This window comes from Lampetra planeri, unplaced genomic scaffold, assembly GCF_965212315.1.
Source record: "Lampetra planeri unplaced genomic scaffold, kcLamPlan1.2.h2 scaffold_183, whole genome shotgun sequence".
In the NCBI taxonomy this organism is placed as follows: domain Eukaryota; kingdom Metazoa; phylum Chordata; class Hyperoartia; order Petromyzontiformes; family Petromyzontidae; genus Lampetra; species Lampetra planeri.
The window spans coordinates 1-72089 of record NW_027614573.1 but is presented as its reverse complement, the minus strand read 5'-3'; the positions used below and the strand labels follow the sequence as shown (position 1 = coordinate 72089).

The 72089-nt window shown below is 48.9% G+C and overlaps 3 long non-coding RNA genes across 4 annotated transcripts in view; all 3 read right to left on the bottom strand.

Moving 5' to 3' along the window:
- LOC144739994 (uncharacterized) overlaps positions 1 to 940 on the bottom strand; it is a 12896-nt gene extending 11956 nt beyond the window's left edge. The window contains exon 1 of the long non-coding RNA XR_013589548.1: positions 837 to 940. This is a non-coding gene — a long non-coding RNA (uncharacterized LOC144739994). The remainder of the gene's footprint in view (positions 1 to 836) is intronic.
- A 45987-nt stretch (positions 941 to 46927) lies between these two features.
- Positions 46928 to 47900, bottom strand: LOC144739995 (uncharacterized). Its single transcript, XR_013589549.1, has 2 exons — positions 47868 to 47900; positions 46928 to 47688 (listed from the first exon to the last, which is right to left on the bottom strand). It is a non-coding gene; the product is annotated as an uncharacterized LOC144739995 (long non-coding RNA).
- Positions 47901 to 54985: 7085 nt separating this feature from the next.
- Positions 54986 to 72061, bottom strand: LOC144739993 (uncharacterized). 2 transcript variants are annotated; one of them, XR_013589547.1, is made up of 5 exons: positions 71702 to 72061; positions 67847 to 67966; positions 64954 to 65175; positions 59898 to 60017; positions 54986 to 56368 (listed from the first exon to the last, which is right to left on the bottom strand). It is a non-coding gene; the product is annotated as an uncharacterized LOC144739993 (long non-coding RNA). The 2 variants fall into 2 exon arrangements; XR_013589546.1 differs by lacking the exon at positions 54986 to 56368 and having other exon boundaries at positions 59355 to 60017; positions 71702 to 72059.
- Positions 72062 to 72089: the final 28 nt, after the last annotated feature.

The window sequence follows — 72089 nt, the reverse complement described above, 5'->3', positions numbered from 1 at the left end:
CACCCACCGACTCACCCACCGACTCACCCACCGACTCACCCACCGACTCACCCACCGACTCACCCACCGACTCACCCACCGACTCACCCACCGACTCACCCACCGACTCACCCACCGACTCACCCACCGACTCACCCACCGACTCACCCACCGACTCACCCACCGACTCACCCACCGACTCACCCACCGACTCACCCACCGACTCACCCACCGACTCACCCACCGACTCACCCACCGACTCACCCACCGACTCACCCACCGACTCACCCACCGACTCACCCACCGACTCACCCACCGACTCACCCACCGACTCACCCACCGACTCACCCACCGACTCACCCACCGACTCACCCACCGACTCACCCACCGACTCACCCACCGACTCACCCACCGACTCACCCACCGACTCACCCACCGACTCACCCACCGACTCACCCACCGACTCACCCACCGACTCACCCACCGACTCACCCACCGACTCACCCACCGACTCACCCACCGACTCACCCACCGACTCACCCACCGACTCACCCACCGAACTCACCCACCGAACTCACCCACCGACTCACCCACCGACTCACCCACCGACTCACCCACCGACTCACCCACCGACTCACCCACCGACTCACCCACCGACTCACCCACCGACTCACCCACCGACTCACCCACCGACTCACCCACCGACTCACCCACCGACTCACCCACCGACTCACCCACCGACTAACCCAACCGACTCACCAACCGACTCACCCACCGACTCACCCACCGACTCACCCACCGACTCACCCACCGACTCACCTACACACCCACTCAGTTAATCACTGTGTAGTCCTCACCTCTTCCAGTATTGTGAGATATTCTTCCTCCCAGCGGTATCTTCACGACAACGCCCTGGGGGGTGGGCAAGCCTCTCAACGAGTCGGGCGAGTGGGGCAACAGCCTGGTCAAGTTGGGTTCATAGCGCAGTGCGGCACACGCATACACACAAGCAGACCACACACATATGAACACAATAACAACAGTTAGAGCCACTCACGCGATAGGGATGGACCGCATGGTCCACTCCAGCTCGATGTACGGCTTGCCCGGATATAATGTTAACTACCTCGTCTGGTATACAGGATGTTGTCGGTTAGATCCCAACCCTGACACCTGTATATTTGGAGTTTGCATGTTCTCTCCGTGGTCAAGTGGATTTTTATTCTGGTCCTCTGGATTTTCCCTACACATTTAGAAACAGGCGTTTAGAGTAGTTGGCTACTATAAATTTCCACATAAGGAACGTTGTTGACCTATCATTTGTGGCCAGGTCACTTCTAAAAAAAGAGTTATGTTACTCAGTAAGATGGTTGAGACACAGGTGATGAGCCTGTGTGTAAGGGGTTGAGTGAGTGAGCGGTTTAATTCATGATTGAGTGACTGATTGGTTTAGTGAGTGGCTGGGTGAGTGAGTGAGTGAATGGTTGAGTGAGTGGCTGAATGAGTGGTTGATGGAGCGATTGGTTCATTGAGAGAGCGGGTGGTTGAGTGAGCGAGTGAGTGGTTCAGTGAGTGAGTGGTTGAGTGAATTAGTGAGTGGTTGAATGAGTATTTGAATGAGTGAGTGTTTGAACCAATGAGTGAGTGGTTGAGCGCATGAGTGTGTGGTTGAGTGGTTGAGTTAATGACTGAGTGAGTGATTGATTGAGTGGTTGAGTAAGTGGATGGTTGAGTGAATGGTTGAGTGAGTGGTTGAGTGAGTAGTTGAGTGAGTGGTTTAAGTTAGTGGATGAGTGAGTGAGTGGTTGTATGAGTGGCTGAGTGAGTGAGTGAGCGAGTGGATGAGTGAGTGAGTGGCTGGCGCGCACCTTGCCTGCGTTGTCCAGAGTGTCCCGCTGGTGCCGCCCCACTGTGTTGCTGCACTCCGCCAGGGTGAGAGCGGCGGTGCCGCGCCCGCAGCTGCTCCAGCGACTACGCCATCTTGCCCAGTCCCTCCTGGCGAGCACGCAGCATGCCCCGGAGCTCCCATCGTTGAGTGAGTGTGACTGATTGAGTGAATGGTTGAGTGGTTGAGTAAGTGATTAAGTGAGTGAGTGGTTGAGTGAGTAAGTAGCTTCGTGAGTAAGTAGCTTCGTGAGTGCGCGGCTGAGTGGTTGAGTGTGTGGCTGAGTGAGTGGCTAAATGAGTGAGTGGCTGAGTGAAAGGGTGAGTGGCTGAGTGAAGGAGTGAGCGGCTGAGTGAGTGAGAAAGTAATTGATTGAGTGGTTGAGTAAGTCATTAAGTGAGTGAGTGGTTGCTCTAGTGAGTGGTTAAGTGAATGGTTAAGTGAGTGGTTAAGTGAGTGGTTAAGTGAGTCCCCAAGCCGAGAGGATTCTGGTGAGTCGTTGAGTGAGTGGTTTGGTGAGGGGTTGAGTGAAAGGTTGAGTGAGGGGTTGAGTGAGTGAGTGAGTGGTAGAGTGAGCAAGCGAGTGGTTGAGTGAGTGAATGGTTGAGTGAGCGAGCGGTTGAATGAGCGAGTGGTTTAGAGAGCGAGTGGTTGAGTGACTGAGTGAGTGAGTGGCTGAGTGAGTGGCTGAGTGAGTGAATGGTTGAGTAAGTGAGAGCATGATGGTTGAGTGATTGAGTGGGTGGTTGAATGATTGGTTGAGTGGTTGAGTTAATTATTGATTGAGTGAGTAGTTGAGTGAGTGAATATCTGAGTGAGTGAGCGGCTGAGTAGTTGAGTGAGTCATTGAATGAGTGTGTGGCTGAGTGAGTTTGTGGCTAAGTGAGTGAATGGCTGAATGAATCACAGCTATGATAAAAATGGACATCAGCATATAAGTGGTCTTGTATTCACTCAGTAAATGAAGTTTAATATAAAATTGTACACTCACAGGATCGAGATAAAGATGACATTGCACATCGGAGTAAACTGAGTTGCGGCTATGATGAAATTTAGCATTAGCATAACAATGATTTATTAGCATATAAAATGACTTTTTGCAGAGCGATTTAATACAAAGGTCTGATAGACTACATTAATTTATTTTTTTATAAAAAGTACATACAAACCAGGCATCAATACCGTTGCTTTGTATGATCTGTGAAACGCTTGCTGCTGTATCGACTGAGTGGAATCAATACAATTAGTATCGATTCACAATCAACAAAGACCATATATGGGAAAATCTCTGATCGGTGATTTTGATTGCATCGTATTGCAGCGCCCCTTTGATGATGTTATAAAGCACTTGCCCCAACAGTCTGTTAAAGGCTACACGTGGATCTTTGTGTGCGAGTAGCTCACACATCCTTGAGAGATCTGAACACTGTCTGATCATCAGCAAGCTCCTCCGGCAGGCGAGGCTGCGTTGGCGGTTGTCTGTGCATTACGAGGTGTTAACTATCCCACGCAGAGAAGTCTGTTTACAGGACATAAGAGGTTCTTCACGTACCGTGCCCCGTGTCACCTGAATGTTAAATGGGGCTCCGGCAATTCAGTGTCCACCGCCGAATCATCTTTCACCATCACCACGCGTCCATTAAGGCCAATGTGACGAGGCCATAGATAGACAACGCGTTATAACGGGGGGGGGGGGAGCAAGAAAAACGTCGTACTACGTGACATCACAACACCCTGCACACAGCCATAGTGGCTGATTAGGGTGCGCATCATTTACGAATATGTGGTTTAAGTGGTTGAGAGTAGATTTTGGTGTAAATTGATCACGATGCTTTGCGTAGCCTGCATTTAAAATTTCATGCGTAGGTGCGTGAGCAGATATGAGTGGGTGAGTGCATGAGTAAGCCGGTAATTGAGTATGTGGGTGGATGGAGGGAGCTGGGCGGGCACGGCATGGGCTGGAGTGGAGGTGGACTGATGCGGTACGGGAGGATGTGGAGCTGAGTGGGCTTTGCCGACGACTGGTACCAGTGGTGTCGAGATCGGCCTCTGCGGGGAGGCTCGTGAAGGATGCTTCTACTTGGCAGTTGGCGACAGTCGCCCTCCAACAACAACGGAGGAGTGACACTCACAACAACGAGCGGAACACCGGATGATAAATATGCAGCAATTTGGCACAGTACGGGGTACAGGTGGTGCTGCCAGTCATCTCAGTCAGCCAACCCATGGCACCTGGGTCTGTTCCAGGACCTCCGGTCAACGAGCCTTCGCCACTTCACGGGGCTTCAAAGTGCACCTAGGCCTGGCACAGGCGCTGTGGTGACGTCACTGTCACTTATTGGCGAATGGTGACGGTTGAAAATGCAGCGGTGGTTGTGAGAGATGCCATTTTGGGGGGGGGGGGGGGCGCCAACCCTGACCAGCTGTGAACCACCTCATGTCGCCCGCAGCCACCAGTGGCCACAGGGAGTTCTGGATGGGTGCGAGGGGCTGGTAACCCCCCTCCACCTTCAACTAAATCACCACACATTCACGTGCGAGCCCTTGGGTCTCGCTGATGAGTCTATGGGTCTCTGTGGTGAGTCTATGTTCTCTGTACAAGTCTGAGGGTCTGTGCGTAGTGAGTGTATAGGTCTATGTGTGATGACTCTCTGGGTCTCTATGTGATGGATATCTGTGGTGTACATATCCTGGCACAAGCGCCGTTAGTGGAGAATGCTCCTCCCACTACTCCTGCTTGTTGTTGTGCTCGGGAAGGAGAGATGAAACTAGACTAAAATCTCAACGATTTTCATTTCACCAGGTAAGGTCCACTGAGATAAACATCTCTTTTATTACGCACTTTTATTTAACTCACTCTGTTGTTGTTGTTGTCGTATCCTCAAATCTTGCAACTCAATTTTAACCCACTTCCCAATGTGGTATCGACTGCAAACTTGGTATACTTATGTCATACTGATGACAAAACTACATTCTATTAAAAAAGTAGTTTAAAACATTCATTTTTATGTTATGTTTCGGCTTGGGTCTAATTGTCCACGCTCAACTGACGTTGGCTGTAAATCACCACGGCCCCTTACGTTATGGCAAGCATCGGGGCCACTTCCTGGAGTCGTGGCACATTTCATTTAATTAAAGCGTGTATAAAAAAAAGTACTTTTAAATATTACTTATTCAGAAGCGACTTGCCACCAATAATAGCTCAACGAAGTGGCTCATCATCACGTGTAAATTATAGCAGCCAAATACTTTAAACGAATATTCATATTCTTGGTTCTTTCGGTAAAGTCACGTAAATAGAAATAAAAAATTAGTAATGAAAATGAAATTTTAAGAAAATAGATTTTTTGTTTTCTATTTAGGTGACTTTACCGAAAGATTCTTTGGTTCTTTGCAATCGAAACGTCGCTATTATTTTAATTCATTATTTTATCTTTAGACGTGACTTAACCGAAAGAACCAAAGAATAATTCTTGCAGTCACGAAAGCCCCAAAAATTAAGATTGAACCACTTCTACGGGGAAGTTTTAAGCTTATCTTTTTTCTCTCTCTGGCTATTTGTTCTCTCTGCCTGTGTCCTCTCTTTGGAATTTTCACACTTAAATTCTAACTTAGAAATCTTTGAAATACGTAATCAACCAGGCTATGCGTTAATTGTGTGTTGACCGACTCTCTGTGTTGCATTACATCACATTTCGATATTTTGCGAGGTTATTTAATTTTGGTGCGTCTTTCTCCTAATTTTCAAGCTTGCGTGCCGTGCCACGTCGTCATCTTACTTGCGCAGCAGCAACACGTTGCCGTCCACTCATTGATATGCTAATTTTCTCTGCCCCCTCCCTCTCTCCGTCCCCGCCCCCCCTCCGTATATTTAAGGGACCGTCACAGAAACGACCCCTCTCTCTGTGCCGATATGTGTCCTCTCTCTGTGTGTTGTTGTATCCTAGCCTTCTTCCATCATTGAGATATAATGAATGAAAACACACCAAAAAGCAGCAAACTGCAAAACACCAGGTGTTGTTAAGTAATGAACTGGAGGAGGGCTAGGATGGCAGAATTGCAACCTTGCTTCAAGGAAAGATAAGGCCTGATAAACGGGCACATGTCACCCGTGCAGGCGGCAGAGACAGTGGGAGAGTCAGCCAGACATAGTTAAGGCAAAAAGCCCAACCATCTATGACCTCAGCACATGGGCGAATAATGGGGCAGTGTCAACTCGAAGGCAATGAAAGGAAGCAGAGGCGCCTTTGTCTAAATCACAACCACAGAAAGCCAGGAATCATCACTGATTGTGTGTTTAGGGATTCCGAGCTAATTGGAACACGTGCACACAGGGAGGAGAAATACGCCTTGTTCTCCTGCAGCTGAGGGAGCAAACCCAAAAAGGCCAAGGAATTAAATTATTAAATAAGTGGGTCAGCTCAAGGCTGTGTACACAGGGGGGGGAGCTGATTTAAACAACCCTGCACGTCTGAACGTGAGGGGGCCTTTGACCTGAAATTAAGAATAACACTCCCAGAGCAGAAGGTTGGATGGCCACAGTGAGACGAATAAGAGCGTTGTATATCTCAAGGATGCAGACTCAGCTGAATAACAAGGCTGCGGGGGTCACCAGAAGTTCGCGTTCGCCTAGTTAAGACGAAAAGCTCAATTATTCTGTATTGCTATTAAAGTAACGTTAAAGTCGGAATTTAACAACAGGATAGGCTAAAGTTATTGATATTCACACCCACTCCAATTAAACCAGGCCACAAGTTACGCCTACTGAACCATCACCATCATTAAGTCAATATGAAATGTTATTTCCATCTATACAACTCAACCCGAAGCATATGACAATCAGAACCTTCCTAAGTCAAAATTGAATCGCACCCAGACAGGAGCGAATAGTCGATATAAGGTTGAAGAGGGAAGGAAATTAAGAGCACGGCGAACTGCAAACGTAAGCAAAAAAGCCGGGAACGATACCAACCCAGCGACCCACCAGCCCAACAACAGCGAGTCGGGCTTCGACAGGCCATAAAAGTAGAAATAATAACTCCCGGGGTCAGGGGACATCAGAAGAAGCAGGCAGACAAAAACCAGAACTGACTCCAAGGTTCAACCGCCCTCACCTACAAGGAGTGACGGAAATTAATGAGGCCTTGAGTTAACGGCGTCAGCTGGACAGCAACAACAACGGCGAGCAGAGACAGGGTGAGGCAAAGACTGCGAGGCTATGAAATGCAACTTCATGTCAGTAAAGCCCTGACCAACAAGTTAAGTTAAAGACATCACAATACATAATATCGTACATAACATCAATGTTAACGCTATTCACCGTAAACTATATTCCGCTTATATAACCATGCAGACACCAAGGAATACGAATTCCTAGGATCAAGAAACTTACCCCTTAACCTAAGATATCGGAAATAAATTAATAATAATAAGCCTATGCATGAAAAGACAAAAGTAAAACTTATGAAAAGCCAGGATAACGGGATGAATCACCACCAGGTCGAATATAAAATACATAATAAAAGAGCGATGTTAAACACAGGGTCACAGCGAGACCGAGTGATAGCCATCCGTCGTTTATAAGTGTATTCGTAATTTTTATCTTTAATATTTAGTGGGCTGTACTCTTAATCGCATAAATTCCCAACAGATCCATCAATACGAATTGATTCTTGGCACCTCCTTCCGCCGAGCCACGCTCACGTGGGGAGTGGTGGCCCACCAGATCCTTATCAGGTGATCTGGTCCCCAATTAGTAAACTTGATAAGATAACGATCTTCGGAAAAGGAGCACCGTCGCAGGCCCTTACTCCGAGCCATTCTGTTGTCAGATAACCTGCCGATGTATCTGTTGAGATTGGTGCCTTTAAGAATAATAACTGTTTTTGATTGTGTTTTTCATCACCGTATAATCTTTCAAGTATCTTTCAGTCATAATCGCCGCACGTACTCGCATCCTCTACAGAATATTCAACTGTCCCGTGACCCAAGGTGCTAACAACGTGATAAGGGTTGCATATGATCAATAAGGAGTGCGGTACGGCGTGAACAATATTGAGTAATCATTCATTAACGTTAAGGTTTTTCTTAGCATAGTATTTGCATGTTTTAACGACTCTCTCTCACTAACAACCATCGCGTTATGCGGGATACATGTGCCGTTGTCAAAGTGAAATCAGACAATCATTGATGATACTGTATTGATGCCGTGTTGACGTTCCGGGATTGAGAGTTCGCATACTATATCATAGTTGAGGTTGAATTAGTAATAAATTGATTAATACAGAAGTGGTTGTGTGATTCTTTCCTGAAATCTATGCATAAGATCTGCTTCTGCGTTGAGATCTGAACTTGGTGACCTTAATAAACACACTAATACATACTCAGTAAATGTTAAAGCGATAACGGGGTGAACCGGGGACCTAAAATATAACCACGAATACCCACTCTGGGAATGTTAAAGCGAGAATGAGACGAACCTAGACAACGATGCCGAGTTAATCTAAGTTAATCTTGCATACTTACACCACACCTGCATAACTGCATACGATTAATTGCCTTATTCCGATCGATAACCCACCCTCGTCACCGAGGCGGGGTCTGGTTATCATAACGACTTGCATTATCATAATTACACCCACTCGCATAATTACTACGATTACCTCTCGAATTGGCATAATTAAATGTGCATAATTACATAAATTAACATATTTCCGGATAGTTACACATTTGGCCAAATTTCATTTGATTATTATTATTTTCACTGAATATTCATAACCCACATATACAACATAATAATTTCACCCACGCACGCATACAACATAACAAATATTCATAACCAACATATACAACATAATGGGGGCGTCGCCCGGGATTTCTCGCAGACAGTTTATGCATGAATTCAGGAACGAATCACTGTTGTGTTAATCAAAGTGTTGTGAACTAACGTTGCCTTGTGATTGTAAACGAGGGTATACAAACAAAACGCGCTCTGAAGGGAAATACCAGAGTAGCAGAGTATAACAAAGACAGCTGGGCTGAGATTATTTGCTCGAGCCAAACTGACCACACTCTGTGAGATAATTGTTTTATATGCACTCTGAAAGGAAAGGTCAAAGTAACTCCTGCCACTTGAGATGATAGGATTAAGAATAATTTTTGAATGGGTGACGGGGTACGGGGAACTCGTATTAAAACGTACCGACCAATCTGTTACAAAGCAGTACAGTCAGAGAGACATATGGGAAGGGAGCTGTATCGATAACACGAACACACCTCGGGGGAAACTAATTGACTGGATAAAATGTAACAAAGGCGAACACGATGCAAAAGCTGCAGAGAAGGCAGGACAGGACTCATTCCTCCTCACACAGGCATACAGACAGGGATGGTGGAATAAAGGAAAATTTGGAAAGGAAACGGGAGAGAAATCGTCTCTAATAAACGAGGAAAAATGTCCCCACACCATCGTAAGGGAGGAGAAATCAGGGCTCGCGACACCAGCGAAACTCACAGACGTGGATCCACAGAATAAATATGGAAGTAACATTAAATCACACTCTTGGGTACGTGGACAGAGTCAAGGGACTGATCGGGAAAAAATTATGAATATCGAACAAAAAATCCTTGACAAACAGGAACCCTCACAATTCGAGAGAAGGGATGGAGAGATACATATGCAAACAAAAACATGTGAGATTGACAACTTCACAGATAGAGGGAAGCAAAATGTTAAAGTAAAGTCGACAGGACGTGCTCCACTAAGGGCAGAGGCAAAAACTGAAGGGAAATGGCAACACGAGCGACACGGCATTGGGCGCGCACACAGAAAATGCACACCGATTAATCACGCCCGACACAGAACAGATAAAAGTGACAGATTGCCTGATGATAACTTGTTTGACGATGACGCTGACGGCGATCAACTTTCGGAATACTTATTCAACAGTAAAACCCTTAAATTGATGGACAAGGCTCTAGTCAGAATTCCCGATTTTGACCCCCACAATAAGTCCATGGATATACATACACATATCGCGACAGTGGAAGAGGAGGCAATGATTAGAGGGCTGAGGAGACGGGATGAAAAAGCGAGTTTGTTGAAACGAAGCTTACATAAAGATTCTATTCCATGGGTAAAGTCACTACCACACAAGGTTAGAAATGATTTTAAACAACTGAGCCTGGCAGTGATTCGGAAGTTTGGAGAATATTCGACACTCACTGAGGGGTTTTATGCTGTAAAATCGATGACCCAGGGCATGGACCAAGATCCACGTGACTACCTCGTACAATTTAAAAGAGCGTATTACGCAGGCGATGTGAATCAATACCACCAAGGAGATAAAATGTTCAAAATTATGTTTTTTGAATCCTTGAGCCCAGAGATCACAGAAAGGGTGAGAATGGTTTTGAATCCAGAAACCGCATCCTTACGCCGCATAGAGAGCAAGGCGTACATGGCATGGTTATACAGAGCTAAGAATCATATTTCGGATCCAGAACACAGGGAGAGGGATAAAGAACCCAGCCTCCCAGAGAGGAATAAAATCACCGAGCAGTCCCACAATGCAGGACGGAGCAAACACGCACGCACACATGGCAAAATAACCCAGAGAGAGGTTGGCACGAGAATGAGAGCGGCACAAAGCCGAACATTCAGAGGAATCGCAGGAGGGGGAGGTTCAGAACAGAACCATACCAACACCCCATGCCACGACACACACGAGGCCAAAGTTGCACACTAAGATGGCGAGATAACCATCCAGCGGGAAGGTACACAGACTGCGGAGGTATGGATGCGAACATGCAGGAGAATCGTAGGAGGGAGAGGTTCAGAGCAGAACCATATCAACACCCCATCCCACGACACACGCAAGGTTCAAATTACGCACAGAGATGGCAAGATAACCACCTAGCGGGAAGGTGTTACACAGACCGCGGAGGTATGGATGCGAACATTCAGAGGAATCGCAGGATGGGAGGTCAAACACAATCGATCCAATTCCGACCAATTCCTCCACCGGCTATACCAGGAGGGAATAGAGGAATAACACAGAATGCGGTCCAAAGACATGATAAACAACCCACAGTGAGCGCGAGCGAGCGGCCAACACGCGCCCCACCCGCCGAGGTATTAAACCCGAAGCTCAATGAGAAATACAGGCAGGCTGCAAGTGACAGGGCGGGCAAAAACGTGGACAGTACTTCCGTAAATGACGCGCGGATCGAATACAAGGACAGGGTTGCATTGAAGCGTGATCAGACAGTACAAAAACCGACAGCAGGGACACGCCCTGAGGAGCGCAGGCATGAGCCTTTGAATGGAAAATATCCAAGGGAAACCAAAATTTATGTGGATCGGAGTGCTAAAATGGAGACGAATGTCCATGACGTATCGGGAATGGTGTTGGAATCCAACACACTCGTAAAAACAGAGGGCAACATTACGAGGGACAGAATTAAATCGACACACTGACTCGGCAAATGTGCATGTAATCGCAGAGAGAGCGAATGCCAGTGATGACGGAGTACAGAAGTTGGTTGTGTGCGCGAATTCTGATTATGTGCAGCACAATTTTACACCACACACTCCCACGACGCGAGAGAGTGAGAGGGGAAATTACAAAAACGAACCGGAAAACCGTGATCGAATGATCAAAGTGATAAGTGGTAAACCAGACACTCGGAACTTGGTAAAAAGATTGCAAGGATGTAACAGGAGGAAATTAACGCAAAAATGCGTTCGAAACCGCTACCTAGCGTTTCCCAGGATTTAACAAAAACAAAAAAAAATTTTAATATCCGTCGGAGTTATGAGGGATGAGAACCATGTATGGTGATATCGATGTTAAAGTTTTGTTGTATTTTCCTTGCTTATTTCAAATGTAACCTTGTTAAGATTGTGATACATGCGCGCGCTTTGGAAGGAATGCGTTATGGATTAGTACCGATGTTTAACGTTGTGTTTTATTTTTTTTGCTTATTTCAAATGTAACCATGTTACGATTGTGATACATATGCGCGCGTCGTAAGAAATAACCGCCGAGAGTGAGGGCGGCTTATAGATTCATAACACAAAAAAAAGGGCATTTACTTGGTTTGGAAATTCGCCAGTGGCCAAATCGACCCCTGATAATTATTCAAACGGGCGGATTGTTGTGTCTATCCTTTTTTAATTAAGAACAATTCAAAAAAATATAATAATTTTTTTAAATCTATATATACCTTTTTTTTAATTAATTAATGAAAACAACTCACTTCTCCTCACAAGAACACCAGGAATCCATGAAACATGGAGGGCGGTTAAAATGTTGAGAGTTCGGTCACAAAGAGGTCATGGACATCCAAATGGACAAAAGATGTATGGACTAGCCTCCCAAGACATCTGGAGATATACAGATAAGGGCAGAATAAATAACGGTTGAAACTTCGCGTTTTCTTAACGTTTTCCTTACCGAAAAGTAGAAACTTAACAAAGATAATTAACCAACAAACAATAATTTTTTCTATTATTATATGTTTCCTACCTACACGACCAAAAAAATAATAAATAAAAACTAAAGAGTACGAATTCCAGGAAGCTTAAGTGGAAACATAATAACGCTTAACCTTAGGACATAAAAAAATTAACTCAGAATAAACACCAATCTCTGGGGAACTAAACTAATGGGCATATCACACTACAATAATGTGTAACATGTTTTCCAGGGAATGGCAGCCCTCCTGCTCACGCTCCTGCTAACGTACCTTGCCAAGCTAGAAGGGAGCCAAGAGCTGATCAAGCCAGGACCAGAATCCGGGGTGATGCTGAGAGACTCCTCCAGCTTCCTAGTAACCGAAACGAAAATAGTAACCCAACAAGTCTATGTCTCCTTGGAACCTGCCTTGGTGGTAAAGAAGCACTTCGGGAAGTTACCACCCCAAGCTACCCAAGCAACCCGAATATGGTATTATGACTTCCTAAGATACAGTGAACAGAATGTCGGAACGATCCTGAAGCAATTACAAAGAACCATGATACTTCCCCCCACCACTGTCAACCTAACACGTTCCAAGAGGTCTATCGGCCTGGGAGGGGTCTTTGGAATACTATCCGGTTTTAGCTCCTTAATCACACTAGGAGTATCCATATCCAACGCCGTAAAGATTGGACACCTCACGCAAGGTATCGAGAATTTACAGCTCGATATGCATCAGATCCATCAGCAAATACAACACCAACAAAAGAATCTGGTCGAAATGGGATCCACCCCCCGAGACACCGTGGTTCTCGTAAACCTACATTCTATCATGATTAACTTAACATTCCAAGAATTGAGTTCTGCAATCCGAGATCTATACGAAGAAGAGAGTATTCGAGAGCCAATTCAGTGGGTGATCCAAGACTTGTTGCGTAGCACCAGCGGCAGCATCAGTGATCTTATACAAGGACAAATTCCGTCATATCTGGTAACTCCAACACTGATAAAAGATGTGCTACAAGCAGCATCCCCGGAAACAATCAGTCCAACTCAAGTACAAATTGCCTTCAACATGGGTACAGCCACACCCATACATGTGGACCCCCAAACTAGACAGCTGGCATTTTTGCTAAATTTACCCCTGGTCAAACCCGGAAATGTATTTCGATTGCGGACAGTATTGAACGTGGGTACATGGAATAACGACATTTACTCCAAGATGGAAACTCCCTTAGTGGTGGCCTACCAGGAAGAAGGCCCCCTTAAGTACCTGGTGCCTGACCTAAACCTGTGTCAAATAATGAAAGAGGTTCATTGGCTCTGCCCAGGGGAACCATTTCTGACCAATACAGCAGAAATAATGTGTGGTCTGTCAAACCTAAGCTCTAAGGAAACTTGCAAGTTGAAGCTAAGTAAACCCAAAGAAAGAACCGGAACAGTGGCCATGATAGCTAATGCCCAGTGGTTGATTAGCACCCCTCTAGATACGGCAATTGTTTCCACCGATCAACACTCCATAACCATGGAAGTTCCGATTCCAAGCCACGTCGCACTGGTCACAATACCAAGAGGAACATTCGTACGCATAGGGGACAAGGTATTATATAACCTAGACAAAAGCCTACACCAAGCGGAGGTAGAAATAGTAGACACATTCCGAGGCCACAAGTTTGAGATAAGCAGCACTCTGTCCAACTTGTTGAACAGTAAAGAATTCCATATGGTGAAATTATCCCTCAGCGAATCAGAGATTAACATAACAGATCTTACTTGGGCGACCAAAGAGGCTGGATATCAGCGAAATCAACAGATGGGGATGGGAATCACAGGGGCAACAGGGATGATCATACTAGTCCTGGCTATTCTAACCTTAACATACCATGTGGCCAAAATGAATACCGAACTTAAAAGACTAATCGCAGGCACAAGCCACCTACCATTCAAGCTCAGGAACACGAGATTGAGCAATAACAGGCCTGATGATGCCACCCAAGAATAACCGTAGAAACTATCTTTTTAACTATATCTCCTATAACACGTAGTCAATAGAATAATTTCTCCCTCCCTTATCGTGTTACCTCCCTTTAGAATATATTTTTTTCCTCTCTCTTGTCACATATAACCATGTTAAGTTGTGACACGTACGCGCGCGTTGTAAGGAAATAGCAGCAAAACTTGAGGACAATCGATGGTTCATGATGGAAGAAGGGTATACATTTTTTTTTAAAATAACCCGTGGCCATTTGACCACTGGTCATTTTTAAAAGGGCGGAATGTTGTATCCTAGCCTTCTTCCATCATTGAGATATAATGAATGAAAACACACCAAAAAGCAGCAAACTGCAAAACACCAGGTGTTGTTAAGTAATGAACTGGAGGAGGGCTAGGATGGCAGAATTGCAACCTTGCTTCAAGGAAAGATAAGGCCTGATAAACGGGCACATGTCACCCGTGCAGGCGGCAGAGACAGTGGGAGAGTCAGCCAGACATAGTTAAGGCAAAAAAGCCCAACCATCTATGACCTCAGCACATGGGCGAATAATGGGGCAGTGTCAACTCGAAGGCAATGAAAGGAAGCAGAGGCGCCTTTGTCTAAATCACAACCACAGAAAGCCAGGAATCATCACTGATTGTGTGTTTAGGGATTCCGAGCTAATTGGAACACGTGCACACAGGGAGGAGAAATACGCCTTGTTCTCCTGCAGCTGAGGGAGCAAACCCAAAAAGGCCAAGGAATTAAATTATTAAATAAGTGGGTCAGCTCAAGGCTGTGTACACAGGGGGGGGAGCTGATTTAAACAACCCTGCACGTCTGAACGTGAGGGGGCCTTTGACCTGAAATTAAGAATAACACTCTCAGAGCAGAAGGTTGGATGGCCACAGTGAGACGAATAAGAGCGTTGTATATCTCAAGGATGCAGACTCAGCTGAATAACAAGGCTGCAGGGGTCACCAGAAGTTCGCGTTCGCCTAGTTAAGACGAAAAGCTCAATTATTCTGTATTGCTATTAAAGTAACGTTAAAGTCGGAATTTAACAACAGGATAGGCTAAAGTTATTGATATTCACACCCACTCCAATTAAACCAGGCCACAAGTTACGCCTACTGAACCATCACCATCATTAAGTCAATATGAAATGTTATTTCCATCTATACAACTCAACCCGAAGCATATGACAATCAGAACCTTCCTAAGTCAAAATTGAATCGCACCCAGACAGGAGCGAATAGTCGATATAAGGTTGAAGAGGGAAGGAAATTAAGAGCACGGCGAACTGCAAACGTAAGCAAAAAAGCCGGGAACGATACCAACTCAGCGACCCACCAGCCCAACAACAGCGAGTCGGGCTTCGACAGGCCATAAAAGTAGAAATAATAACTCCCGGGGTCAGGGGACATCAGAAGAAGCAGGCAGACAAAAACCAGAACTGACTCCAAGGTTCAACCGCCCTCACCTACAAGGAGTGACGGAAATTAATGAGGCCTTGAGTTAACGGCGTCAGCTGGACAGCAACAACAACGGCGAGCAGAGACAGGGTGAGGCAAAGACTGCGAGGCTATGAAATCCAACTTCATGTCAGTAAAGCCCTGACCAACAAGTTAAGTTAAAGACATCACAATACATAATATCGTACATAACATCAATGTTAACGCTATTCACCATAAACTATATTCCGCTTATATAACCATGCAGACACCAAGGAATACGAATTCCTAGGATCAAGAAACTTACCCCTTAACCTAAGATATCGGAAATAAATTAATAATAATAAGCCTATGCATGAAAAGACAAAAGTAAAACTTATGAAAAGCCAGGATAACGGGATGAATCACCACCAGGTCGAATATAAAATACATAATAAAAGAGCGATGTTAAACCCAGGGTCGGAGAGAAAGGGAGATCCCGGCCGTCTTTGTATCCCCGCAGCGCGGGATAAGAGTGTGTATACGCTCGGGGAGGCACCTCCACTTGGGTCAAGCACCACGATGGGAAACGGCAGACCTTAGGTTACATACAGAATCATAACTGTGAAATGGTAAGGGACAAATGTTAAAACTTTTTAACCATTTCTTTGTGCATCGGTGAGGGTCGGAGGGAGTGTTGCCCTCCCTCCAGGTCGTGCAACACGGACAGAGACGCCTGTGAGACGATTTGTAACGTCTGTGTTTTGGTTCATGAAGAAGGCCAGACAAGAGATAATATCGCACCCAGACAGAGAGACGACTGTGAGGCAATTTGTAACATCTGATTGTTTGCTCGTGGATTTTATGGAGGGAGTATGACAACGGAATATACCGTGGGTGATGCACACAAGGACATACGGACGTACGGACACACACATGGACACACCTACCTACGGACAGATCCTGACACAGCAAAAATCGAAAGAAACCCCGCCTTGTGGGCAGGACCCAAAGGGATTTTTCGGCATAAAAGAAAGGACCCTGAGCATTGGAAACAAGCTCGACCGGGAGGGTCGACTCAGGAGCTCGACCGGGAGGGTCGACTCAGGAGCGAGCTGCGACCAGCGGGTCGGCTCGACTCTTCAGCTCGTCTGGGACTCAGCCGAGTTCGATCGGCTCACCGGAGCCGGCTCTCGGGGCTCGACTCAAGCGGCTCCCCATCTCCTCTGCAGGCGGGCAAGACCCGCTTGACAGCTCAACTCGGCCTGCGTGGGTCAACCTCTGCCGAGTCGGAGGTCTCTGCTGCCGCCGGAGGTCGCGGTTTGGCGACGAGGCTCTGTGCTTCCCCTGGTTGACGACCCAACACTGCACGCTGCGAGCGAGCTGTGGGCGCCACCTACCGACCGGGCATCCAAACCAAGTTCACCACGGTGACAGGGGAGCGACTGATACGTATGACGCGCACCGCCCCCTCACCACACGACCACCAGGCGTCTGTTTGACATAAAGAACCGACTCCGAACACTGACTATTCAAGACAACTCTTACCACTCAAAAACACTCGAACCCATAAGCCATCCGTGGCTGTGAAGGCATCACAGCGAGACCGAGTGATAGCCATCCGTCGTTTATAAGTGTATTCGTAATTTTTATCTTTAATATTTAGTGGGCTGTACTCTTAATCGCATAAATTCCCAACAGATCCATCAATATGAATTGATTCTTGGCACCTCCTTCCGCCGAGCCACGCTCACGTGGGGAGTGGTGGCCCACCAGATCCTTATCAGGTGATCTGGTCCCCAATTAGTAAACTTGATAAGATAACGATCTTCGGAAAAGGAGCACCGTCGCAGGCCCTTACTCCGAGCCATTCTGTTGTCAGATAACCTGCCGATGTATCTGTTGAGATTGGTGCCTTTAAGAATAATAACTGTTTTTGATTGTGTTTTTCATCACCGTATAATCTTTCAAGTATCTTTCAGTCATAATCGCCGCACGTACTCGCATCCTCTACAGAATATTCAACTGTCCCGTGACCCAAGGTGCTAACAACGTGATAAGGGTTGCATATGATCAATAAGGAGTGCGGTACGGCGTGAACAATATTGAGTAATCATTCATTAACGTTAAGGTTTTTCTTAGCATAGTATTTGCATGTTTTAACGACTCTCTCTCACTAACAACCATCGCGTTATGCGGGATACATGTGCCGTTGTCAAAGTGAAATCAGACAATCATTGATGATACTGTATTGATGCCGTGTTGACGTTCCGGGATTGAGAGTTCGCATACTATATCATAGTTGAGGTTGAATTAGTAATAAATTGATTAATACAGAAGTGGTTGTGTGATTCTTTCCTGAAATCTATGCATAAGATCTGCTTCTGCGTTGAGATCTGAACTTGGTGACCTTAATAAACACACTAATACATACTCAGTAAATGTTAAAGCGATAACGGGGTGAACCGGGGACCTAGAATATAACCACGAATACCCACTCTGGGAATGTTAAAGCGAGAATGAGACGAGCCTAGACAACGATGCCGAGTTAATCTAAGTTAATCTTGCATACTTACACCACACCTGCATAACTGCATACGATTAATTGCCTTATTCCGATCGATAACCCACCCTCGTCACCGAGGCGGGGTCTGGTTATCATAACGACTTGCATTATCATAATTACACCCACTCGCATAATTACTACGATTACCTCTCGAATTGGCATAATTAAATGTGCATAATTACATAAATTAACATATTTCCGGATAGTTACACATTTGGCCAAATTTCATTTGATTATTATTATTTTCACTGAATATTCATAACCCACATATACAACATAATAATTTCACCCACGCACGCATACAACATAACAAATATTCATAACCAACATATACAACAGTGTCCTTGTGATGTCTGTCTGCTTGTATGTCTGTCTATAGTTTTCTAGTTAGATTTTTGTTGCTATTTCTCTTATGCCTGATGATGATTGCTTGTGTTGCAATCGAAACGTCGCTATTATTTTAATTCATTATTTTATCTTTAGACGTGACTTAACCGAAAGAACCAAAGAATAATTATTGCAGTCACGAAAGCCCCAAAAATTAAGATTGAACCACTTCTACGGGGAAGTTTTAAGCTTATCTTTTTTCTCTCTCTGGCTATTTGTTCTCTCTGCCTGTGTCCTCTCTTTGGAATTTTCACACTTAAATTCTAACTTAGCAATCTTTGAAATACGTAATCAACCAGGCTATGCGTTAATTGTGTGTTGACCGACTCTCTGTGTTGCATTACATCACATTTCGATATTTTGCGAGGTTATTTAATTTTGGTGTGTCTTTCTCCTAATTTTCAAGCTTGCGTGCCCCGTGCCACGTCGTCATCTTACTTGCGCAGCAGCAACACGTTGCCGTCCACTCATTGATATGCTAATTTTCTCTGCCCCCTCCCTCTCTCCGTCCCCGCCCCCCCTCCCTATATTTAAGGGACCGTCACAGAAACGACCCCTCTCTCTGTGCCGATATGTGTCCTCTCTCTGTGTGTCCTTGTGATGTCTGTCTGCTTGTATGTCTGTCTATAGTTTTCTAGTTAGATTTTTGTTGCTATTTCTCTTATGCCTGATGATGATTGCTTGTGTTGCAATCGAAACGTCGCTATTATTTTAATTCATTATTTTATCTTTAGACGTGACTTAACCGAAAGAACCAAAGAATAATTCTTGCAGTCACGAAAGCCCCAAAAATTAAGATTGAACCACTTCTACGGGGAAGTTTTAAGCTTATCTTTTTTCTCTCTCTGGCTATTTGTTCTCTCTGCCTGTGTCCTCTCTTTGGAATTTTCACACTTAAATTCTAACTTAGCAATCTTTGAAATACGTAATCAACCAGGCTATGCGTTAATTGTGTGTTGACCGACTCTCTGTGTTGCATTACATCACATTTAGATATTTTGCGAGGTTATTTAATTTTGGTGTGTCTTTCTCCTAATTTTCAAGCTTGCGTGCCCCGTGCCACGTCGTCATCTTACTTGCGCAGCAGCAACACGTTGCCGTCCACTCATTGATATGCTAATTTTCTCTGCCCCCTCCCTCTCTCCGTCCCCGCCCCCCCTCCCTATATTTAAGGGACCGTCACAGAAACGACCCCTCTCTCTGTGCCGATATGTGTCCTCTCTCTGTGTGTCCTTGTGATGTCTGTCTGCTTGTATGTCTGTCTATAGTTTTCTAGTTAGATTTTTGTTGCTATTTCTCTTATGCCTGATGATGATTGCTTGTGTTGCAATCGAAACGTCGCTATTATTTTAATTCATTATTTTATCTTTAGACGTGACTTAACCGAAAGAACCAAAGAATAATTCTTGCAGTCACGAAAGCCCCAAAAATTAAGATTTTACCGAAAGAACCAAGAATATTAATTCCTGCAGTCACGAAAGTTTTAAGTCAAAACTTTAAACGAATGTTTCTTAATGTGGAGAGAAAAACCGGAGGACCCGGAGAAAAATCCACGCGACCACGGGGAGAGACAGAGACACGCAAACTCCAAATATACAGCAGGCATCAGGGTCGGGATCGAACCTACGAACTCCTGTATACCAGGCGAGGTAGTTAGGGGGGAAAGCAGAGACAGCGAGAGGGAAGATAATTAGTCAAACTCACACTCAGTATTACTCACCAACCATGATACACTCACCATCACACTCACCATCACACTCACCATCATACTCACCATCATACTCACGCATTCACCATCATACTCACACACAAGACCACACACATCAACAGTCGACATTCACCACTACGTGGCAGGGACGTCACCACAATAACCCAGGTGCCATGGATTGACGGCTGTGCCAGGCTAAGTGCAGGAGGAGGTCACGGGCCAGACTCAGGTGCCATGGGCCGACTGCTCTGCCTGGCTCGGTACAAGAGGAGGGCTAGACCCTGGTGCTATGGGTTAACTCGTGTGCCACCACCTGCACAACCACCACACAATTATAATCACAACAATAACCACGACCAACAACTGCAACCACAACTATAATGTAACCACAACTATAATGTAACCACAACTATAATGTAACCACAGCAGCAGCAGCAGGGACGAGCTCTGCTTGAAGCTGCGCCGTGAACTCCGCAGAACGTGACGGCTGTGGGCCAGGCGCCTCCTCTGTCTCCTCCCACCGCCGCCGCCACTGCTGATGTGGACACACCGCGCGAGGTTCTCACCTTCAGGCTGAGTCGACGTAGAGGAGGCCCAGCGAGCCGCCGCTTCAGAAGCTTTCGCTCGCCACTGACGGTGGCCGTGAGCGGGAATCCAAACCAGCGCTCGCCACCCACAATCCACAGCGCGCGCCGCCTCCAGTCGGCGGAAGTAGCAGCGGGGGGAGGGGGGTGGGGCATGGGGTGTGAGGGGGAGGGGCATGGGGGGTGAGGGGGAGGGGCATGGGGGGTGAGGCATGGGGGGTGAGGGGGAGGGGCATGGGGGGTGAGGGGGAGGGGCATGGGGGGTGAGGGGGAGGGGCATGGGGGGTGAGGGGGGAGGGGCATGGGGGGTGAGGGGGGAGGGGCATGGGGGGTGAGGGGGTGGGGCATGGGGGGTGAGGGGGAGGGGCATGGGGGGTGAGGGGGAGGGGCATGGGGGTGAGGGGGAGGGGCATGGGGGGTGAGGGGGAGGGGCATGGGGGGTGAGGGGGAGGGGCATGGGGGGTGAGGGGGACGGGCATGGGGGGTGAGGGGGTGGGGCATGGGGGGTGAGGGGGTGGGGCATGGGGGGTGAGGGGGAGGGGCATGGGGGGTGAGGGGGAGGGGCATGGGGGGTGAGGGGGAGGGGCATGGGGGTGAGGGGGGTGGGGCATGGGGGGTGAGGGGGAGGGGCATGGGGGGTGAGGGGGAGGGGCATGGGGGTGAGGGGGGTGGGGCATGGGGAGTGAGGGGGAGGGGCACGGGGGGTGAGGGGGAGGGGCATGGGGGGTGAGGGGGGAGGGGCATGGGGGGTTCGCGAGGGGGGGAGGGGACATGGAAGGTGGTCGCGAGGGGAGGCAGAGGGGGGCATGGGGGGAGGAGCTAATGGCTGTGACATCACGGGGGGGGCGTGGTTACATTGTACCGCCCCCGCGTCTCGCGCCACTTGCAGTTTGGCCATTACAGATGTCTATGTAGTTTATACTTTAGTTGTTTACGTGGTGGTTTAGTTACTGCAGCTACATACTATTAACATTCCTTCCCTTTATTAATGCTACCCCTATCCCCTCCCTTTGATGCTGCTAATCTTGCATAATGCACGGGCATAATATGACTTTAAACCCCCCGCCCACCTCCTACGCATTTCACAAGTAGTACTAATCACATACCTGCATTTCCCATAAATATGCTAAATTCCTCTTGATATGCAAATTATTTTGTCAAGGCGCCCTTCCCCTCTTCCAACCCAGCTTAAATATACGCTCCAAGCGTGGTGGTGTTTCATTCCTACCCACACACTCACTCATCCACAAACCCACTCACCCCCTCACTCACCCAGCCACTCACCTACTCACCCAGTCACATCCACATCCACTCACCATGCTACCCACTCAATTTCTAACCCACCCTCTCGCCTAACCACCCGGCCACTCCCTCAGCAACTCACCCACTAACCACGTAATTATTCACCCACCCACCCATCACTCAACCACCCAATAATTCAACCACCAAAACATTCAACCACCCACGAACTCAACCACCGAGCCACTCACACTCACCCACTCAACTACTGAGCCATTCATACACTGAACCACTCACTAAGCCACCCACTCAATCACTAACCCACACTCATGCACCCAGCCACTCACTCACTCAGCGACTCACCTATGACGCATCAACCCATCCACTCACTCATCCACCCACGCACCCACTCACGCACGCACCCACTCATCCACACATGCACGCACCCACTCATCCACACAATAAACGAATATTTAATTGTTTTTCATTTTACTATAGAGGCTCACTGACCTGGCCCAGCTTCGGCTCAGGTCCGACCCTCAGCCACACGAGCCTGGCCCTCACAAGGACACAGACCTCGCTGCTCTGAGGTCGCCCCTGGCTTGCCCTGCTCGGCTCTTATAAGTGCAGCGAGTCAGGGTAGTCCCAGGGCTAGCTAGCTGGTCTTCAGTCGTCACTGGTTCTTCTGCTCCAACGACTGCCTCGAGCTCTCTCACGCACCGCCTTATATAGCCAACTGCCCCCCGAGGGGCGGGGCTGTATGCGGACGTTGATGTAGACACCCCACGCACGGACCGTGATATAGACACCGCAACGTAATGGCTTGCTACACCCCGGTACGTAACACCTCTACATCTCGATTTAAAGCTTTCGTGACTGCAGGGATTCATCTTCTTGGTTCTTTCGGTAAAGTCACGTAGAAGGGAAGTAATAAAATAATTAAAAAATTAAACATAATAAAATCATTCTCACGACGTTTCGGCCACAACGCAAGCAGCCGTCCTCAGGTGAAAACCAGGTCTGTCGAGGCGACAGCGTCTGAATGAAACACCACACGAGCTTGGAGCATATATATAAGCTGGGCGCCTTGACAAAGGAATTTGCATATCAAGAGGAATTTAGCATTTCCATGGGAAATGCAGGAATGTGATTAGTACTACACATGCCTGTGCATTATGCAGGATTAGCAGTATCAAAGGGAGAGGATATGGGAAATGCAGGTATGTGAATAGTACTAATTCAGCATCAAAGGGAGGGGATAGGGGTAGCATTAATAAAGGGAAGGAGTGTTAACAGTACGTAGCTGCAACAACTAAAACCAACGCGTAAACAACTAAAGTATAAACCACATAGTATCATCAGTATACTTACTATACTCTACAATAAGCTGAGTTACTAACAGTAAGTAATACATTACAATTCTACGTCGTAAAAATGATATAATATGCTTCCATCTAAACTTTATTCTCTTACATCACACGAGTCTAAACCGTACTATATACTGCCATAGACAAACCCAACATTAAATTATATACTGTCTCTGTGTTTGTATATGTGGATCGCCTCATGAACGACAATTTCAACCGAGAAGATGGATTCGGGCTTAGCAATCATTGGAAGGACGTAATAAACCATTTCGGATCTTAACTGATTGTGTTCACGTTTACGGTGACTTTTAGCGGCTGCTGCTTCAGCTGAGCGCTGAAGCAGCAGCCCCCGCCCATCCCCGGACCCCTCCCCCACCCTCCGCTTCTCACCCTGACGCCACACAACCCGTGGGTAGGCGATGCCCTCTGGTGGACAAGGCGCGGTACAGGCGGTAGCACGAGACGCCAGCAGCGTTGCGCTGCCAGGGTTACTCTCCCGAACACCTCCGTACACTTACACACACCTACAGACACCTCTATGCACTTACACACACATACATACACACCTCTATACACTTACACACACCTACACACACCTCTATACACTTACACACACATACACACACACCTCTACACACCTACACACACACCTCTATACACTCACACACACCTACACACACACCTCGAAACACTTACACACACCTACACACACCTCTAGACACTTACACACACCTGCACACACCCCTCTATACACTTACACACACCTACACACACACACCTCTATACACTCACACTTACACACACCTCTATACACTCACACACACTCACACACACCTACACACACCTACACACACCTCTATACACTCACACATACACACACACCTCTATACACTTACACACACCTACACACACCTCTAGACACTTACACACACCTCTATACACTCACACACACCTACACACACACACCTCTATACACTCACACACACACCTCTTTACACTTACACACACCTACACACACACCTCTATACACTTACACACACCTACACACACCTCTATACACTCACACATACACACACACCTCTATACACTAACACACCTACACACACACCTCTATACACTTACACACACACCTACACACACACTTCTATACACTCACACACACCTACACACACACTTCTATACACTCACACACACCTACACACCTCTATACACTCACTCACACACACCTACACACACCTCTATACACTCACACCTACACACACACTTCTATACACTTACACACACCTACACACACACTTCTATACACTTACACACACCTACACACACACCTCTAAACACTCACACCTACACACACACCTCTATACACTCACACACCTACACACACACCTCTATACACTCACACCTACACACACACCTCTATACACTCACACACCTACACACACACCTCTATACACTTACACAAACCTACACACACACTTCTATATGCTCACACACACCTACACACCTCTATACACTCACACACCTCTATACACTTACACACACCTACACACACACCTCTATACACTTACACACACCTACACACACCTCTATACACTTACACACACATACACACACACCTCTACACACCTACACACACACCTACACACACCTCTATACACTTACACACACATACACACACATCTCTACACACCTGAAGTATTGGAATGACGGCAGGAAACCACTTGACGGGTAGCACACTTTTTATTAAACCTTGACTTGTCACGATACAACGTGTGGTCACTATTCCTCTGACTACACACACTTCACTTGACACGTGTAGTTACTATGCCTCTGACTACACACACTTCACTTGACACGTGTAGTTACTATGCCTCTGACTGCATGCTCACACTGCACTCCGCCCCGTAACGTCCGTGGAGCCTACAGGCCCACCCCAGCTTGGGCGTGGGCCACAACCTCTGAGTCCCAAGGGCCGGCCCTCTCACGGACGCTCGGCCCCGGGTCCCAGGGTTCCGCCTCTGGGTCACACAGAGCCCCGGCCCCTACAGGACAGCGGGACTAGGTACCGCAGGGCCCTATCTCTTCCTCCTCCGTCTTCAGTCTTCGCTGGTCACTCGCTCCCCATGCGCCTGTGCGCACCACCTTATATAGCCCCCGCTCACAGGAGACGGAGCGTATGCGGACCTCGACGTGAGCATCCCCCTTAGTTGACCAATCCCCGCGCGCTTGCCCCAGGATCCCATCGCTGTCAGCGCGCGTCACTGATACCCAACCAATCACTGCCTCATAACCCCCGACCCCGCGCTGACCCCTGATCCTTCACCGTCAGCGCGCGTCACCAACACACACAGCCAATCACTACGCGCTGGCACACGATCCCTACCCCAGCGCGTATCACCACTACACACCTACACACACACCTCTATACACTCACACACACCTACACACACACCTCTATACACTTACACACACCTACACACACACCTCTAGACACTTACACACACCTACACACACCCCTCTATACACTCACACACACCTACACACACCTCTATACACTCACACACCTACACACACACCTCTATACACTTACACACACACCTACACACACACTGCTATACACTCACACACACTCACACACACCTACACACACCTCGATACACTCACACCTACACACACACTTCTATACACTTACACACACCTACACACACACACCTCTATACACTTAAACACCCCCTTCAACATATTAATGTAGTGGGTACAATGGAGAGAGGCAAGACCACTCAGCTCCACATGCTCCCGTACCGCATCAATTAATCTCTACTCCAGCCCATGTCGTGCCCAAATCTTGACTTAACGCTTTCGTGACTGCTTCTTTCTTTGAACCTGTCTACGTGACTTTACCCAAAGACCCAAAGAATATGTCGTGCCCGTTTAGGCCCGTCTATCCGGCCAAACAGAAGCTGCTTGGCCATGCGGTGGCTGGGCATGCGGGCTACATGACCCAGCCAACGCAGCCTTGCCTGCAGGGACTTTGTCCAGATCTTTCAAGGAACTGCGAGCTCCTCACACGATCCAGCCTGGTTAACCCCAGGATGGATCGTAGGCAGGACAGCCTAGACGTTTCTAACCGGCGCAGATATTCCATTAGGGGGGTCCACGTTTCACAAGCGCCTCTACACCCACGCACCGAGCCCACGCAGCGTGTAGCTGCTACGCTAGTAAGTTTATTTCGGTGCTACGACCAACAAACCCGCGAGGTGCCACTGCTGCCGCTGCTGCTGCCGCGCTGTGGCGCCACCGCGTGGCAAGGCGGTGACGTCACAGGGCCGACCCGAGGTCTCCACTTGGTCTCCACTTGGCGCCGCCGTCGAGTCGCGGGGGTCTCGCTGTGGCCACAGACGCGAGAGGGACTCCGCAGACGACACGCGGCGCCGCGTCCCTTCGCCCCCGACCTCCCGCGCCGACTTCACCACGCACGCACCGAGACCACGCACTCGTTACAAGGCGACTCGTTTGTCTGTGCGACCTTCTTTCTCGTTCGGTTATTAGCGGGGGTGTAGTGAGGTGATTTATAAATGTGTGAAATTATACTCTACATTTGACTATAGATTGGTGAATACTTGTGTACGAATCTGCTCGTATAGAATAACTACGACAAATGTTGAATCAGTATGATCACTTACAACTAGGTTAAAGACCTTTATAAACTCGTAGATCGTAAGCAATGCGGTTTCCAATAGGAAGCAGCGAGGGCGGACAAATGACGTCACGCGTGCAGAGCGTCCGTCGATTTTTACTCCCTTGCAGTGAGCAGAGTTCGGATACCTCACGACATGGACACTCGGTTAAAGTTTAGCGGGTGAGGTCGTTTAGCTCACGAGAAGGAGGAGGAGACCTCCTCCAGGGTTCGCGTCCCATTCCCACCTGCACCACCTCCACCAGCACCATCACCACCACCACCACCTCCACCACCTCCACCACCTCCACCACCTCCACCACCACCTCCACCACCACCACCTCCACCACCACCACCTCCACCACCACCACCTCCACCACCACCACCACCACCACGTCCACCACCTCCACCACCACCACCTCCACCACCACCTCCACCACCACCACCGCCTCCACCACCACCACCACCGCCTCCACCACCACCTCCGCCTCCACCACCACCTCCGCCACCACCTCCACCACCGCCACCACCTCCACCACCGCCACCTCCGCCACCACCGCCACCTCCGCCACCTCCGCCACCTCCGCCACCTCCGCCACCTCCGCCACCGCCGCCCCCTCCGCCACCGCCGCCACCTCCGCCACCTCCGCCTCCGCCGCCTCCGCCGCCTCCGCCGCCTCCGCCGCCTCCGCCGCCTCCCCCGCCGCCGCCCCCGCCGCCGCCCGCTCCCCCGCCCGCTCCCCCGCCCGCTCCCCCGCCCGCTCCCCCGCCCGCTCCCCCGCCCGCTCCCCCGCCCGCTCCCCCGCCCGCTCCCCCGCCCGCTCCCCCGCCCGCTCCCCCGCCCGCTCCCCCGCCCGCTCCCCCGCCCGCTCCCCCGCCCGCTCCCCCGCCCGCTCCCCCGCCCGCTCCCCCGCCCGCTCCCCCGCCCGCTCCCCCGCCCGCTCCCCCGCCCGCTCCCCCGCCCGCTCCCCCGCCCGCTCCCCCGCCCGCTCCCCCGCCCGCTCCCCCGCCCGCTCCCCCCGCCCGCTCCCCCGCCCGCTCCCCCGCCCGCTCCCCCGCCCGCTCCCCCGCCCGCTCCCCCGCCCGCTCCCCCGCCCGCTCCCCCGCCCGCTCCCCCGCCCGCTCCCCCGCCCGCTCCCCCGCCCGCTCCCCCGCCCGCTCCCCCGCCCGCTCCCCCGCCCGCTCCCCCGCCCGCTCCCCCGCCCGCTCTCCCACTCACTCTCCCACTCACCCACCCACTCACTCATCCACTAATTTACCCACCCACTCACCCACTCACGCACCTCCTCACCCACCCACTCACCCAATCACTCAATCATTCAAATACCCAATTACCCACGTACGTATTCACCCACTAATTCAATTACCCACTCAACTACTCACCCACCCACTCACCCACTCAAGTACTCACTCGGTCACCTACTCACCCACTAATTCAATGATTCACCGACTCATTCACTCGCTCACCCACCCACTCACCCATCCATTCACCCACCTACTAACTTACCCACCTACTAACTCACCCACCCGCGTATCCACCCACTCATCCACCCACTCGCCCACTTACTAACTCACCCATCCACTCACCCACTTACTAACTCACCCATCCACTCACCCACCCGCCCACGCACGCACCCACTCACCCACCCACCCAATCACCTCCCCATTCACCCACCACTCATTTACCCACTCACCCATCCAACCACTCACTCAAATATCCACTAATTTACCCATTCACTCATCCAACCACTCAATTATCCCCTCACACACAGACTCACGAACTCACCCAATCACTCATTCAAAAATCCACTCACCCACGTTCTCATTCCCCGCTCGCTCAATTCCCCACTGACCCACCCAAGCACCAAATCATGTATCCACCTCCCCATTCATTTAATTACCCATTCAACCACTCATTCATTTAAACTAACTCACTGACCCGCCCACTCACTCATCCACCCACCTAATCATTCACCAACCACCAACTTACTCATTAACACATTCACACATCCACCAATCTACACACTGAATTACCCACTCATCCATCCACCTACCACACCCCCAGCCACCCACTCATTCACACACCGACCCACTCATTCAATTACCCATCCACCCATTCAACCACCTACCATCCACTTACCCAGGTACCAACTCATCCAATTACCCATACACCGATGCACTCATTCATCCAGCACCTACCCACCCAACTTGCCACTCGATTTTAGTGTACCCAGTTGTACTGTTTGGCGGACAGAGGCAGGGGAACTTATAATACTCGACCATTTTGGGACCTCCTTTGCCAGTACCAAAATATACTAATAGGGATTTTCCCCTTTTTTCTGGCAACATTTGACTGCAAGTATTGTGGTTAATGTAAACATGATGCCTTGCAAAAGGTGTCAGTTTTGTTGCCAGAAAAAATGGGAAAACCCCTATTAGTACTCGACCATTTGTTTCAACTGCTGTGCCAGAAGGTGGAACCAGCAATCTCTCTATTGCCAGTTAATTTTACGAGCCATTGCATCACAGCAGCCCCCTCCAGTATTTAATGTTTAACGAGGGTCTCTCTCTCTCTCTGCGTGTACATCAGGGTAATATTTAATGAGGTGGTGTGGACGTCTCGCTGCTTCGTGATGGATGTGATGGCAGTGGGAAAGTGGGGCAATGGAACAGCGGGGCATTAGGGCAGAGTAGCACCAGCGCAGTGGAGCAGCGGAGCATAGGGACATTGAGGCAGTGGGGCAGAGGGGCAGTGGGGCAGAGGACATTGGGGCAGCAGGACAGCGGAGCAGCTTAGCAGAGGGGCAGTGGGGCAGTTAGGGGGCGGATGTGTCAGACGAATCGCCTGATTATCTTTTCCCACCACTGCCTGTACACGTTCTGAAGAAGGGCCATTGCCTGAAACTTCTCTCATGACATCGTTGTCATTGTACCGCCGCACACACAGCCGGGACACTGCACACGAGCCAAGGCACATTTAACAAACCCTGGCAGCACTCACAAGCAATGCAAAGTTACATTGTTTCCTCATAAGTTCATGTCATGACGTTAATAATAAAAACAACAATGATAAGTAATACATTGGATTGATCCTATCTCTGAACAGAGTTAGTCTGTTGGCAGCAGTCATTGTCCAGTCCAGTCCTGGCATCTGCTGCTCAGTTTCCTTCCCCGGCTGCGGTCCCAGTGGCACCGTCTTTCCGGGGAACCGTGTGGTGTGTGTGGTGTGAGTGGTGTGTGTGGTGTGTGTGGTGTGTGTGGTGTGTGTGGTGTGAGTGGTGTGTGTGGTGTGAGTGGTGTGTGTGTGTGAGTGGTGTGTGCGGTGTGTGCGGTGTGTGCGGTGTGTGCGGTGTGTGTGGTTTGTGTGGTGTGTGTGGTGTGTGTGGTGTATATGGTGTGTGTGGTGTGTGTGGTGTGAGTGGTGTGTGTGGTGTGAGTGGTGTGTGTGGTGTGTGTGCTGTGTGTGGTGTTTGTGGTGTGTATGGTGTTTGTGGTGTGTGTGGTGTGTGTGGTGTGAGTGGGGTGTGTGGTGTTTGTGGTGTGTGTGGTGTGAGTGGTGTGTGTGGTGTTTGTCGTGTGTGTGGTGTGAGTGGTGTGTGTGGTGTTTGTGGTGTGTGTGGTGTGAGTGGTGTTTGTGGTGTGTGTGGTGTGTGTGGTGTGTGTGGTGTGAGTGGTGTGTGTGGTGTGAGTGGTGTGTATCACGGGGTGGGTGAGTAGATGGTGTGGTGCATGTGGTGATAGCGGTCATGGTAAGCACCGCACCACCTCCATCACCCCAACTGTGCGGTCGACCGGTCGCAACAAAACAGCATCATGCTGCGGAGGAGCGCACGGATCGCGTTCGCCACACGAGCCAGGCCCTGTCGTTCCTGCACTACCACCTCCTCCTGCGTGTAGGTGTGTGTAAGTGTATAGAGGTGTGTGTAGGTGTTTAGGTGTATAGAGGTGTGTGTGTAAGTGTATATAGGTGTGTGTGTAGGTGTGTGTACGTGTATAGAGGTGTGTGTAGGTGTTTAGGTGTATAGAGGTGTGTGTGTAAGTGTATAGAGGTGTGTGTAGGTGTGTGTACGTGTATAGAGGTGTGTGTGTAGGTGTGAGTAAGGGTATAGAGGTGTGTGTGTGGGTGTTTAGGTGTAGAGAGGTGTGTGTTTAGGTGTATAGAGGTGTGTGTGTAAGTGTATAGAGGTGTGTGTGTAGGTGTGTGTAAGTGTATAGAGGTGTGTGTGTAGGTGTGTGTACGTGTATAGAGGTGTGTGTGTGTAGGTGTTTAGGTGTATAGAGGTGTGTGTGTAGGTGTTTAGGTGTATAGAGGTGTGTGTAGGTGTAAGTGTATATAGGTGTGTGTGTAGGTGTGTGTAAGTATATAGAGGTGTGTGTATAGGTGTGTATAGGTGTGTATAGGTGTGTGTAGGTGTGTAGAGGTGTGTGTGTAGGTGTGTGTAAGTGTATAGAGGTGTGTGTCAGTGTGTGTGAGTGTATAGAGGTGTGTGTAGGTGTGTGTGAGTGTATAGAGGTGTGTGTAGGTGTGTGTGAGTGTATACAAGTGTGTGTATAGAGGTGTGTGTGTAGGTGTGTGTAAGTGTCTAGAGGTGTGTGTGTAGGTGTGTGTGAGTGTATAGAAGTGTGTGTGTGTAGGTGTGTGTGAGTGTATAGAGGTGTCTGTGTAGGTGTGTAGGTGTATAGAGGTACTTGTGTGTAGGTGTGTGTAAGTGTATAGAGGTGTGTGTGTAGGTGTGTGTAGGTGTGTAGAGGTGTGTGTAAGTCCGGCAAAACAACCTCCTACCTCCTCGCGGTGCCGGACGGGCAACACTGTCGTGGGCAGTGCTGTGGGGGGAGGGCCAATGCCCATTGGCCTCTCCCCTCATGGCGTCTGTGACCACCACAGTGGCTAAACGGGGGCTCTGGACGGGTGCGAGGGGCTGGTAACCCCTCCACCTTCAATTAACCACCACTAAACTACGAATTAAACATAAACCTGTAATTAATAAGCTTGTGCCGGAGGCCCCGGGGGGTCAGGCTTTTATGACGTCTCCTGGCCAAACCCCATTTGGCGGAGCCAGGAGATTGAATTTTAACCCTCGGGGCTCCTCCAGAAACAACGAAAAACCATTGCGGATGGCCACGTGGAATGTTCGAACGCTCACTGTGGAGGAGAGGCTGCCACTCCTCTGTCGGGAGCTGGACCGGTACCGCCTGGATCTCTGTGGCATTCAGGAGGTCTGGTGGACCGGTTCTGGCTCCTGCCACCATGAGGGGTGGACAGTCCTCTACTCGGGGCAGGAGACTGCCAAACAACAGGGTGTGGCTCTTCTTCTGAACAAAAGAATGAAGGGGGCGTGGGAGCGTGGCGGTGAGGTGTGGGAAGCTGTAAGCCCCAGGATACTTTGGGCTCGCCTTCCCATCAACCAGAGGCGAGGAGTGGTGGTCGTGGTTACTTATGCCCCCACCGAAGACGAACATCCGTGGAGGGATGCAGGCAAAGCCGATGAGTCGGACGCTTTCTATGACCTCCTGTCACAGGTGCTGGCTAAAGTGGCCACTCGGGACAGAGTCATCTTGTTGGGTGACTTCAATGCCCGAGTTGGTCATGATGCTGGCACCTGGTCTGGAGTGATTGGAAGGCATGGGCCAGATCAGCTCAATAATAACGGTAGGAGGCTGCTAGATTTTTGTGCAGCCCATGTAGACACCCCACGCACGGACCGTGATATAGACACCGCAACGTAATGGCTTGCTACACCCCGGTACGTAACACCTCTACATCTCGATTTAAAGCTTTCGTGACTGCAGGGATTCATCTTCTTGGTTCTTTCGGTAAAGTCACGTAGAAGGGAAGTAATAAAATAATTAAAAAATTAAACATAATAAAATCATTCTCACGACGTTTCGGCCACAACGCAAGCAGCCGTCCTCAGGTGAAAACCAGGTCTGTCGAGGCGACAGCGTCTGAATGAAACACCACACGAGCTTGGAGCATATATATAAGCTGGGCGCCTTGACAAAGGAATTTGCATATCAAGAGGAATTTAGCATTTCCATGGGAAATGCAGGAATGTGATTAGTACTACACATGCCTGTGCATTATGCAGGATTAGCAGTATCAAAGGGAGAGGATATGGGAAATGCAGGTATGTGAATAGTACTAATTCAGCATCAAAGGGAGGGGATAGGGGTAGCATTAATAAAGGGAAGGAGTGTTAACAGTACGTAGCTGCAACAACTAAAACCAACGCGTAAACAACTAAAGTATAAACCACATAGTATCATCAGTATACTTACTATACTCTACAATAAGCTGAGTTACTAACAGTAAGTAATACATTACAATTCTACGTCGTAAAAATGATATAATATGCTTCCATCTAAACTTTATTCTCTTACATCACACGAGTCTAAACCGTACTATATACTGCCATAGACAAACCCAACATTAAATTATATACTGTCTCTGTGTTTGTATATGTGGATCGCCTCATGAACGACAATTTCAACCGAGAAGATGGATTCGGGCTTAGCAATCATTGGAAGGACGTAATAAACCATTTCGGATCTTAACTGATTGTGTTCACGTTTACGGTGACTTTTAGCGGCTGCTGCTTCAGCTGAGCGCTGAAGCAGCAGCCCCCGCCCATCCCCGGACCCCTCCCCCACCCTCCGCTTCTCACCCTGACGCCACACAACCCGTGGGTAGGCGATGCCCTCTGGTGGACAAGGCGCGGTACAGGCGGTAGCACGAGACGCCAGCAGCGTTGCGCTGCCAGGGTTACTCTCCCGAACACCTCCGTACACTTACACACACCTACAGACACCTCTATGCACTTACACACACATACATACACACCTCTATACACTTACACACACCTACACACACCTCTATACACTTACACACACATACACACACACCTCTACACACCTACACACACACCTCTATACACTCACACACACCTACACACACACCTCGAAACACTTACACACACCTACACACACCTCTAGACACTTACACACACCTGCACACACCCCTCTATACACTTACACACACCTACACACACACACCTCTATACACTCACACTTACACACACCTCTATACACTCACACACACTCACACACACCTACACACACCTACACACACCTCTATACACTCACACATACACACACACCTCTATACACTTACACACACCTACACACACCTCTAGACACTTACACACACCTCTATACACTCACACACACCTACACACACACACCTCTATACACTCACACACACACCTCTTTACACTTACACACACCTACACACACACCTCTATACACTTACACACACCTACACACACCTCTATACACTCACACATACACACACACCTCTATACACTAACACACCTACACACACACCTCTATACACTTACACACACACCTACACACACACTTCTATACACTCACACACACCTACACACACACTTCTATACACTCACACACACCTACACACCTCTATACACTCACTCACACACACCTACACACACCTCTATACACTCACACCTACACACACACTTCTATACACTTACACACACCTACACACACACTTCTATACACTTACACACACCTACACACACACCTCTAAACACTCACACCTACACACACACCTCTATACACTCACACACCTACACACACACCTCTATACACTCACACCTACACACACACCTCTATACACTCACACACCTACACACACACCTCTATACACTTACACAAACCTACACACACACTTCTATATGCTCACACACACCTACACACCTCTATACACTCACACACCTCTATACACTTACACACACCTACACACACACCTCTATACACTTACACACACCTACACACACCTCTATACACTTACACACACATACACACACACCTCTACACACCTACACACACACCTACACACACCTCTATACACTTACACACACATACACACACATCTCTACACACCTGAAGTATTGGAATGACGGCAGGAAACCACTTGACGGGTAGCACACTTTTTATTAAACCTTGACTTGTCACGATACAACGTGTGGTCACTATTCCTCTGACTACACACACTTCACTTGACACGTGTAGTTACTATGCCTCTGACTACACACACTTCACTTGACACGTGTAGTTACTATGCCTCTGACTGCATGCTCACACTGCACTCCGCCCCGTAACGTCCGTGGAGCCTACAGGCCCACCCCAGCTTGGGCGTGGGCCACAACCTCTGAGTCCCAAGGGCCGGCCCTCTCACGGACGCTCGGCCCCGGGTCCCAGGGTTCCGCCTCTGGGTCACACAGAGCCCCGGCCCCTACAGGACAGCGGGACTAGGTACCGCAGGGCCCTATCTCTTCCTCCTCCGTCTTCAGTCTTCGCTGGTCACTCGCTCCCCATGCGCCTGTGCGCACCACCTTATATAGCCCCCGCTCACAGGAGACGGAGCGTATGCGGACCTCGACGTGAGCATCCCCCTTAGTTGACCAATCCCCGCGCGCTTGCCCCAGGATCCCATCGCTGTCAGCGCGCGTCACTGATACCCAACCAATCACTGCCTCATAACCCCCGACCCCGCGCTGACCCCTGATCCTTCACCGTCAGCGCGCGTCACCAACACACACAGCCAATCACTACGCGCTGGCACACGATCCCTACCCCAGCGCGTATCACCACTACACACCTACACACACACCTCTATACACTCACACACACCTACACACACACCTCTATACACTTACACACACCTACACACACACCTCTAGACACTTACACACACCTACACACACCCCTCTATACACTCACACACACCTACACACACCTCTATACACTCACACACCTACACACACACCTCTATACACTTACACACACACCTACACACACACTGCTATACACTCACACACTCACACACACCTACACACACCTCGATACACTCACACCTACACACACACTTCTATACACTTACACACACCTACACACACACACCTCTATACACTTAAACACCCCCTTCAACATATTAATGTAGTGGGTACAATGGAGAGAGGCAAGACCACTCAGCTCCACATGCTCCCGTACCGCATCAATTAATCTCTACTCCAGCCCATGTCGTGCCCAAATCTTGACTTAACGCTTTCGTGACTGCTTCTTTCTTTGAACCTGTCTACGTGACTTTACCCAAAGACCCAAAGAATATGTCGTGCCCGTTTAGGCCCGTCTATCCGGCCAAACAGAAGCTGCTTGGCCATGCGGTGGCTGGGCATGCGGGCTACATGACCCAGCCAACGCAGCCTTGCCTGCAGGGACTTTGTCCAGATCTTTCAAGGAACTGCGAGCTCCTCACACGATCCAGCCTGGTTAACCCCAGGATGGATCGTAGGCAGGACAGCCTAGACGTTTCTAACCGGCGCAGATATTCCATTAGGGGGGTCCACGTTTCACAAGCGCCTCTACACCCACGCACCGAGCCCACGCAGCGTGTAGCTGCTACGCTAGTAAGTTTATTTCGGTGCTACGACCAACAAACCCGCGAGGTGCCACTGCTGCCGCTGCTGCTGCCGCGCTGTGGCGCCACCGCGTGGCAAGGCGGTGACGTCACAGGGCCGACCCGAGGTCTCCACTTGGCGCCGCCGTCGAGTCGCGGGGGTCTCGCTGTGGCCACAGACGCGAGAGGGACTCCGCAGACGACACGCGGCGCCGCGTCCCTTCGCCCCCGACCTCCCGCGCCGACTTCACCACGCACGCACCGAGACCACGCACTCGTTACAAGGCGACTCGTTTGTCTGTGCGACCTTCTTTCTCGTTCGGTTATTAGCGGGGGTGTAGTGAGGTGATTTATAAATGTGTGAAATTATACTCTACATTTGACTATAGATTGGTGAATACTTGTGTACGAATCTGCTCGTATAGAATAACTACGACAAATGTTGAATCAGTATGATCACTTACAACTAGGTTAAAGACCTTTATAAACTCGTAGATCGTAAGCAATGCGGTTTCCAATAGGAAGCAGCGAGGGCGGACAAATGACGTCACGCGTGCAGAGCGTCCGTCGATTTTTACTCCCTTGCAGTGAGCAGAGTTCGGATACCTCACGACATGGACACTCGGTTAAAGTTTAGCGGGTGAGGTCGTTTAGCTCACGAGAAGGAGGAGGAGACCTCCTCCAGGGTTCGCGTCCCATTCCCACCTGCACCACCTCCACCAGCACCATCACCACCACCACCACCTCCACCACCTCCACCACCTCCACCACCACCTCCACCACCACCACCTCCACCACCACCACCTCCACCACCACCACCTCCACCACCACCACCACCACCACGTCCACCACCTCCACCACCACCACCTCCACCACCACCTCCACCACCACCACCGCCTCCACCACCACCACCACCGCCTCCACCACCACCTCCGCCTCCACCACCACCTCCGCCACCACCTCCACCACCGCCACCACCTCCACCACCGCCACCTCCGCCACCACCGCCACCTCCGCCACCTCCGCCACCTCCGCCACCTCCGCCACCGCCGCCCCCTCCGCCACCGCCGCCACCTCCGCCACCGCCGCCTCCGCCGCCTCCGCCGCCTCCGCCGCCTCCGCCGCCTCCGCCGCCTCCGCCGCCTCCCCCGCCGCCGCCCCCGCCGCCGCCCGCTCCCCCGCCCGCTCCCCCGCCCGCTCCCCCGCCCGCTCCCCCGCCCGCTCCCCCGCCCGCTCCCCCGCCCGCTCCCCCGCCCGCTCCCCCGCCCGCTCCCCCGCCCGCTCCCCCCGCCCGCTCCCCCGCCCGCTCCCCCGCCCGCTCCCCCGCCCGCTCCCCCGCCCGCTCCCCCGCCCGCTCCCCCGCCCGCTCCCCCGCCCGCTCCCCCGCCCGCTCCCCCGCCCGCTCCCCCGCCCGCTCCCCCGCCCGCTCCCCCGCCCGCTCCCCCGCCCGCTCCCCCGCCCGCTCCCCCGCCCGCTCCCCCGCCCGCTCCCCCGCCCGCTCCCCCGCCCGCTCCCCCGCCCGCTCCCCCGCCCGCTCCCCCGCCCGCTCCCCCGCCCGCTCCCCCGCCCGCTCCCCCGCCCGCTCCCCCGCCCGCTCCCCCACCCACTCTCCCACTCACTCTCCCACTCACCCACCCACTCACTCATCCACTAATTTACCCACCCACTCACCCACTCACGCACCTCCTCACCCACCCACTCACCCAATCACTCAATCATTCAAATACCCAATTACCCACGTACGTATTCACCCACTAATTCAATTACCCACTCAACTACTCACCCACCCACTCACCCACTCAAGTACTCACTCGGTCACCTACTCACCCACTAATTCAATGATTCACCGACTCATTCACTCGCTCACCCACCCACTCACCCATCCATTCACCCACCTACTAACTTACCCACCTACTAACTCACCCACCCGCGTATCCACCCACTCATCCACCCACTCGCCCACTTACTAACTCACCCATCCACTCACCCACTTACTAACTCACCCATCCACTCACCCACCCGCCCACGCACGCACCCACTCACCCACCCACCCAATCACCTCCCCATTCACCCACCACTCATTTACCCACTCACCCATCCAACCACTCACTCAAATATCCACTAATTTACCCATTCACTCATCCAACCACTCAATTATCCCCTCACACACAGACTCACGAACTCACCCAATCACTCATTCAAAAATCCACTCACCCACGTTCTCATTCCCCGCTCGCTCAATTCCCCACTGACCCACCCAAGCACCAAATCATGTATCCACCTCCCCATTCATTTAATTACCCATTCAACCACTCATTCATTTAAACTAACTCACTGACCCGCCCACTCACTCATCCACCCACCTAATCATTCACCAACCACCAACTTACTCATTAACACATTCACACATCCACCAATCTACACACTGAATTACCCACTCATCCATCCACCTACCACACCCCCAGCCACCCACTCATTCACACACCGACCCACTCATTCAATTACCCATCCACCCATTCAACCACCTACCATCCACTTACCCAGGTACCAACTCATCCAATTACCCATACACCGATGCACTCATTCATCCAGCACCTACCCACCCAACTTGCCACTCGATTTTAGTGTACCCAGTTGTACTGTTTGGCGGACAGAGGCAGGGGAACTTATAATACTCGACCATTTTGGGACCTCCTTTGCCAGTACCAAAATATACTAATAGGGATTTTCCCCTTTTTTCTGGCAACATTTGACTGCAAGTATTGTGGTTAATGTAAACATGATGCCTTGCAAAAGGTGTCAGTTTTGTTGCCAGAAAAAATGGGAAAACCCCTATTAGTACTCGACCATTTGTTTCAACTGCTGTGCCAGAAGGTGGAACCAGCAATCTCTCTATTGCCAGTTAATTTTACGAGCCATTGCATCACAGCAGCCCCCTCCAGTATTTAATGTTTAACGAGGGTCTCTCTCTCTCTCTGCGTGTACATCAGGGTAATATTTAATGAGGTGGTGTGGACGTCTCGCTGCTTCGTGATGGATGTGATGGCAGTGGGAAAGTGGGGCAATGGAACAGCGGGGCATTAGGGCAGAGTAGCACCAGCGCAGTGGAGCAGCGGAGCATAGGGGCATTGAGGCAGTGGGGCAGAGGGGCAGTGGGGCAGAGGACATTGGGGCAGCAGGACAGCGGAGCAGCTTAGCAGAGGGGCAGTGGGGCAGTTAGGGGGCGGATGTGTCAGACGAATCGCCTGATTATCTTTTCCCACCACTGCCTGTACACGTTCTGAAGAAGGGCCATTGCCTGAAACTTCTCTCATGACATCGTTGTCATTGTACCGCCGCACACACAGCCGGGACACTGCACACGAGCCAAGGCACATTTAACAAACCCTGGCAGCACTCACAAGCAATGCAAAGTTACATTGTTTCCTCATAAGTTCATGTCATGACGTTAATAATAAAAACAACAATGATAAGTAATACATTGGATTGATCCTATCTCTGAACAGAGTTAGTCTGTTGGCAGCAGTCATTGTCCAGTCCAGTCCTGGCATCTGCTGCTCAGTTTCCTTCCCCGGCTGCGGTCCCAGTGGCACCGTCTTTCCGGGGAACCGTGTGGTGTGTGTGGTGTGAGTGGTGTGTGTGGTGTGTGTGGTGTGTGTGGTGTGTGTGGTGTGAGTGGTGTGTGTGGTGTGAGTGGTGTGTGTGTGTGAGTGGTGTGTGCGGTGTGTGCGGTGTGTGCGGTGTGTGCGGTGTGTGTGGTTTGTGTGGTGTGTGTGGTGTGTGTGGTGTATATGGTGTGTGTGGTGTGTGTGGTGTGAGTGGTGTGTGTGGTGTGAGTGGTGTGTGTGGTGTGTGTGCTGTGTGTGGTGTTTGTGGTGTGTATGGTGTTTGTGGTGTGTGTGGTGTGTGTGGTGTGAGTGGGGTGTGTGGTGTTTGTGGTGTGTGTGGTGTGAGTGGTGTGTGTGGTGTTTGTCGTGTGTGTGGTGTGAGTGGTGTGTGTGGTGTTTGTGGTGTGTGTGGTGTGAGTGGTGTTTGTGGTGTGTGTGGTGTGTGTGGTGTGTGTGGTGTGAGTGGTGTGTGTGGTGTGAGTGGTGTGTATCACGGGGTGGGTGAGTAGATGGTGTGGTGCATGTGGTGATAGCGGTCATGGTAAGCACCGCACCACCTCCATCACCCCAACTGTGCGGTCGACCGGTCGCAACAAAACAGCATCATGCTGCGGAGGAGCGCACGGATCGCGTTCGCCACACGAGCCAGGCCCTGTCGTTCCTGCACTACCACCTCCTCCTGCGTGTAGGTGTGTGTAAGTGTATAGAGGTGTGTGTAGGTGTTTAGGTGTATAGAGGTGTGTGTGTAAGTGTATATAGGTGTGTGTGTAGGTGTGTGTACGTGTATAGAGGTGTGTGTAGGTGTTTAGGTGTATAGAGGTGTGTGTGTAAGTGTATAGAGGTGTGTGTAGGTGTGTGTACGTGTATAGAGGTGTGTGTGTAGGTGTGAGTAAGGGTATAGAGGTGTGTGTGTGGGTGTTTAGGTGTAGAGAGGTGTGTGTTTAGGTGTATAGAGGTGTGTGTGTAAGTGTATAGAGGTGTGTGTGTAGGTGTGTGTAAGTGTATAGAGGTGTGTGTGTAGGTGTGTGTACGTGTATAGAGGTGTGTGTGTGTAGGTGTTTAGGTGTATAGAGGTGTGTGTGTAGGTGTTTAGGTGTATAGAGGTGTGTGTAGGTGTAAGTGTATATAGGTGTGTGTGTAGGTGTGTGTAAGTATATAGAGGTGTGTGTATAGGTGTGTATAGGTGTGTATAGGTGTGTGTAGGTGTGTAGAGGTGTGTGTGTAGGTGTGTGTAAGTGTATAGAGGTGTGTGTCAGTGTGTGTGAGTGTATAGAGGTGTGTGTAGGTGTGTGTGAGTGTATAGAGGTGTGTGTAGGTGTGTGTGAGTGTATACAGGTGTGTGTATAGAGGTGTGTGTGTAGGTGTGTGTAAGTGTCTAGAGGTGTGTGTGTAGGTGTGTGTGAGTGTATAGAAGTGTGTGTGTGTAGGTGTGTGTGAGTGTATAGAGGTGTCTGTGTAGGTGTGTAGGTGTATAGAGGTACTTGTGTGTAGGTGTGTGTAAGTGTATAGAGGTGTGTGTGTAGGTGTGTGTAGGTGTGTAGAGGTGTGTGTAAGTCCGGCAAAACAACCTCCTACCTCCTCGCGGTGCCGGACGGGCAACACTGTCGTGGGCAGTGCTGTGGGGGGAGGGCCAATGCCCATTGGCCTCTCCCCTCATGGCGTCTGTGACCACCACAGTGGCTAAACGGGGGCTCTGGACGAGTGCGAGGGGCTGGTAACCCCTCCACCTTCAATTAACCACCACTAAACTACGAATTAAACATAAACCTGTAATTAATAAGCTTGTGCCGGAGGCCCCGGGGGGTCAGGCTTTTATGACGTCTCCTGGCCAAACCCCATTTGGCGGAGCCAGGAGATTGAATTTTAACCCTCGGGGCTCCTCCAGAAACAACGAAAAACCATTGCGGATGGCCACGTGGAATGTTCGAACGCTCACTGTGGAGGAGAGGCTGCCACTCCTCTGTCGGGAGCTGGACCGGTACCGCCTGGATCTCTGTGGCATTCAGGAGGTCTGGTGGACCGGTTCTGGCTCCTGCCACCATGAGGGGTGGACAGTCCTCTACTCGGGGCAGGAGACTGCCAAACAACAGGGTGTGGCTCTTCTTCTGAACAAAAGAATGAAGGGGGCGTGGGAGCGTGGCGGTGAGGTGTGGGAAGCTGTAAGCCCCAGGATACTTTGGGCTCGCCTTCCCATCAACCAGAGGCGAGGAGTGGTGGTCGTGGTTACTTATGCCCCCACCGAAGACGAACATCCGTGGAGGGATGCAGGCAAAGCCGATGAGTCGGACGCTTTCTATGACCTCCTGTCACAGGTGCTGGCTAAAGTGGCCACTCGGGACAGAGTCATCTTGTTGGGTGACTTCAATGCCCGAGTTGGTCATGATGCTGGCACCTGGTCTGGAGTGATTGGAAGGCATGGGCCAGATCAGCTCAATAATAACGGTAGGAGGCTGCTAGATTTTTGTGCAGCCCATGGGCTTGTAATTACCAACACGCTCTTCCGGCATCGGCGCATCCACACAACATCATGGATGCATGCCGGGTCCAAGCAAGAACATCTGCTGGACTACGTAGTGACGGACCAGCGGATGCGAGCCCATGTCCTTGACACCAGGACCTACCGTGGAGCTGATCTGCCCTCTGACCATCGACTAGTCATCTGTAAGATGCGCCTGCCATTCTTCCACTCCGGTGGTGGGTGTACACCCAGGATCCCATTCCAACCAAAAGTGGCCTGGTCTAAGTTAGCTGATGAAAGTTGCAAGCGAGAATTTCATCATCGCTTGCAGCTGGGGTTGGCATCGTCCCCCACTCCACCTGATGTCGAGGGTAAATGGGCGAGGTTTAAGACTGTGACTCATGCAGCTGCAATGGCTGCTTTGGGTACGCGGTCCAGACCTCCCCGGGAACCCGGGCTGACGGAGGAGGTGTTCAGGTTAATTGAGAAAAAGCGACAGGCCCACTCTCATCGCCTACAGCATCCCACGTCAGAGAATGAGGAGGTTTACCGCAGTCTTCGCTCGGAGGTTCGGAGAGCCGTGAGGCGCTGTAAGGATGGGTGGTGGTCGCGGGTTGCTGAGGAGATGGAGTCTGCCTCAGTAGCCCGCGATCACAAATCACTATTTAACTCCATCAAAAAAGTAACCTGTAGCGCCACACCTATTACCATCATTAGAGGAAAAAACGGTGATCCAAACTCCGACCCCCAGGAACAGGTTTGCAGATTTGCTGAGCATTTCTGTGAGGTCCTGGGGGAGGGAAAATCTCTCAGCCAGGAAAACATCATGGCACAAAGTGGGGATAACCCTGCTGAGGCTGCGGTGCCTCAAATATTGGAAGAGGTCACCCCCTGTGAGTGGCTGGCTGAGGTACCGGCTGTTGAGGAAGTACTGAGGGCGATCCGGAGTCTGAGACCAGGGAAGGCACCGGGCAGAGATGATCTCCCAGGCGAAATGCTGAGGGAGGGTGGCGTTTGTGCACAGACTGCCCTATATGACATCATAACAACAGTCTGGACCACTGGACGGGTTCCGCAGGACTGGAAGGATGCCCTGGTGGTCCCCCTCTTTAAGAAGGGGGACCGTACCGACTGTAACAACTACAGGGGCATCTCACTCCTCAGTGTGCCGGGTAAGGTCCTGGCAAGGATTATTCAACATCGCCTTGCTAGGCATGCTGAGGAGAGGCTTGCGGAGCCCCAATGTGGTTTCAGGAAAGGGCGGTCCTGCACAGATGCCATATTTTCTGTCCGTCTGCTACAGCAGAGGTGTAGGGAATTCCAAAAAGACCTACATCTCTGCTTTATTGACCTGGTCAAGGCCTATGATACCATCAGTAGGACTGGGCTCTGGGTTGTTCTTCGTGCTTTCGGAGTCCCTGACCCTCTGCTCACGATCATTAAGGACCTTCATGATGGTGAGCGGGCCCGGGTAAAACTACGTGGCCGGGAGTCGGAGCCTTTCCCTGTACACCTTGGGGTGCGACAGGGATGTCCTCTGGCTCCCACATTATTTAACATCTATTTCGACTGCGTAGTTCGTGAAGCCTTCAATAGCTGTACCGGGGGAATTACCATTTGGTACAGATATAATGGGAGGCTGATCGACGCCCGGGTGCGATCAAGGGATGGCTCCCTATTGGTCAACCACGTTATGTATGCCGATGATTTGGTAATAGCTGCTCATTCAGAAGAGGAGTTGGAGACGCTGCTGCTGAGACTGGAGTGTGCCACTAAGAGGTGGGGCCTTACCATCAGCCCCACCAAAACTAAGCACCTGCCTGGGTATTTTGTACCATCGGGCACTCCGCCCCCACAACTCCCAATCGGTGATGGGGCAGTTGTGGAGAGAGTAGAGAGTTTCCCATACCTGGGCAGTGTGCTCATGACCGGCTCCAGTTTATCAGCAGAGGTCTCACTCCGAATCAGTCGAGCGGCAATATCTTTTCATCGGTTGCGTAACGCTGTGTGGAAGCTACCTGGTCTGTCGCTCCGCACGAAGCTTCAGGTCTTCTCGGCCACGGTCATTCCCTCCCTTCTCTACGCTTGCGAAACGTGGACCCCCCTAGTGGAGCATCTTCGCCGGTTGGAAACATTTAGGCTGGCCTGCCTACGATCCATCCTGGGTTTAACCAGGCTGGATTGTGTGAGGAGCTCACAAGTCCTTGAAAGATCTGGGCAAAGTCCCATCAGTGAGCTCCTCCGGCAGGCAAGGCTGCGTTGGCTGGGTCATGTAGCCCGCATGCCCAGCCACCGCATGCCTAAACAGCTTTTGTTTGGCCGGATCGAGGGGGCTAAACGGGCGCGGCACGGGCTAGAGAAGAGATGGAGTGATGTGGTACAGGAGGACGTGGAGCTGAGTGGACTTGCCGATGACTGGTACCAGCGGTGTCAAGATCGGCCTCAGTGGAGGAGGCTCGTGAAGGACGCTACTGGGCAGTTGGAGGCAGTCGCCCTCCGACAACAACGGAGGGCGGAGGAGCGACGCTCACAACAACGAGCGGAGCGCCGGGTGGCTAAAGCACAGCAAGTTGGCACAGTAGGGGGCACAGGTGGTGCATCAGCCAGTCATCTCGGTCATCTCGGTCAGTCGACCCGTGGCACCTGGGTCTGCCCCGTGACCTCCTGCCAGCGGGCGTTCGACACTTCACGTGGCCTCAGGGTGCACATGGCCTGGCACAAGCGTCGTGGTGACGTCATCGCCACTTAGTGGCGAATGGCGGTTGTTGTTGTGTAAGTGTATATAGGTGTGTGTATGTGTGTGTGTGTAAGTGTATAGAGGTGTGTATGTAGGTGTGTAGAGGTGTGTGTATGTGTGTGTAAGTGTATAGAGGTGTGTGTGTAAGTGTATATAGGTGTGTGTGAGGTCCTGGGGGAGGGAAAATCTCTCAGCCAGGAAAACATCATGGCACAAAGTGGGGATAACCCTGCTGAGGCTGCGGAGCCTCAAATATTGGAGGAGGTCACCCCCTGTGAGTGGCTGGCTGAGGTGCCATCTGTTGAGGAAGTACTGAAGGCGATCCGGAGTCTGAGACCAGGAAAGGCACCGGGCAGAGATGATCTCCCAAGCGAAATGCTGAGGGAGGGTGGCGCTTGTGCACAGACTGCCCTATATGACATCATAACAACAGTTTGGACCGGTGGACGGGTACCACAGGATTGGAAGGATGCCCTGGTGGTCCCCCTCTTTAAGAAGGGGGACCGCACAGACTGTAACAACTACAGAGGCATCTCACTCCTAAGTGTGCCGGTAAAGGTCCTGGCAAGGATTATTCAACATCGCCTTGCGAGGCACGCTGAGGAGAGGCTTGCAGAACCCCAATGCGGTTTCAGGAAAGGGCGGTCCTGTACAGATGCCATATTTTCTGTCCGTCTGCTACAGCAGAGGTATAGGGAATTCCAACAAGACCTTCATCTCTGCTTTATTGACCTGGTCAAGACCTATGATACCATCAGTAGGCATGGGCTCTGTGTTGTTCTTCGTGCTTTCGGAGTCCCTGACCCTCTGCTCACGATCATTAAGGACCTTCATGATGGTGAGCGGGCCCGGGTAAAACTACGTGGCCGGGAATCAGAGCCTTCCCCTGTACACCTTGGGGTATGACAGGGATGTCCTCAGGCTCCCACATTATTTAACATTTATTTCGACTGCGTAGTTCATAGGTGCTCGCTAACAGCACTTGCCCCTACAGGCTATACGGGGATCTTTGTCTTTGTAAGTGTGTAGGTGTGTGTGAGTGTATAGAGGTGTATAGAGGTGTGTGTAGGTGTGTGTAAGTGTACGGAGGTGTTCGGGTGAGTAACCCTGGCAGCGCAACACTGCTGGCGTCTCGTGCTGCCACCTGTACCGCGCCTTGTCCACCAGAGGGCATCGCCTACCCACGGGTTGTGTGGCGTCAGGGTGAGAAGTGGAGGGTGGGGGGAGGGTGGGGGGGAGGGTGGGTGGGGGGTGGGGGGAGGGGTCCGGGGATGGGGGGGGGCTGCTGCTTCAGCGCTCAGCAAGGGGTCGTGCTTGGTGCACCACTGCCAATTCTTTATTGCATCGATCTATCTCATTCTTTGTCTCTGCTTCTATTTCCTTGCGCCCGAGTATGCACCGCTACTTGTGGTACCCTCTCTGTACTCATTGGAGAGCCACGTACAAACCACTAAATCTTCTTGTTTCTTGTGTGAAGCCCTCTCCAATATTTTATTTTATTTCTGCAAAAGGGCTGCTGCCATGACTGTGGGATGGTTGTCACGATTGACTTCAAATGTCGCGGTTCGATCTCCCAGCCTGGCCTTGAAAACATTGACCAGGGTTCTTACAATTCCCTGTTTTGTCCACCCACAGTCCATCGGTGGGTCGCGTGCAGTGGGCTAAATGGCGAGTACTCCCACCTCTTTCAAGACGAATGGTCAGTGTGGAAAAGTTGGCCAAAACATACCGACCGGATCGGCACTCTAGACCTCCCTCTAGTGGGGGTTCTTTCACCAGCAGTTGCATGAGCAAGTAATTGCAGGGCTGCACCATTAACCTCACGTGTACAACAATCATCTGGTTTACGTGCATTTCAGAACTCCTTGATCCAGACCCCAGCATCCCAGTGCTGCAGGCTCAGTGCTCTGCATCGGTGTTACCATTGCGCCGTTGCTCCTCTGCAACCCCGTGCCACCTGTTGCCGCGTATGACGTCGCTGCGCCCTGTGCACCGCACGTGTCCCCAGCCCCTGCCGCTGCTCCGCCGGGACACCGGCTTGATGCTGACGATGTCTCAGGAGCAGGCCGCCTGCCTCCTGGCCAACGCCTTCTTCTGCACGTTCCCCCGGAGCAACGCCACCGGGACCCGGAGCGAGGACTCTGCCTGCCCCGACATCAACATCAACAGGTGCAGCAGCAGCAGCCCATCACTGTGCATTACACAACGTACACCGTGTGTCATGCAGTACACACACACAGATGCAATGCTCTCTCTATGTAGAGTATTTCTTGCTATATATGTAGCGTCGGAAATGCAAAGCACACACCACACTGTATGCTTACCTGTAGTTGCGGGCACGAGTCGACAGGGGGTGCCACCCTAAGTTAGAGAGAGAACCGGGACCGTTGAGAGGCCCAGTTCCCCCCCCGACCCCAGGTGAGGGGTTGGGGGGTTATTCCAGAGCCACCTGGAAGGTTCCAGAAAGGGGGCGGTACCGGGGGTGGAGAGTCCCCGAGGTGGGTATAAAAGACGGACCCCAGGACGGCCCGAGGCAGTGCTCTGAAGACGAAGACTGAAGACCGGCTAGGCTAGAACCCTGGGACCCTGGGACCCGACGTCCTTTTATGGGCCGGGGCCGAGCACGGACCAGTGGTCGAGACCCGCACCTTGGCTGGGTCGGGTCAGCATAGCCTCCCCTAGGCCACCCTTAGTCGGAGGACTCAGAGCCCGTAGCCCCAGTGATAGGGCACGTTAGCCCGGAGGCCATACCTCCCCAAGTAGTGGGAGTAAAAGGGGCTTCTGTTATAAGATTTAAATAAACCGTGTTGCCTCTAAGCTACGTCTCCAGTCTCTGTGGAACCCACTACATATACACAAGAAATGCTGTTCTACACATAACGGCCATGCCACGTTTCAGTTCAAAGTAACGCTGCAGTACGTGCACAGGCGATGCTCCTTTACACATACTCTGTATTATACGGCACACACTTTCATGGTGCTGTGTTCACGGTATATGATGCGTTACACATAGGCCATGCTGGATTATAAACTCCGTGCAAAGTATCAGTTTATACGTAGCCAATGCCACTGTACATAGACAAAGATCCCCCTCATAGCCTTAACAGATTTTTGAGGCAAGTGGTGTTAGTGAGGACCTACAGAGGACGGGCACAGTACACAGGGGAGTGGGTAGCCAACACCACGCATTTGTCTCCCTCGTGGTGATGTGTACACACTGTATCAGGTACTCATTTGAGGTTGAGTCGATCAAGGGGAGGCCCAGGACCGGTTCAGATATTTCCCACTGTTATACCGGTAGGAACAGGTTCCACACAGCCCACCAGGGATTATTTGTCTGTCGTGCATATGGGGAGGGGAGGGTGGGGGTGGGAGGGGTGGGGCTGGGTGGAGATGGGAGGGTGGGGAGGGGCTGAGGGAGGGGAGGGTGGGGAGGGGCTGGGGGAGGAGGGGAGGGGCAGGGTGGGGAGGGTGGGGCTGGGTGGAGGGTGGGAGGGGTGGGGCTGGGTGGGGAGGGGCTGGTCACCCCGTGGTGCCCTTATAAAACTCAACGTTTAACCTACACACTACACTATACACGACACGATACACTACACGATACACTACACGATACACTACACTTATACAAGTGTAGTGAGTTCTCAGGGAGACAGACGACGTAGTTGAGGCACACTCTTTTATTTAACCAAAAGGCGGTAACATTACTTGAAGGGGTAACGGCCCCTTCACCCGTACTCAATGGGAAACACCCCGAGCACTATCCCCTGACTTCTCCTATTCCCAGTCCTCCGCTATGAGTGCTAGGGGAGGCTATCTGATCCAGCCCTGGTCAAGCACGGATCCCGGCACCCAGCTAACCAGGCCGTGCTCTTAAAAGAGCAGCGGTCCTGGAGCTCTTGGGGCCGCGCCACTGGCTTGCCCTGCTCGGCCCTGACAAGGACAGCGAGCCAGGGGTGTTCCAGGGCCTATTCTGCCGGTCTTCAGTCTTCCCTGGTAAGCTTCTCACACACTGGACCCGAGCTCTCTGGCTCCCCGCCTTTTATAAGAATCCTCTCCGAGGGGTGGGGCTATGGGGGATCACAACGCCCCCATGCCCCCCCAGGGTTAACCGATGCGGACGTGGATGTAGACACCCGTGTGTGGGTCCAAACACCCTTGTGTTTGTCCGCCTTTCTTCCCGTAACAACCCCTAAATTTGTATTTAGTGTTGAAAAACTGGCAGGATTTTACGTACTTTGTGCTTATATGCTCAGTTATTTTGTGACTTGCTTACATTTTTACACTTTGCACTCATTTTCTTTTGTTTGTTGTTGTAACTTGCTGACCCTGTGCCTCGACTGCATATCTGTGAAAGAAGAGCTTCATAGCTTATCGGATTCCTCTTCATCCAGTCTAAATTATTTATTCTGATTTTGGAAACCAATGCAGGATAAAACGGGGGGGGGGGTAGAACACACTCCACATTCCACACGGAGAAAGTGGCCCAAGTTTGGGCATCAAACCCAGGTCCCTCTGTGAGTTCCAGCCCTGCCGCCTGCAAACGAACACATGTACAGTTCAAACCCCACGTGTACATTCGGTTATATACGGATGTATTTTCATAATTGGTTTCTGGGTGAGGACAAATAATGAAGCAGCCATATCTTTGCCATGTAGCCTTTCATCCAGTGTGATATCGCAAGACTAATGCCCATTTTGTAACCAGACCCACGATGGGCAAAGGTATGCTGTGTTACTGCAGCATCGTTATTATCCTGGTTAATCTATCTCCGCACGATGGTGGGGGGGGGGGGGGAGTGCGATCTCTGCTGTAGCAGGAAGTTGGAACGGTGTCGTGCGCATCTCTTAACAGAGCGGAGCCGGCGCTGCCCCCATCCTCCGCGCTTGCCCAGGCCACTAAATGGCTGACGGTTGTTGTGGAGGAAGAGGAGACTCCGGTGGAGGAGCTGTTGGTGCAGGAGGAGACCCTGGTGGAGGAGCTGGTGGTGCAGGAGGAGGAGACCCTGGTGGAGGAGCTGTTGGTGCAGGAGGAGGAGACCCTGGTGGAGGAGCTGGTGGTGCAGGAAGAAGAGATGAGGGGGGAGACAGAGGAGGTATGGACGAAGGAGCAGGAGGAGGAGATGGTGGTGCAGGTGGAGGAGACATTGGTGGAGAAGATGGTGGAGAAGGAGATGACAAGGAAAGAGGATCAGGTAATGGTGATGCAGGAGGAGAAGAGGAAGCGAGGGAGTCTGGCCCGCATAGGGGGAACCATCCGTTCACTCCTTCGACGCGTGCTGCTGTGTGGTGGCCGGTCCACCACACAGTAGAGGTGGTGGTGGTGGTCACGGATCGTTGTGAACCATAACCACTATCACCATACCCACCACACACACCCTGCACCCATTCACCCCCCTGTGATACCTACCACCCAACGCACACCACACACACCCTGCACCCACCCACCCCATGATCCCACCCCCACCACATTCCACACAAAGGGTTAGGGGTTTAGAGGGTTAGGGATTTATTAAGTTAAGGGTTTAGAGGTTTTGGGTTATTTCAGGGATAAGGGGTTTAGAGGTTTAGGGATTTCGAGGGTTATAGGGTTTAGGGGTTGAGGGGATTCGAGAGATAGGGGTTTAGAGGGTTGGGGTTTAGAGGGTTAGGTGTTTAGAGGATTAGGCTATTTGGGGTATAGGGTTTAGAGGGTTAGGGTTTTCAGGGTAAAGGGGTTAAGGGTAAAGGAGTTTAGAGGGTAAAGGGGTTTAGAGGGTTAGGAGTTTATAGGGTTTTGGGTTTACAGTGAGGGAAACAAGTATTTGATCCCCTGCTGATTTTATACGTTTGCCCACTGACAAAGAAATGATCAGTCTATAATTTTAATGGTAGGTTTATTTGAACAGTGAAAGACAGAATAACAACAAAATCCAGAAAAACGCACGTCAAAAATGTTATAACTTGATTTGCATTTTAATGAGGGAAATAAGTATTTGACCCCCTCTCAATCAGAAAGATTTCTGGCTCCCAGGTGTCTTTTATACAGGTAACGAGCTGAGATTAGGAGCACACTCTTAAAGGGAGTGCTCCTAATCTCGGCTTGTTACCTGTATAAAAGACACCTGTTCACAGAAGAGTTTTAGAAGGTTATGGGTTTAGAGGTTTTGATATTTAGGGGATTAGGGGTTTATAAGGTGAGGGGTTTAGTGGGTTACGGTTTTACAGGTTGAGGGGTTTAGACGGTTTGGGGTTTAAAAGGTAAAGGGTTTAGGCAGTTAAGAGTGTTGGGGGTTTATGGGTTGCGGCTTTATAGGGTGAGGTGTTTAGACGGTTGGGGTCTTAAGGGGAAAGTCCTTCAGAGGATTTGGTGTTTAGAGGGTTAGAGTTTAGAACGTTTTGAGTTTAGAGGGTTTAGAAAGCTACGTGTTTAGAGGTTTATGGGTTTTAGAGGGTTAGGGGTTTAGAGAGTTGCGTGTTTAGAGGTTTTTGTGTTTCGATTGTTGGATGTTGAATGGTTTAGATGGTTAGTAGTTGAGGTTATAAGGGTATGTGTTTAGGGGTTTAGAGGTATCGGGGTTTCAAGGGTTAGTGATTTACAGTGTTAGGGGTTTAGTGGTTTGAGAGTTGAGGGTTTAACACGTAGACTTTCACAACTAATATTGTCCATAATAAAGGTTTTTTTGGTTTAGTCTCTAACACTAAATGGCACTTTTTGTTGATGTGACAAATTTTATTAATTGGCTGTTTCAGGTGGTGGTTGGTTTAAGGACACGTTTATATTTACATAATCTAACAAAAAAAACCTTTATGGGTTTAGAGGGTTCCGGGTGTAGTGGATTATGTGTTTAGAGGGTTAGCATTTTAGGGGCATAGGTGTTTTAAGGGTTAGGTGTCTAGAGGGTTCGTTCTTTAGAGGGTTGGGGTTTAAATGTGTTGGGATTAGGTTACAGATTTAGGGTTTTAGAACGTTAGGGGTTTGAGGGTTAGGGTTTTAGAGGTTGAGGATTTAGGAGGTTATGAGTTCAGAGGGTTAGGGGTCTAGAGGGTTAGTTCTTTAGAGGGTAGTGGTTTAGATTAGTTGGCATTTAGAATGTTAAGGATTTAGGGTTTTAGAAGGTTAGGGTTTCAAGGTTTAGAGGGTTAGGGATTCAGAGGGTTTAGAAGTTTTGGTTTTTAATGGCGTAGACGGTTAGGGTTAAAAGAATAAGGGGTTTAGAGAGTGAGGGTTTTGGTGGGTTAGGGTTTTAAGGGTAAAGGGGTTGAGGGTTAGGGGTATAGGAATTTAGAGGGTTAGGGGTTGAGATGGTTAGTGTTTTGGTGGTTTAGAGTTTAAGCTTTTAGAGGGCGAGGGGTTTAAAGATTAGGGTTGTAAGGGTAAATGGGTTGAGAGGGTTAGCGGTTTAGATGGTTATGGATTTAGATAGTTAGGGGTTTAGAGGGTTTTAATTGTTCGAGGTTTAGTGGTTAAGGTCTCTGTGCGAGTCCAACATGTTTGTATGAGTCTATGGTAAGCTAAAAAGAGTTCAGTTTAATTTGTATATTTCGAAACAATTTGTTTACCTTTCCTGTGATGTTTTTGTATTGTATTTTTGTTGTTATTTTCTGACCCACCCGATTGGACGTCTGTGAAAACATCGTTATAGCTCATCAGATTCATCCAGTATAAATAAATATTAAAATTAAAATTCTATTGACATCTGTGCGAATCTATGGATTTCTGTGAGTTTTTGGGCCTTTGAGTGTATGGATCTCTGTGTGAGGCAATGGGTCTCTGTGCATGTCTATCGGTCTCTGTGAGTATGGGGTCGCTGTGTGAGTCTGAGTGTCTGTAGTAATGTATGAGTCTCTGTTGGAGTCTATGGGTTTCTGGGTATGGTTGTTTGTGCGAGTCTTACATGCACAAATTTAACTTAAAAAGGCCATTGAAAGGTTGCGGAATCCAAGTTGAATATTAAGTTCCCTGCAGTGCAAGCCAGCTCTCTAGTCGTGTCATCAAACAGCCCCTTTAATTCTTTATAATAATAAAATAGACTTACTCCAGGAGATCCACACTGAGTCACAGTCAGGTCCTGAATTGTTTTTTTACATTTTCGACGAATGAATGATGAGTTCTTACACAAGTGGAGGGGGGGGGAATTCGAGAGACTTGCACCGTTGTTTCAACTGCCATATAAACAAACTGGTGACCTTAGGATCATCGCAAATCCAGTGTGCTAACCATTACACTGTGGCAAATCACCCACACGCTCACTCACCGAGCTACACGCTCACCTGTACACACATTCACTCAGGACCGCAGCTCACAACACTTCTCTTTCTGCTTCTTCTCTTTTACTGACCCCATGCAAAAAACATCAAGGTGCCTTACAATGGGGGGGGGGGGGGGGTAAGAAGAGGCTAAGTTAAAATTCGAGATGCTTTCTTTAAAAGATAAATATTTTTAGGGGGGACCTGAAGGCCCAAACTGAACTAGACTCCCTGACCAACTTTGACAGAGAGTTCCAAAGTCCAATGGCCACCGAAGCAAAATCCCGGTCGCCCATGGACCACTTTGAGCTTTCTTCTCGCGACACAGAGATCTAAATCAGCGATTCTGATGATGCAATTTACATGAAAGTGACGCTTCACAGTGGACGTTACAATTCCCGCTGATGGCATTACTACTATAATAGCCCAGAAATGTGTGTAATGCACGTGACGTCACTCCACATACCCCCTCCCCCGTCATTAATAATAAAATAATCATGAGCGGGTGGATTTTTACACTCACGTGGAAGGCCGAGTGGAAAGATAGTTTTTTCGCAAAGTTGCTTCAAATATGACGTTTCTTTACAGAAAGTAAAAAATAAATATATGCAGCAGTGCTAAATCCGTACGTGACGTCACTGCAAAAGAGACACCCCCCCCTCATTCATAATCATGAGCGGGTGGATTTTTACATTCCCGCAGGTTGATTGGAAATAATTTGTTTTACGCAAATTAACTTTAAATTTGACGTTTCTTTATTGAAATGTAATCAAATCAATATTTCTATGCAGCAACAAAGTGTATTTGGTGTCTTTATTTATTTCTTCAGCACTTGAAACAAAAGGTAAGTCTAATTTTTGCTTCTAAATTATTATAAAAGTAGCCTATAGCCCGTCCAAGGACGGGTGTATTGCAGTTAATCTGAAATATTCAATCGAAAATAAAGACCCGCTCATGATTATTAATTAAGGGGTGGGGCCAGGGTCCACATGAGTGACGTCATCATTCCATGATCATTGATGAGGGGGGGGGAGCTCCATGTGGAGTGACGGAATCCGCTCATGATTATTGATCAGGGGGGGGAACTCCATGTGGAATGACATCATCCACTCTTGATTATTAATGAGGGGGTGGGTGGCGTGGTCCACATCAGTGACGTCATCCGCTCATGATTATTAATTAGGGAGTTTGTGTCCCGCGCGTGACATCACTCCACATGCCGCACCCCCGTCATTAAGGTAGAGCAGAATTATTATTTGTTGCAAATTCGCTTTAAGTTTCACGTTTCTTTATTTAAAATGAATCTAATAAATAATTCTACGCGGCAACAAATTGGATTTGGGGTCTATATTTATTCCTAAGATAAGTCTAATTTATGCTTCTACATTTTGGTTAAATAGACATTTCTCGGTGATTTTCCAGATATTGTATTGCAATCCAATTTATTTGCACCCCAGCGACCGAAAGCAGAAAATAATAAAGTATCAGAGCAGTGAATTAAAACAAATTGAAGGTCAGTTATATACAGTGCTACAGTGAAATGCAGTGAAGTGTTTTATGACATAATTTCGTGCAAGATTCACTGCCATTCAATTAACACAAGATACAATTATACTCTGCTAATTTTTTTCGTAAATATTACAGCTTCCGTCCTAGGATGGGCAAAGAAGCTAGTTGGGATAAGAGTAGGCCAATGTGTGTTGCTGTCACGGTTCAAATTTTCCAAATTCACAAATGACCGACAAATTCCTCAATTGGCATTCCACAAAGCAACATCACAACATGTAACTACTGCAGACTACTGTATGTGCTGTACTGCGCCTTCGTGATAGCCTTGTGCTGTAAGCCTTGCGATTTTACACCTCCCCCTTTTATATCGTTTAGAAAATACGTTGTCACTTCATTATCAACACCACCGCTACCCGACTAGCGTTGCCTCAACCCACACTCATGTCGCTGACAGCATCGTCTGCCCTTTCTCGTAACCGTCGCCTCTCAACCTTCACCTCCACCTAACCCTGTACACAAACTACTTTGCATCGCGCATAAAGAAATGTTCTGTACTGTGGAGTACAATATAGTAATTACGCATGATATTTTAGTGATTTTATTTTCATAATGTACTGCTAATAATGTTTTAACGTTTACTGCCGAAACTAGTATTGAGTGTAGTATTTTTAGTAATTTAATGTAATGTTGCGGATACGTCTAGGAGGAAGATGCACGCATTAACACGGCTTCAGCATTGTTTAGTCCTCGTGGCAAAATTGCGTTGATTTACGTCGTTTCGGTATTTGTTGTCGCACATTTAAGGAAAGCATCCCCGACATAAACCGGGGTATTACTGTCAACTAAATTATTATTATTCAAGACTTACCACCTCACGTGTAGGTCGTCGCGATCGCATGCTAGAAGCTTGCACATTTGCCTGTTTCTCATTACGAACGTGTCCCAAGGCCTTGTTCAGATCACCTTGAGTGTGGGCCAAGGCAACTGCGTGCACGGACAGTGACCCACACTCGGCGCGGAGACGTGCCACCACCCCACGCACCTCGCGGCTGTACAGGTACATGTGGCGCACACTCACATTCACCTCCACCTGTCAGGAGGACAGAAACAAGAGTTAGGGACAAGAACATTTTTATTATTGTTACACTTCCTGACCCAGAAAATCCTAAGTCTCAAGAATATTTTTAACGAGGGTCATGCCATTTTTTTGGCAGCAGGAGGGGATGATGATTGCATCTGTCATCCGAATTCAGTAATTTTGCAAGTAATTTCCAGCATTGGGATAGATGAGCAATACATGTTCAATTGGAAGGGGTTTTTTATTTTATGGGAGGAAATCCATGTGTAGCGAGTCCAACTGAGTTGCAGAAGTTCTTCTTCAGAGGCAACACAGTGCATCGCACGCCGTGCTCTGCTAGAGCCGGCATCACTCTGCAACACACACGATGCTGTCCGGCACCATACAGTGACATCCCCAATGTCACTCACTACACATGTGTAGAGTAGTATGACGACATGACATCATGAGCGCTGTGAGGCGCAATGACGTCATGTCACGGGAAATACTTAAGGGGGACCCCGTGGCGAAAGCGGGGTCGTTGTGGGAGCCCGGGATGGTGAGCGTCTTAAGAAGGTCTCTCCTGCTCGTGACCGGACGGTGTTGGCTGATCCCCCGTCCGGGTTCTACGAGTAGGAGAGCCGAAGATACAGCCAGGGGTAGGGCTCAGAGAAGTCTGCAAGAGCCGGTTAAGATTACGTGGGGTGCTGCTCTCCTCGGTCGGGTGGTGTTGGATAAGCCCCCATCCCAACTCGAGTGAGAGGCCAAGAGATAGCCCAGGCTAGGAATAGATAGAGCCTGACGTCCGCGTCAAGGACTGAGTGTAGGGACACCTACCTCTGGTGTGTTTTGTTACCTCTGTGTTAATAAACTGGCGCAAGCCCTTACTAAGAGTTCAGTCTACGAGTCGTCCATGTACAGCAGGTGGAGAACATACACACTTAAATTTCGATTTAAAGCTTTCGTGACTGCAGGGATTCATCTTCTTGGTTCTTTCGGTAAAGTCACGTAGAAGGGAAGTAATAAAATAATAAAAATAAAACATAATAAAACAATTCTCACGACGTTTCGGCCACAACGCAAGCAGCCTGACGCCGGCTGCTTGCGTTGTGGCCGAAACGTCGTGAGAATTGTTTTATTATGTTTTATTTTTATTATTTTATTACTTCCCTTCTACGTGACTTTACCGAAAGAACCAAGAAAACATACACACTCCTCAATTAAGCCCACAAATCAACTATGTGTAATGCGGGCGTAAGCGACCTTCCGGATGTGACGTCACGGGGGGTGGAGTCATGTGACGTGGGTGGAAGGTTCGGGTCCTTAAGCGGGTAAACCGGAAGGGGAAGGAGTCGGGGTGTGAGCGGAAAAGAGTGAGGCCACGCGGGCGAGTGTGGAGAGGGGGGGGCGCCGACGGCCATCGGGAGCCAACCCCGAAGACAAGAGGAAGCTGCGGAGTGGTGTGCAGCTGCAGAGGAGACAGCCAGAAGGGCTGCGTGTTAGAGGCAGCGGTGTGGCTGCCAGGAAGAGCTGCGGAGAGAGAGAGAGACAGCAAGAGGCTGTCAGAGCTGCGGAGGGAGAGGAGTTGCAGCGAGTACAGCCAAGGGGGGCTGTGTGAGAGAAACAGCAGCGGAGCTGCTGTTGTGGATCGGGCCGACATTGGAGTCAGCACCGTGGAGAAGCTACAGAGTAAAGACAGCCGTGTGGGTGTACAGCACGAACCGAATAAAGGACACTGAGCCAGACATCGTGGTCCAGTCGTTTATTACATATGCATCATAACGCTGGCCGTGGAAACCTAAGTTTATGAATAAAATAATTGACGTGGCTCAGTGGTAGTGCATTTGCCACTTGTTGCAGAGGTTTGCGGTTCTATTCCGACAGGCCGTCCTGGTTAATACTAAGATGTACGAGCCGTAAAATAAACGCCATCGGCTTCACAGGGGACATCGAATATCCCGTTTAACACGTAGGCTTTCACGACGAATATCATCCATAAGAGGTTTGTTTTGTTAGATCGTGTAAATATATGTGTCGTTAAAATCCACCACCACCCGACACAGCCAACTAGTAAGGGTTGTAATGTAAACAGAACATGCCAATTTGTCACTAGTACAGCACACTGGTGTGTTGGAGAGCCAAGCCACAACATTTACAATCTGAGTACGATGTTTTGCCAGTATTACAACTAGCTTCATCAGGCGACAGACAGATTTGTGGAGAAGTCCACCTGTTTTGTTCCTTATATAGAGGCGTAGATGTGGTGACCACACTTCACGCTCTTGCGCAAAGTGGAGGGGGGGGCGATTAATGAGTCAACGTACATTATGCATGTGCATTATACGAGCCCTTTAATCTTGTCCTTCCAGTCCATTGTGTGTATTAAAATAGCGTTATCAATGACAATACTATATTCTATCAAACAAAATAAAAAATATATTTTGAAACAATCTTTTTTATATGTTATGTTTCGGCTTGGGTCTAATTGTCAACGCTCAACTTACGTAGGCTGTAATTGACCACGGTCCCTTACATTATGGCAAGCCTCGGGGCCACTTCCTGGAGTTGTGGAATTCTGCCAATACTCATACGGTACATTTCATTAAAGCGTGTTTAAAAAAAAGTATTTTAAAATATTACTTATTCAAAAGAAGTTTTAGCATCTGTATTATTAGTGCTGTTACCAATACCTCAATGAAGCCCTCATATATTGCTCATACATGTGCAATAATACAGGTCGATGACAAGCGACTGTGTTCATTCAGACGCTGTCTTTCCGACAGACCTGTTCTTCACCTGAGGACGGCTGCTTGCGTTGTGGCCGAAACGTCGTGAAAATTGTATTTTATTATGTTTTATTTTTATTATTTTATTATTTCCCTTCTACGTGACTTTACCGAAAGAACCGAGAAAAAGCGACTGTGTCTCCGTCTGTTTATTTCTTCGTTATATGGACAGCTCGCGTTCCGCTCTCTCGGACGTTCCGCGGCGCGTCGCGTGAGCTGGCAAGTCCCGCTCTCACGCCATTCTCTCGCTCTCGGCGCGTCGCGTGAGCTGGCGTCCCGCTTCCCCGCTCCCGCGCACCGCTGGCAGACGGCGCGCTGGGAGCCGTCTCCGCGTCGCCACGTGGCCGATGGCTCACGGAGACCCGCGACGTGGTCCAGCTTCCAGCTCTCACCAACTGACCTCGAGCCCCTTCCGGCTCTCCATTATATCCCCTTCCCGCGTCACCCAGACTCTGCCCTTCACCACACCCCTTAAGAACTTTCCAGATAATACCACCCCCTAGCGCCCGCGGGCTCCACCCTTGAACCCTTTACCCGATGGCTCGTGTCGCCTGGATGGCTTAGGGGCTGGGGCGGCGAAGCCCCAGCCTACGCTCGCATTACACATGTAAGAATTAAAGCTGTTGGGAATGCATCCCCATATATACAATTGTCTAATGAACTCCTTTATGCGCCGATTTGATTAGTGGCCACTTCTCCAGCATACACATTTTGAGCGCTAAGCGAGGTCTGCCTGTACAATAATTTTCACTATTATTATTCAAGCACACAAATACCTCTCTAGACGTGGGCAGCATGGCTCGACCTCTGGTCTTGCTCCGTGAATTGCCGGCATTCTCGCAGACGCCCCATGCCTCACTGCATGCAGCTAAAGACATGGCTGTACTCTCCAATTGCTGTCAAATGAGAAGAGAGTTTAAGACACCATGAAGCACTTTTCTTGACACTGCAACACCACCACACCATCTTGACTAGTTTTACCGTGTCAATGACCACATATGCCAATGCAATTTATATACAGTGAGGAAAAAAAGTATTTGATCCCCTGCTGATTTTGTACGTTTGCCCACTGACAAAGAAATGATCAGTCTATAATTTTAATGGTAGGTTTATTTGAACAGTGAAAGACAGAATAACAACAAAATCCAGAAAAACGCACGTCAAAAATGTTATAACTTGATTTGCATTTTAATGAGGGAAATAAGTATTTGACCCCCTCTCAATCAGAAAGATTTCTGGCTCCCAGGTGTCTTTTATACAGGTAACGAGCTGAGATTAGGAGCACACTCTTAAAGGGAGTGCTCCTAATCTCGGCTTGTTACCTGTATAAAAGACACCTGTTCACAGAAGAGTTTTAGAAGGTTATGGGTTTAGAGGTTTTGATATTTAGGGGATTAGGGGTTTATAAGGTGAGGGGTTTAGTGGGTTACGGTTTTACAGGTTGAGGAGTTTAGACGGTTTGGGGTTTAAAAGGTAAAGGGTTTAGGCAGTTAAGAGTGTTGGGGGTTTATGGGTTGCGGCTTTATAGGGTGAGGTGTTTAGACGGTTGGGGTCTTAAGGGGAAAGTCCTTCAGAGGATTTGGTGTTTAGAGGGTTAGAGTTTAGAACGTTTTGAGTTTAGAGGGTTTAGAAAGCTATGTGTTTAGAGGTTTATGGGTTTTAGAGGGTTAGGGGTTTAGAGAGTTGCGTGTTTAGAGGTTTTTGTGTTTCGATTGTTGGATGTTGAATGGTTTAGATGGTTAGTAGTTGAGGTTATAAGGGTATGTGTTTAGGGGTTTAGAGGTATCGGGGTTTCAAGGGTTAGTGATTTACAGTGTTAGGGGTTTAGTGGTTTGAGAGTTGAGGGTTTAACACGTAGACTTTCACAACTAATATTGTCCATAATAAAGTTTTTTTTCGTTAGTCTCCAACACTAAATGGCACTTTTTGTTGATGTGACAAATTTTACTAATTGGCTGTTTCAGGTGGTGGTTGGTTTAACGACACGTTTATATTTACATAATCTAAAAAAAAAAACTTTATGGGTTTAGAGGGTTCCGGGTGTAGTGGATTATGTGTTTAGAGGGTTAGCATTTTAGGGGCATAGGTGTTTTAAGGGTTAGGTGTCTAGAGGGTTCGTTCTTTAGAGGGTTGGGGTTTAAACGTATTGAGATTAGGTTACAGATTTAGGGTTTTAGAACGTTAGGGGTTTGAGGGTTAGGGTTTTAGAGGTTGAGGATTTAGGAGGTTATGAGTTCAGAGGGTTAGGGGTCTAGAGGGTTAGTTCTTTAGAGGGTAGTGGTTTAGATTGGTTGGTATTTAGAATGTTAAGGATTTAGGGTTTTAGAAGGTTAGGGTTTCAAGGTTTAGAGGGTTAGGGATTCAGAGGGTTTAGAAGTTTTGGTTTTTAATGGCTTAGACGGTTAGGGTTAAAAGAATAAGGGGTTTAGAGAGTGAGGGTTTTGGTGGGTTAGGGTTTTAAGGGTAAAGGGGTTGAGGGTTAGGGGTATAGGAATTTAGAGGGTTAGGGGTTGAGATGGTTAGTGTTTTGGTGGTTTAGAGTTTAAGCTTTTAGAGGGCGAGGGGTTTAAAGATTAGGGTTGTAAGGGTAAATGGGTTGAGAGGGTTAGCGGTTTAGATGGTTATGGATTTAGATAGTTAGGGGTTTAGAGCGTTTTAATTGTTCGAGGTTTAGTGGTTAAGGTCTCTGTGCGAGTCCAACATGTTTGTATGAGTCAATGGTAAGATAAAAAGAGTTCAATTTAATTTGTATATTTCGAAACAATTTGTTTACTTTTCCTGTGATGTTTTTGTATTGTATTTTTGTTGTTATTTTCTGACCCACCCGATTGGACGTCTGTGAAAACATCGTTATAGCTCATCAGATTCATCCAGTATAAATAAATATTAAAATTAAAATTCTATTGACATCTGTGCGAATCTATGGATTTCTGTGAGTTTTTGGGCCTTTGAGTGTATGGATCTCTGTGTGAGGCTATGGGTCTCTGTGCATGTCTATCGGTCTCTGTGAGTATGGGGTCGCTGTGTGAGTCTGAGTGTCTGTAGTAATGTATGAGTCTCTGTTGGAGTCTATGGGTTTCTGGGTATAGTTGTTTGTGCGAGTCTTACATGCACAAATTTAACTTAAAAAGGCCATTGAGGGTTGCGGAATCCAAGTTGAATATTAAGTTCCCTGCAGTGCAAGCCAGCTCTCTAGTCGTGTCATCAAACAGCCCCTTTAATTCTTTATAATAATAAAATAGACTGACTCCAGGAGATCCACACTGAGTCACAGTCAGGTCCTGAATTGTTTTTTTACATTTTCGACGAATATATGATGAGTTCTTACACAAGTGGAGGGGGGGGGAATTCGAGAGACTTGCACCGTTGTTTCAACTGCCATAGAAACAAACTGGTGACCTTAGGATCATCGCAAATCCAGTGTGCTAACCATTACACTGTGGCAAATCACCCACACGCTCACTTACCGAGCTACACACTCACCTGTACACACATTCACTCACGACCGCAGCTCACAACACTTCTCTTTCTGCTTCTTCTCTTTTACTGACCCCATGCATAAAACATCAAGGTGCCTTACAATGGGGGGGGGGGGGGGTAAGAAGTGGCAAAGTTAAAATTCGAGATGCTTTCTTAAAAGATAAATATTTTTAGGGGGGACCTGAAGGCCCAAACTGAACTAGACTCCCTGACCAACTTTGACAGAGAGTTCCAAAGTCCAATGGCCACCGAAGCAAAATCCCGGTCGCCCATGGACCACTTTGAGCTTTCTTCTCGCGACACAGAGATCTAAATCAGCGATTCTGATGATGCAATTTACATGAAAGTGACGCTTCACAGTGGACGTTACAATTCCCGCTGATGGCATTACTACTATAATAGCCCAGAAATGTGTGTAATGCACGTGACGTCACTCCACATACCCCCTCCCCCGTCATTAATAATAAAATAATCATGAGCGGGTGGATTTTTACACTCACGCGGAAGGCCGAGTGGAAAGATAGTTTTTTCGCAAAGTTGCTTCAAATATGACGTTTCTTTACAGAAAGTAAAAAATAAATATACGCAGCAGTGCTAAATCCGTACGTGACGTCACTGCAAAAGAGACACCCCCCCCTCATTCATAATCATGAGCGGGTGGATTTTTACATTCCCGCAGGTTGATTGGAAATAATTTGTTTTACGCAAATTAACTTTAAATTTGACGTTTCTTTATTGAAATGTAATCAAATCAATATTTCTACGCAGCAACAAAGTGTATTTGGTGTCTTTATTTATTTCTTCAGCACTTGAAACAAAAGGTAAGTCTAATTTTTGCTTCTAAATTATTATAAAAGTAGCCTATAGCCCGTCCAAGGACGGGTGTATTGCAGTTAATCTGAAATATTCAATCGAAAATAAAGACTCGCTCATGATTATTAATGAGGGGGTGGGGCCAGGGTCCACATGAGTGACGTCATCATGCCATGATTATTGATGAAGGGGGGGAGCTCCATGTGGAGTGACGGAATCCGCTCATGATTATTGATCAGGGGGGGGAACTCCATGTGGAATGACATCATCCACTCTTGATTATTAATGAGGGGGTGGGTGGCGTGGTCCACATCAGTGACGTCATCCGCTCATGATTATTAATTAGGGAGTTTGTGTCCCGCGCGTGACGTCACTCCACATGCCGCACCCCCGTCATTAAGGTAGAGCAGAATTATTATTTGTTGCAAATTCGCTTTAAGTTTCACGATTCTTTATTTAAAATGAATCTAATAAATAATTCTACGCGGCAACAAATTTGATTTGGGGTCTATATTTATTCCTAAGATAAGTCTAATTTATGCTTCTACATTTTGGTTAAATAGACATTTCTCGGTGATTTTCCAGATATTGTATTGCAATCCAATTTATTTGCACCCCAGCGGCCGAAAGCAGAAAATAATAAAGTATCAGAGCAGTGAATTAGAACAAATTGAAGGTCAGTTATATACAGTGCTACAGTGAAATGCAGTGAAGTGTTTTATGACATAATTTCGTGCAAGATTCACTGCCATTCAATTAACACAAGATACAATTATACTCTGCTAATTTTTTTCGTAAATATTACAGCTTCCGTCCTAGGATGGGCAAAGAAGCTATTTTGATAAGAGTAGGCCAATGTGTGTTGCTGTCACGGTTCAAATTTTCCAAATTCACAAATGACCGACAAATTCCTCAATTGGCATTCCACAAAGCAACATCACAACATGTAGCTACTGCAGACTACTGTATGTGCTGTACTGCGCCTTCGTGATAGCCTTGCGCTGTAAGCCTTGCAATTTTACACCTCCCCCTTTTATATCGTTTAGAAAATACGTTGTCACTTCATTATCAACACCACCGCTACCCGACTAGCGTTGCCTCAACCCACACTCATGTCGCTGACAGCATCGTCTGCCCTTTCTCGTAACCGTCGCCTCTCAACCTTCACCTCCACCTAACCCTGTACACAAACTACTTTGTATCGCGCATAAAGAAATGTTCTGTACTGTGGAGTACAATATAGTAATTACGCATGATATTTTAGTGATTTTATTTTCATAATGTACTGCTAATAATGTTTTAACGTTTACTGCCGAAACTAGTATTGAGTGTAGTATTTTTAGTAATTGAATGTAATGTTGCGGATACGTCTAGGATGAAGATGCACGCATTAACACGGCTTCAGCATTGTTTAGTCCTCGTGGCAAAATTGCGTTGATTTACGTCGTTTCGGTATTCGTTGTCGCACATTTAAGGAAAGCATCCCCGACATAAACCAGGGTATTACTGTCAACTAAATTATTATTATTCAAGACTTACCACCTCACGTGTAGGTCGTCGCGATCGCATGCTAAAAGCTTGCACATTTGCCTGTTTCTCATTACGAACGTGTCCCAAGGCCTTGTTCAGATCACCTTGAGTGTGGGCCAAGGCAACTGCGTGCACGGACAGTGACCCACACTCGGCGCGGAGACGTGCCACCACCCCACGCACCTCGCGGCTGTACAGGTACATGTGGCGCACACTCACATTCACCTCCACCTGTCAGGAGGACAGAAACAAGAGTTAGGGACAAGGACATTTTTATTATTGTTACACTTCCTGACCCAGAAAATCTCAAGAATATTTTTAACGAGGGTCATGCCATTTTTTTGGCAGCAGGAGGGGATGATGATTGCATGTGTCATCCGAATTCAGTAATTTTGCAAGTAATTTCCAGCATTGGGATAGATGAGCAATACATGTTCAATTGGAAGGGGTTTTTTATTTTCTGGGAGGAAATCCATGTGTAGTGAGTCCAACTGAGTTGCAGAAGTTCTTCTTCAGAGGCAACACAGTGCATCGCACGCCGTGCTCTGCTAGAGCCGGCATCACTCTGCAACACACACGATGCTGTCCGGCACCATACAGTGACATCCCCAATGTCACTCACTACACATGTGTAGAGTAGTATGACGACATGACATCATGAGCGCTGTGAGGCGCAATGACGTCATGTCACGGGAAATACTTAAGGGGGACCCCGTGGCGAAAGCGGGGTCGTTGTGGGAGCCCGGGATGGTGAGCGTCTTAAGAAGGTCTCTCCTGCTCTTGACCGGACGGTGTTGGCTGATCCCCCGTCCGGGTTCTACGAGTAGGAGAGCCGAAGATACAGCCAGGGGTAGGGCTCAGAGAAGTCTGCAAGAGCCGGTTAAGATTACGTGGGGTGCTGCTCTCCTCGGTCGGGTGGTGTTGGATAAGCCCCCATCCCAACTCGAGTGAGAGGCCAAGAGATAGCCCAGGCTAGGAATAGATAGAGCCTGACGTCCGCGTCAAGGACTGAGTGTAGGGACACCTACCTCTGGTGTGTTTTGTTACCTCTGTGTTAATAAACTGGCGCAAGCCCTTACTAAGAGTTCAGTCTACGAGTCGTCCATGTACAGCAGGTGGAGAACATACACACTCCTCAATTAAGCCCACAAATCAACTATGCATCATAACGCTGGCTGTGGAAACCTAAGTTTATGAATAAAATAATTGACGTGGCTCAGCGGTAGTGCATTTGCCACTTGTTGCAGAGGTTTGCGGTTCTATTCCGACAGGCCGTCCTGGTTAATACTAAGATGTACGAGCCGTAAAATAAACGCCATCGGCTTCACAGGGGACATCGAATATCCCGTTTAACACGTAGGCTTTCACGACGAATATCATCCATAAGAGGTTTGTTTTGTTAGATCGTGTAAATATATGTGTCGTTAAAATCCACCACCACCCAACACAGCGAACTAGTAAGGGTTGTAATGTAAACAGAACATGCCAATTTGTCACTAGTACAGCACACTGGTGTGTTGGAGAGCCAAGCCACAACATTTACAATCTGAGTACGATGTTTTGCCAGTATTACAACTAGCTTCATCAGGCGACAGACAGATTTGTGGATATAGAGGCGTAGATGTGGTGACCACACTTCACGCTCTTGCGCAAAGTGGAGGGGGGGGGCGATTAATGAGTCAACGTACATTATGCATGTGCATTATACGAGCCCTTTAATCTTGTCCTTCCAGTCCATTGTGTGTATTAAAATAGCCGTATCAATGACAATACTATATTCTATCAAAAAAAATAAAAAATATATTTTGAAACAATCTTTTTTACATGTTATGTTTCGGCTTGGGTCTAGTTGTCAACGCTCAACTTACGTAGGCTGTAATTGACCACGGTCCCTTATATTATGGCAAGCCTCGGGGCCAATTCCTGGAGTTGTGGAGTTCTGCCATTACTCATACGGTACATTTCATTAAAGCGTGTTTAAAAGTATTTTAAAATATTACTTATTCAAAAGAAGTTTTAGCATCTGTATTATTAGTGCTGTTACCAATACCTCAATGAAGCCCTCATATATTGCTCATACATGTGCAATAATACAGGTCGATGACAAGCGACTGTGTTCATTCAGACGCTGTCTTTCCGACAGACCTGTTCTTCACCTGAGGACGGCAGCTTGCGTTGTGGCCGAAACGTCGTGAAAATTGTATTTTATTATGTTTTATTTTTATTATTTTATTATTTCCCTTCTACGTGACTTTACCGAAAGAACCAAGAAGAAGCGACTGTGTCTCCGTCTGTTTATTTCTTCGTTATATGGACAGCTCGCGTTCCGCTCTCTCGGACGTTCCGCGGCGCGTCGCGTGAGCTGGCGTCCCGCTCTCACGCCATTCTCTCGCTCACGGCGCGTCGCGTGAGCTGGCGTCCCGCTTCCCCGCTCCCGCGCACCGCTGGCAGACGGCGCGCTGGGAGCCGTCTCCGCGTCGCCACGTGGCCGATGGCTCACGGAGACCCGCGACGTGGTCCAGCTTCCAGCTCTCACCAACTGACCTCGAGCCCCTTCCGGCTCTCCATTATATCCCCTTCCCGCGTCACCCAGACCCTTAAGAACTTTCCAGATAATACCACCCCCTAGCGCCCGCGGGCTCCACCCTTGAACCCTTTACCCGATGGCTCGTGTCGCCTTGATGGCTTAGGGGCTGGGGCGGCGAAGCCCCAGCCTACGCTCGCATTACACATGTAAGAATTAAAGCTGTTGGGAATGCATCCCCATATATACAATTGTCTAATGAACTCCTTTATGCGCCGATTTGATTAGTGGCCACTTCTCCAGCATACACATTTTGAGCGCTAAGCGAGGTCTGCCTGTACAATAATTTTCACTATTATTATTCAAGCATACAAATACCTCTCTAGACGTGGGCAGCATGGCTCGACCTCTGGTCTTGCTCCGTGAATTGCCGGCATTCTCGCAGACGCCCCATGCCTCACTGCATGCAGCTAAAGACATGGCTGTACTCTCCAATTGCTGTCAAATGAGAAGAGAGTTTAAGACACCATGAAGCACTTTTCTTGACACTGCAACATCACCACACCATCTTGACTAGTTTTACCGTGTCAATGACCACATATGCCAATGCAATTTATATACAGTGAGGGAACAAAGTATTTGATCCCCTGCTGATTTTGTATGTTTGCCCACTGACAAAGAAATGATCAGTCTATAATTTTAATGGTAGGTTTATTTGAACAGTGAGAGACAGAATAACAACAAAATCCAGAAAAAACGCATGTCAAAAATGTTATAAATTGATTTGCATTTCAATGAGGGAAATAAGTATTTGACCCCCTCTCAATCAGAAAGATTTCTGGATCCCAGGTGTCTTTTATATAGGTAACAAGCTGAGATTAGGAGCACACTCTTAAAGGGAGTGCTCCTAATCTGAGCTTGTTACCTGTATAAAAGACACCTGTTCACAGAACCAACCAATCAATCAGATTCCAAACTCTCCACCATGGCCAAGACCAAAGAGCTCTCCAAGAATGTCAGAAACAAGATTGTAGACCTACACAAGGCTGGAATGGGCTACAAGTCCATCGCCAAGCAGCTTGGTGAGAAGGTGACAACAGTTGGTGCGATTATTCGCAAATGTAAGAAACACAAAAGAACTGTCAATCTCCCTCGGCCTGGGGCTCCATGCAAGATCTCACCTCGTGGAGTTGCAATGATCATGAGAACGGTGAGGAATCCGCCCAGAAATACACGGGAGAATCTTGTCAATGATCTCAAGGCAACTGGGACCATAGACACCAAGAAAACAGTTGGTAACACAGTACGCCGTAAAGGACTGAAATCCTGCAGCGCCCGCAAGATCCCTCTGCTCAAGAAAGCACATATACATGCCCGTCTGAAGTTTGTCAATGATTCAGAGGACAACTGGGTGAAAGTGTTGTGGTCAGATGAGACCAAAATGGAGCTCTTTGGCATCAACTCAACTCCCGTGTTTGGAGGAGGAGGAATGCTGCCTATGACCCCAAGAACACCATCCCCACCGTCAAACATGGAGGTGGAAACATTATGCTTTGGGGGTGTTTTTCTGCTAAGGGGACAGGACATCTTCACCGCATCAAAGGGACGATGGACGGGGCCATGTACCGTCAAATCTTGGGTGAGAACCTCCTTCCCTCAGCCAGGGCATTGAAAATGGGTCGTGGATGGGTATTCCAGCATGACAATGACCCAAAACACACGGCCAAGGTAACAAAGGAGTGGCTCAAGAAGAAGCACATTCAGGTCCTGGAGTGGCCTAGTCAGTCTCCAGACCTTAATCCAATAGAAAATCTGTGGAGGGAGCTGAAGGTTCGAGTTGCCAAACGTCAGCCTCGAAACCTTAATGACTTGGAGAAGATCTGCAAAGAGGAGTGGGACAAAATCCCTCTTGAGATGTGTGCAAACCTGGTGGTCAACTACAAAAAACGTCTGACCACTGTGATTGCCAACAAGGGTTTTGCCACCAAGTACTAAGTCATGTTTTTCAGAGGGGTCAAATACTTATTTCCCTCATTGAAATGCAAATCAATTTATAACATTTTTGACATGCGTTTTTTCTGGATTTTGTTGTTGTTATTCTGTCTCTCACTGTTCAAATAACCCTACCATAAAAATTATAGACTGATCATTTCTTTGTCAGTGGGCAAACGTACAAAATCAGCAGGGGATCAAATACTTTTTTCCCTCACTGTATGTAAAACTGCTCAATTATTTACAACTAGCCTTTAGCCCGTCCAAGGACGGGTGTATTGCAGTTAATCTGAAACTTGCAAGTGAAAAGCAGACCGCGACGTGATATTCATTGCATCAATGCGTGTGCAATCTGTAAGGGCGCAGTGACACAGACCTATTTCATTTTAAGGTTATAATCCCTTGTTCATCATGACGTCCTTTTTACTTTGATGTCTCAATAGCATTACGGAGATTGCTTGACTTGAGGGTTTTGCCTTTGTAGTGAGGTTTGTAAGTTAACGCTGAGGAGGGGGGAGGAGGCACCTCGGCCCCCCATGTGGAGTGACGTCAGCTGCAAATTATTATGAATGGGGGGAGGTGTCCATTTGGAGGACGTCACCTTATGATTATTAATTAGGGGGGCTGTTCGATGTGGAGTGACGTCACCTGCTCATGATTATTAATTAGGGGGGTGCGTGCTCCATGTGGAGTGATGTCATCTGCTCATGATTATTAATGAGGGGGGCTGTTCGATGTGGAGTGACATCACTTACGCATGACTACACTATGTGTAACACAATTTTTGTTCCTGGTTAGTAAGTGTTATTTTTTAATTGCTTCTGCCTAAAAAGTATAGAAAATGGCTATTATTCCCCACAAACTTTGGTTTTGTGACCAGGACAGTGATATTTAGAAATGTACCTATTTTCAATGAGAAAACGGGCGAATTTGTGTCTTTTCGTTCACATAAAGTCAGAAAAAAAACATATGAATCGAAATTAACATGTATTTATACTAAAGTAATACAAAAATTATTACAAAAGATTTAGAAGTGAGTAGTTTTTGAAGATTTACAATTATACTGTAAATTACTTTCATGAATCAGCCCCCAAATGTTAGCCTCCCATCATGTTCTCATTATACTGTCCTTGGTAGCGGCGTTCAAAGTCCAGTATATCCTGGTGGAAGCGCTCGCCCATTTCCTCCGAGTGCGCTGCCATATTCTCCTTGAATTTATCAAGATGAGCATAAAGGAAATGGACTTTGAGGGACATCCTACAGCCCATTGTGCCATCGTTCTTCACCAGTCTCAACCAGCTCCACATAGTTTTCGGCCATGTGATTTCCCAGGAAGCCCCGAACGACTGCGACAAAGCTGTTCCAAGCCGCTTTCTCCTTACTTGTGAGCTTCTTGGGGAATTCATTGCACTCCAGGATCTTCTTTATCTGTGATTCGACGAAAACACCAGCTTTCACCTTTGCCTCAGACAGCTTCGAGAAGTACAGTGGAACCTCGGTATACAACCGCTTTGGAATACGTCGAATTTGGTATACGTCGTATACGTATAAAAAATATATCTTGGGATACGACGTCTTGCTTGGGATACGACGCCTTTGCTAAAACTTGTGTGGGTCGGGATGAGTCACCTCGTACAGTACCCGCGTATGCCCCGTTCACGACTGAAACAAAGCGAGAGTGGTGGGGTAGCGGGGGGAGGCGGGGGACGTGGGGGGGAGGGGCGGGGTGGCGTGGCGTGGGGGAGAGGGGCGGGGGATGTGGGGAAAAGGGGCAGGGTAGCGTGGTGGAGAGGGGCGGGGGACGTAGAGGAGAGGGGCGGGGGACGTGGAGGGCTGCCCCCATGGAGGGCCTCAGGTCGAGGCGCGTGCTACTTGCGGGGTTGAGACACGCCACGTGGCCAGCGCAGCTGCCAGCAGCGCGGTCACGTGGCTTCTGTAAGCATTTTCGTAATTAGTGTCTAAATTATTTTATACAACCCCATTAATGTATAATATGCCATATAAAATATCATTTATTTTCCTCTGGAACGGATTATTTCCTTTCCCTTTATTTCTTATGGGAAAAAATCGTTTGGTATACGTCATTTTCGGTATAAGTCCTACCTTCTGGAACGAATTAACGACGTATACCGAGGTTCCACTGTAGTCTTGAAGGTACTTGAAGGCTGCCGACTCCTTATCTACAGCTCTGACAAATTGTTCCATAAGGCCCACTTTGATGTGCCGTGGTGGCATCAGCACCTTCCGGGGGTCCACCAGTGGCTCCCACTTGACGTTGTTCCTCCCCACAGAGAACTCGGTCCGCTGTGGTCAGTCCCACCTGTGGTAGTGCGCCTTGGTGTCCCTGTTGTCCCAAAGGCAAAAATAGCAGGGAAACTTGGTAAAACCGCCTTGGAGACCTTTCAGGAATGCCACCATTTTTAAGTTTACGATGACCTCCCTGCCATACTCATCATACTTCAAGGCATCCAGCAAGGTCTTGATGCTGTTGTAATCCTCTTTGAGGTGCACCGAGCGAGCCAGGGGAAGAGACGGGTACTTATTACCATTACGGAGCAGCACGGCTTTGAGGCTCCTGGATGAGCTGTCAATGAAGAGGCGCCACTCATTCTGGTTACAGGCGATTCCG